Below are 72,089 nucleotides of genomic sequence, written 5' to 3' on the forward strand. Positions count from 1 at the left end.
CAATTGTTAACTCTACTGTTGTGTAAGGGCAGCTGCCAACAGCACTAAAAGGGCTATAGTGTGCCCCCAACTGACAAGGACAAGCTACAAAACTACAGTACTGACCAGTGTTTAACGTCCCTTTCCTGGCAACACTTATAGAACAGTCTACCTTCAACTCAACAACTGGCTAAATGGTTGGATCCATTTTAATCTGGCTTCAGACAGGGGTTTGGAATTGAGATTTGCCTCAATAAATTGGTTAGTCTATTTGGTGCCACCTGTCTCTGTTAATTTTGTTCCACCTGACACAGTTACCCCTTTTAATATGTGTTGACAATTTCCACAGAAATCACAATTGGAGATTTCTCAGCAGCCTTCAACACGTGGACCATCATATCATACTTACATGGTTGATAGAAATAGGTATCAGTGCCACAGCATTTTCATTTATTTACTTATCTATTTACAGCATTTCTATTCCACATTTCCCAACCAGTGCTGTTTCAATGTGGCTTACATGGAACTAAGAAATACAATAAGATAGGGGATCTGAATTGCATAGAATCAAAGTCGCTTGAAGAGGGATAAGGGGAGAAGTGATGCAGAAGGAAATAGGTTTGAATCTTACCCATCAGATGGACAACAATCTGTTCTGCTCTGGAATAGCACATCATCACCTTGGGCACTGAACCATGAGGTTACCACAGTGATCCACACTGTCATCTATTTTATTTAATACCTACCTGATGGCTCTAGGTGACCTGCTTTAGTTGATGGATACAAAATTCTACATCTATGCTGATGATGTGCAGCCACTCATACCCATCGAACCAGACCTACTTTGAGTAAACTGACTGCCTATCTAACAGCACATCAGTAATTGTAAAAAAACAACAACAACAAACTCTGAACCCAAGTAAAATAGAGATTCAGTTGGTTCCTAAAACAAGCAGAGAAGTATCTGACTTCAAAACACCATTTGGGAAGTACGAACTTCCCCTATAATCACAGGTTAAGAATCTTGGGATAATTCTATATACATCTCTTGCTTTGATCTTGTAAATTCAAGCAACCTTTAAAAGCTGCTTCCATCATCTGGGGCAGCTAAAAATATCTTTTTCCACATATCAAAAAGATGAGTCAGTTACTGTGGTCTATGCCATGATAATGCCAAATCAAAAAGAGTTTGCACTGGCTACAACTAATTCTGAATGAAGCAGTATGACAGAGGGATGCAAGCGGTGTGATCATAGCACACCCTTCCTGCAAAAACTACACTGGTTTCCAATACCCTATAGGGCCAAATTTTCGACCCCATGACGCCTGACTCACATCTACCTCGTCCACCACATAACCTTTATTTGTTATCAACCGAACTGGCAAACACCTTTACGGTACTATGTAAGCCACATTGAGCCTGCAAATAGGTGGGAAAATGTGGGGTACAAATGTAACAAATAAATAAAAACCCCCATGTTTGATTTTCAAGGTCCTTAAACAAAATTGCCAGAATACTCAATGAACGTAAGCCCTTTATACAACTTTGAGAGTATAGATCTTCTGAAACAGGAGTGGAATTACAGGGATCTGGGTCTGTAAGCATTTATAGGATGAATAACTCTTCTGGGCAAAGCTACCCAATGAGTAATTCCCAGGTTCCTTTTACAGGAGTTTGGCTAAACCAACTTCCTAGCTCTGTCCAGGGGCTGTTCTGGGCCTACACCAGAACTGTTCTTCTGTTAGAGAGAACTGGAATAAAAGTAAAGTCACTGCTGTGAAATATATTAATTTATTATATAGGTAAGAAAATAGAATAATACACCCTACACTACAGCTCAGCTGTACAATTGTAGCTCCCTTATGCTGATAAGCAACTGTAGAATGTATTGTCTAACTAAAACACTGATATCACTGGTTACTAGGTTATTACACAATCCTGATTAGTAATACTGACTAGGTCATGAAGTAATACAGTTAGCAGCACATCTTCCTGATCACAAAGTTCTGACTAACCCGCCTTTGCTGAGGTAAGAACCCACTAGCTAATCCCCGACTATAGGAAATAAATCTCTGTAATCCTCACCGAGCCAACTCTAGGTGGTCTCTCAGATGAAGTGGACACAGGTTTTTCCCTTTAGACTCCAGCTGTTTTCCACAGCGAGTCCCCGTCTTAGGAAACAACACAGGCTCTCTGCAGCATGCAGGATTACCGTCTCTTTGGCCGGTAGAGCTGAACCAACAGGTACTTTCTTCAGATGGTCAGTTCACACGGTTGTGGACCACTTCAGGTCTCGCTGGTCTTCTTTTCAGCTACCCTTCTTCCAGTAGAACCAGACAAATTCTCCCTTTCTTCTTTTCTTTCTTCTTCTGTCTGTACTCCCTGTACTTCTCTTTCTGGTTTTCGCTCTCTGGCCCCTGATTCCCAGGTGACCAGACAGCAACCACTCAGGATCTTGTCCAGCTCCTTCCCTGAGCAAGAAAAACCTTTTTTTTTTATCTTCCAGTTGTTACATTGTGGTATGCATTCCTGTCTCTCATCAGACTCGCTAGCACCATGGCCTTACCCCCTGTAGCTCATCAGGGAGGTGCAAGGGTCAGGTAGCCCACTGCATAACCTTGAGTTTTTTTTTCAGACCTGCCAGTTATTTACCACAAGCAGAGCTCTGCCACAAACAGAAAGTTGAATCTGCTTGGTCACTGAAGTGCAGGGTCTTAGTTCACAGACTCCATCTTGACATAGTTGTATACACAGGCTGAGAGCAGCAGAGTGAGGCTCACAGGGAAATAGCCCTACAGGTCCTCAGGCAATAAGGGTCATGGATCCCTAAACACCTATGAACAATGATTCTTTTTGGAACACATTTCAATTAGACACCATAGCCAGTGCTATGTTTGTAAATTAACTGTCTATCCAACTCTACCTTATGAATTGTCGCCCTTCTTGCCTAATATGTACATACATTTAGGAGTATATATGAACGCCGTGGAGCATTGTGAAAAACATGTTTTATTTTTGGAAAAACCTTTGAAAATTCTATGCATTCTATACAATGAGAACTAATAGCCACAATAATCCACCCGACAATCCACTCAATTAAGATAACTCATCTACTATAGCTACCTAAATCACTCCTCTCCTTCTTTTTTTACCCTCATTTAACCTCTGCACAACATTAAATCTATATGTCACCTTGCAATGACAATGTTAACAAACTATCCAGCTCATAATCAAAAGTGATCGCCGGCCATTTCCCGACACAAATCGGGAGATGGCCGGCGATCTCGGAAAAGCGGCGAAATCGGTATAATCGAAAGCTGCTTTTTTGACAGCATCGCCGCTTTCCCGTCGCCTCACTGGCGAAAGTTCAAAGGGGCGTGTTGGCAGCGAAGCGAAGGTGGGACAGGGGCAGGTATGGGCGTGGCTACCAGATAGCTGGCTTTCGCCGATAATAGAAAAAAATATGGCGTTAAGCAGTATTTCGCTGGGTTTACTTGGTCCTTTTATTTTCACGACCAAGCCTCAAAAAGGTGCCCAAACTGACATGACCACCGGAAGGAAGCGGAGATAACCTCCCCGTACTCCCCCAGTGGTCACTAACCCCCTCCCACCAAAAACACCCCACTTTAAACACTTTTTTTCCCAGCCTGTATGCCAGCCTCAAATGCCGTACCCACCTCCATGACAACAGAATGTGTTCTGTCCTCCGACAGCCTTTTCCTGCTTGTGATGTGGCTCTGGGGTAAGTGTGACACCTTTTCTGTTATTTGCACTGCAGAGTCACATCAGCAATGCATTGTGGTGGGTGTAGGTATTGGTAGTTGGTAGGCTCTACTCCCCTGGTGCTTTCCCCCTGCTTACTGGCTCAGAGTGTGCCTTGTTTTGTATCCTGTTGTAGTCCATGTGGTAGTGGCCATTTTTGTAAGCCAGTTTTAGTTCCCTTTCCTGTGTTACCCACATTACAGAACGTAGTTCTTACCTTGAATGGTGCTGAAAGAAGGCATTGTACACCATTGTGCCAGCTCTGACCTACTGCTAATCTTAGTACCAGGGGACTCTTTGCCAGTGGGGCACAACCTCTGATCTGCAGTTAACTGTGAGTAACCGTGCTTATTCAAATAAAGGACTTTTTCAAAGAGATTAGTCTTCAGGTGTCAACTGGTGTGCCAAAGTTATATAGCAGCAATAAGTCCTAGAGGCTGTATGCAGGTCCCTGGAGCAGTTTTAGTGGGTGCAGTACATTTGTGGGTAGTGGGTTTTGGGGGGGTGGGGGGGCTCAGCTCCCAAGGTAAGGGAGCTATGCACGTGGGAGCTTTTCTGAAGTCCACCGCAGTGACCCCTATGGAGCCCGGTTGGTGTCCTGGCATGTCAGGGGGGGGGGGGCAGTGCACTAAAAATGCTGGCTCCTCCCACGGCCAAATGCCTTGGATTTGGCCAGGGTTTGAGATGGCCGACATAACTTTCCATTATCGCTAAAAAATGACGCCGGCCATCTCAAACCTTGGCCAAATCCACGGCATTTGGCTGGCCAGAACCGTATTATCGAAACAAAAGATGGCCAGCCATCTTTTTCGAAAATGCGGGTCTGGCCAGCTGTTTGCGGCAACACCAAAATACATCGCCGGCCATATATTTCGCCGGCACCGTTCGATTATGTCCCTCCACGTAAGCCACATTGAGCCTGCAAATAGGTGGGATAATGTGGGATACAAATGCAATAAATAAATAAATAAATAAAATCTTATGGTCTCTTCACCTTTCTCCTGTCCTTTACTGAATTTTAATGCCATACTTAAGCAATCAAAATCCAGAGCTAACTGTGCACTATTTACATAAAAAGGGCCATGCTTTACAATGTAGTGAGGCAATCCATTTACTAGATGGTATTGTCAAAATTAGTGTGTGGGTTTATTAATGGCAATCCATTAATTTCCCCAATAGCATGTGACTATTACTACCAGGAGCACTTATCACATGCCAGCTATTGTCCACCCCCTAGGCAGGCCTCCCATGCCAAAAAATAAAAAATATTTTTTGCATGGGGTTAGCGTGCGCTACTGAAAAAAATACCATGGGACACATCAACGTGTCCCTCGATAGGGCCCTTTTAGTGTACGGTAAGCACATTAGGCCTATTGTGCCTTAATTAAAGACCCCTAACTGTTGAACATATTCATTTTTATGTTAATTGCTAACGCAGCTTCATAAGTAGCCTCTAAGTGTTACTACTGTTTCCCAATGATTTGATGGATAGAGAAAGACCCTTAAAAGTTATTCACATATATGAGGTTTAATCCAATAATAATTTATCACTGACAAAATTGTTATTGACCATTATATTTACTTAAATTTTATGTTCACATTATGTATAACATCAATCATGCAGTTTCTAGCAAAAACACATGTCATTGATTTTGGACTTGCCCAACAAATGACAACAATAAATTACTCCATTTTCATCATTTCAAGTTTTAGTTAGAAATTTTCTTCTGTTCCTTTCAGGCCTCAGCAGAATAATGTAGCTCTTAGGGAGAAAGATACAGCCCAGAAGTCCAGCACTGGAAGCCAGGATAGCAAATATCTCCACCGACACCATGTACTTACCCTTGGTGCTTAGATATGTTGGGATGAAGGAGACCCAGACACTGCAGAACACCAGCATGCTGAAGGTGATGTACTTGGCCTCATTGAACCTGTCAGGTAGATTTCTTGCTAGGAATGCTAGGATGAAGCTGATACCAGCCAAAAATCCTAGGTATCCCAGAACAATGGAAAATGCAACTAATGACCCTTCCTTACATTCAATTAGTATTGTTCCAGTTTCTGATCTCATATTAAGATATGGGAAGGAGGGAGCAGTACACAACCAGATGACACAGAGAAGAGCTTGAAGAAGGGAACAGGAAAGGACTATACAGTTTGAGAACCTGGAGCCCATCCATTTCCGGAGCTTGTTCCCAGGTTTGATGGCTTGGAAAGCCATGACCACAGTGATGGTTTTTGCCAATACAGAGGAGAGTGAAATGGAAAAAGTGATCCCAAAGACAATCTGTCGGAGAATACAAGTCATCTTTTCAGGATGGCCAATAAAAATCAAAGAACAGAGGAAACAGAGCATGAGTGAAATGAGGAGAATGTAACTGAGGTCTCGGTTGTTAGCTTTCACTATGGGGGTTTCTCGGTAGTAAATAAAGATTCCCAGAATAACAGCAGTGATGAGAAAGAAGAAAATTATGATGAAAGTCAAAGTTATTCCCAAAGGCTCTTCATAGGACAGGAAGGTTATTATTTTTGGGATGCAGGCATCTTTATTCTGATTAGGCCATTGGTCCTCTGGGCATGTTATACAGGAATCCATGTCTGAGAATGAAAAATGTTGTCTTATTATCTCAGAAATAACATCTGTTGCAGGATATGCATGAATGCCCATGTTATTTTATCGAAAATTACATCTTATGAGCCAAACCCCTTTCAACCACACCTGAAATATTGTATCATATTCTTGTGGCTACATAGCATTATTAGAAAATTTACAGAGAAGAGTGACTAAATGACAGGATAGATCAAATTTCATATGAGGAAAAGCTAAAGAGGTTAGGGCTCCACAGCTTGGAGAAGTAACAGCAGAGGGGGGATATGACAGAGGTCTGTAAAATCATGAGTGGAGTGTTTATCATTTATTAATTTTATATACCACCTCGTTAAAGCATGAGTCAAGGTGGTTTAAATACAACTGTACAGATACTTGAGCTGTCCCTAATGGGTTCACAGCCTAAGTAGCATTTTGTACCTGGGATAATGGAGGGCTAAATGACTTGCCAGGGTCACAAGGAGCAGCAAGGGGAATTGAACCTGGTTCCCAAGGATCTCATAATGGTTATTTACTGTTTCACAATGTACAAAGACTAGGGAACATTCCAACTAGCCCAGCTACGACAGTTTAATCTCTTTACCTATCCACCTAACCCTTTTCTTCTCTCCCTATCTAACACTTTTACATCACTAATCATATCTATTATCCTGGAATGGTAAAACCATAACAGAACTCTGTAAGCCACATTGAGCCTGCAAATAGGTGGGGAAAATGTGGGATACAAATGCAATAAAGAAAGAAAGAAAGAAAGAAAGAAAGAAAGAAAGAAAGAAAGAAAGAAAGAAAGAAAGAAAGAAAGAAAGAAAGAAAGAAAGAAAGTAGAATATTTGAACCAAATAGGAAAAATACTTTTATTCTGCTTAATGCATGTGTATGTTCTGAGGATGCTGGAGGATGTCACAAAAGTAGCTGGGTTTTGAAAAGGTTTAGATAAATGGTGATGGATTACGTGAGGGAAGGGGTGACTCTGGATATAGTGCTCACAAATGGAAGCATTGCTTCCAGTGTCAGGGTGGGTTCCCATCTTGTCAATAGTGATCATCACACAAATTGTTTTGATATAAGAGAGATAGCAGAGTGAAGATGGCCAAAACTCAAAGTATTGGACTTCAGACTTACTGATTTTGGTAAAATGGGGGAATAACTGAAGGAGGAGCTGATGGTATAGGTAGCCATAGGTGATGTGAAAATGTAGTGGTCCAAACTGAAAGCTGCTATAAATATGGCAACTGATTTTTATGCAGGGAAATAAACCAAGAAGAGAAACAGGAAGCCTATATGGTTCTCAAAACAAGTGGATGAAAAAAATAAGGGCAAAAGAGGCTGCATTCAAGAAATACAGAAGAACACAAGAGGATTACAGAAAAGATTAATGGATTAAACTCAGAGAAGCAAAGAGGGAAATACAGCTAGCGAAAGCACAGAGAAGAAAAAATGGCTAAAGATGTGAAGAGAGGTCAGCAGACCTTTTTCAGATATATTGGGGAAAGGAGAAAGGCTAGGAATGGAATTGTAAGACTGAAAGATGCTGAGAATGGCTATGTGAAGAGTGATGAGGATAAAATTAACATGCTAAACAAATACTTTTCTTCAGTGTTCACAGAAGGAAATACTAGAGAAGGACCAGAGTCAGTTGCTGAGGGTATATCTAGGAATGAAGTGGATATTGCACTATTCATGGAAGAAAGCATTTATAAACAGCGTGAAAACTGGAAAGTGGACAAAGCTATGGGACCAGATGGGATTAATTCCAGGATATTGAGGGAGGTCAGAGAAGACCTAGCAGGACCTCTTAAGGATTCATTTAATAGATCTTTAGAGATCAGTGAGTTTTTGTGGGATTGGAGACAAGCTGATGTGGTCCTTCACAAAAGCAGGGACAAGAAAAAGGTGGGAAATTACAGACCGATAAGCCTCACTTCGGAGGTAGGAAAAATAATGGAGTCGCTGCTGAAGGAAAAGACAGGTTATTTTATTTTATTTACACAATCTTATATCCCACAATTATCCCAAAACAAGTTTCAGTTCAATGTGGCTTACAAGTAGCAAGAGGTATTACAGTGTGATTTTTGGTTACATGTGTTACGGAACATTAGTGACGTTCGAGATTATTCATAACCTTTCTTAAATAGATATGTTTTTAGTTCTTTTCTGAACTGGAGATAGTTGTTGATATTTCTGTGGCCTTGGGGATTGAGTTCCACCATTTGGAACCCAGGTAGCTACACCCAGCTGTGTAAATGGATTTGTAGGTGATGTTGCTGCAGTTGGGTAGGTATAGTAGTAAGTATCCCCTGGTTCCTGGGTTTGCTTTCCTTGGTGATAATTCAATCAGATCTAGCATGTAGTCAGGAGATATGCCAAATAGTATTTTGAAAAATAAGGTGCTGGTCTTAAAGAACAGTCTAGCCTTAATTGGGAGCCAGTGTAGTGGAGTTACTCTATTGTATTTCGACTTTTTGAATATTAATCCTGCTGCTGTGTTTTGGACGGTCTGCAGTGATTTTATCATGTTTTCTTTCCGCCTTATTTTCGAAAGAGAAAAACGCCTATAGTGCGACCTAAATCGGGAGATAGACGTTTATCTCGCAAGGGCGCCCAAATCGGTATAATCGAAAGCCGATTTTGGGCGTTTCCAACTGCTCTCCATCGCGAAAACGAATAAAGTTCACGGGGGCGTGTCGGTGGCGTGGTGGAGGTGGAACTGGGGTGTGGTTATCAGCTGAGGAGAGATGGGCGTCTTTAGCTGATAATCGAAAAAAAAAAGGCATTTTGACCGCGATTTTGGGTCACTTTTTTTGGACCCTTTTTTTTCACGAACAAGTCACAAAAATTGCCCCAACTGCCCAGTTGACCACTGGAGGGAATTGGGGATGGCCTCCCCGGACTCCCCCAGTGGTCACTAACCCCCTCCCACCAAAAGAATCCCACTTTAAAAACTTTTTTTCCAGCCTGTATGCCAGCCTCAAATGCCGTACCCACCTCCATGACAGCAGAATGTGTTTGATCCTGTCACAGCCTTTCCCTGGGTCAGATGTGGCTCTCGGGTGCAGTACAGGGTCACATCAGCATTGTATTGTGGTGGGTGTAGGGTATTGGGCTCCGTGATTTCATTAGCTTGTGTTACAGTCTCACGATGTTGGTAGTTGGTAGGCTCTTCTCCCATGATGCTTTTCCCCCTGCCTACTGGGTCAGAGTGTGCCCTGTTGTGTTTCCTGTTGTAGTCCATGCGGTAGTGGCCATTTTTGTAAGCCAGTTTTAGTTCCCTTTCCTGAGTTAGCCACGTTACAGAACTTAGTTCTTACCTTGAATGTGGCTGAAAGAGAGCATTGTACAGCATTGTGCCAGCTCTGACCTACTGCTCATCTCAGTACCAGGGAGACTCGTTGCCAGTGGGGCACAACCTCTGATCTGCAGTTAACTGTGAGTAAATGCAGTTATTCCAATAAAGGACATTTTCGGAGAGATTAGTCTTCAGGTGTCAACTGGTGTGCCAATGTTTTATAGCAGCAACCAGTCCTAGAGGTCTGCGTGTATGCAGGTCCCTGGAGCACTTTTAGTGGGTACCGCAGTGCACTTCAGCCAGGTGGCCCCAGGCCCATCCCCCCCCACCTGTAACACTTGTGCTGGTAAATGGGAGGCCTCCAAAACCCACTGTACCCACATGTAGGTGCCCTCTTCACCCCTAAGAGCTATGGTAGTGTTGTACATTTGTGGGTAGTGGGTTTTGGGGGAGGGGGGTTGGGAGCTCAGCACCTGTGGTAAGGGAGCTATGCATGTGGGAGCTTTTTCTGAAGTCCACCGCACTGACCTAGGGTGCCCAGTTGATGTCCTGGCATATCAGGGGGGCCAGTGTACTACCAATCCTGGCCCCTCTCACGACCAAATGGCTCAGATTAGGACGTTTTTGAGCTGGGTGTTTCTAGTTTCCATTATCGCTAAATAAAAAAAAAGCCCAGCTCAAAAACGTCCATTTTTTCAAAAATACGGTTCGGCCCGCCCCTTCATGGACCTGTTCTCGGAGATAAACGCCCATGGAGATAGGCGTTTCCGTTCGATTATGCCCCTCCACGTATCCTAAGTATGCTGCGTTGCAGTAGTCCAGTTGTGGTAATATCAGAGATTGTACTATAAGACGGAATACTTGCCTTTGGATATAGTTTCTAATCCTTCTCAGTTTCCTTAGAGTTTCAAAACTCTTTGAAGTCACTGCTCAGATCTGGTTTTCAACAGATAGATGTTTGTGGATAATGATTCCTAATATTTTTAGTTGTGGTTCAATAGGATATATTGTTTGGTCTATTGTTAGTGTTTGGAAGTAAGTAGGATTAGTTAACTTTATAGAAGCCAATGGGTTACAGGATCGACACAACATGGCTTTACCAAAGGAAAATCCTGCTAAACGAATCTGATTGACTTCTTTGACTTGGTGACCAAAGAACTGGACAAAGAACATGAGCTATAAGTAATCTATTTGGATCTCAGCAAAGCCTTTGATGCAGTCCCTCACAGAAGAATAAGCTGAGAGGGCTGAACATAGGACCCAAAGTGGTGAACTAGATTTGAAACTGGTTGACCAACAGGGTGATAGAGGGTGGTGGTAAATTGAATCCACTCAGAGGAAAGGAAGGTGAGCAGTGGAGAGCCTCAAGGGTTGGTGCTGTGACCAATTCTGTTTAATATATTTATGAGAGACATTGCTGAAGGATTAGAAGGAAAAGTTTGCCTTTTTACAGATGACACGAAGATAACCAATAGAGTGGATACCCCAGAGGGAGAAGAAATCATGAGAAGAGATCTCCAAAACTTAGAAAAATGGTCAAGGGTCTGGCAGTAAAAATTTAATGCAAAAACATCAGAGTAATGCAGGTGGGGTGCAGAAATCCAAAGGAGATGAGAAGAGAAGTTGATAAGCTCAGCTCAGGAGAAGGACCTTGGTGTCTGAGAATCTCAAGATGATGAAAAATGCAACAAGGTGGTGGCCATGGACAGAAGGATGCTAGGCTACATAGAGAGGGGTATAGCCAGCTAAAGAAAGAAGGTGTAGATGCCTCTGTATAAGTCACTGGTGAGGCCAGACTTGGAGTATTATATTCAGTTTTGGAGGCCATATGCTAAGGATATAAAACAACTTGAAGCAGTTCAGAGAACAGTGGTGAAAATGGTATTGGGTTTGCGTTGCAAGATGTTTGAGGAGCTACTTGATGACCTGAACATATATACCTTGGATAAGAGGAGAAACAGCTAACTGTAAATCCAGTAGATCCAGTGCTTTTTATTCTCTCTCACCCGCATTATGGAATTCATTACTGCAATACCTTTGGCTTGAAACACCATTTATCTCCTTTCAAGCTTCATTAAAAACTTATCTTTTTCAGTAGGCTTTTACTTTGTAGGCCTGGGTAGATTCTGCAGCAGGAATCTGGGATGTTAGATGATAAATTTATTTTGCTTTATATATATACTTTTTATCTTTTCTATGATTGAATCATTTCTGATGAGTAAAGGTAGTTAGGTCTTTCCTATCTTACACTAGTGTTCTTTTCTGGTTTCTTGTTTTTATTGTTATTTTAATAAACAAAATGAAATAAAATATTTGAAAGGTATTAATCTACAGACAAACCTTTTCAAGAAACAGGAAAATGGTAGAACTAGAGGACATGCTACTATTTAGCATTTATATAGCGCTACAAAGCGGCCTGAACATTTTTCAGCCATAATGGAACAAAACAAAAATGTCCAGGACTAAAACTAAGATGTTTTGAGCTAGACCTGTTTTTAGAATGAATAGTCCACAGAAAAGTGCCCGAAAGGACCAGATAGCCATTGGAGGAATAAAGGAATCAGAGGCGTAGCTAGGTTTTAACGTCTGGGGAAGCAGACTTTGTAAAATAGGCGCCAGACATGGGCATAGTTTGACTTTCATTTTGGGGGGCAAAGGGTGTGGCTTTGCACATTTGCATATTCATTTGCATATGTACATCTCATACATATTCGTTAAGGCCATTTAAAAAAAACACACACATGCACCAGACTAAAATGCTGAATATGAAGCCAGCATATCAAAAACAATAGGACCAGACACTTTATGAAATAACACAAAACCCTACAAAAAGACACTCAAAATCAATACAGAAAACTTAACACACAAGAGCCCTAACTCACCTATGAAAATACCCTGGACCCTAGAGCACCAATATACCTGCTACTGGAAAATGGAACAAGCTGGACTGTTACACATTCCTACACAAAACACTACATGCTAGCAGAATCAGTCACCTCAGTCACATATGCAGAACATGGACAGACCCTCATGTTATACAAAATAGGGAACCACAAAAAACATGCCCACAAAAACTGAAATATACATCTCTTCAAGAAAGCCAGACTCTGTAAGCAGTGCAAATACTGGTAAAAGAGAAACAGAAATGTATTTTCTACTACTACTACTACTACTACTTAACATTTCTAAAGTGCTGCCCGGGTTACGCAGCGCTGTACAATCTAACAAATAAGGACAGTCCTTGCTCAAAGGAGCTTACAATCTAAAGGACAAGAGTGCAGTCAATCAAGTTGGGGCAGTCAAGATTTCCTGAATGGAGGTATAATGGTTATGTGCCGAAGGCGACATTGAAGAGGTGGGCTTTGAGCAAAGATTTGAAGATGGGCAGAGAGGGGGCTTGGCGTATGGGCTCAGGGAGTTTATTGCAAGCATAGGGTGAGGCGAGGCAGAAAGGGCGGAGCCTGGAGTTGGCAGTGGTGGAGAAGGGTACTGAGAGGAGGGATTTGTCCTGTGAGTGGAGGTTACTGGTAGGAGTGTAAGGGGAGATGAGAGTAGAGAGGTATTGAGGGGCTGCAGATTGCGTGCTTTTGTAGGTTAGTAGGAGAAGCTTGAACTGGATACGGTACCTGATCGGGAGCCAGTGAAGAGACTTGAGGAGAGGGGTGATATGAGCATATCGGTCAAGGCGGAAGATAAGACGCGCTGCAGAGTTCTGAATGGATTGAAGGGGGGATAGATGGTTAAGTGGGAGGCCAGTGAGGAATAGGTTGCAGTAGTCAAGGCGAGAGGTGATGAGAGCGTGGACGAGAGTTCGGGTGGTGTGCTCAGAGAGGAAGGGGCGAATTTTGCTGATGTTATAGAGGAAGAAGCGACAGGTCTTGGCTATCTGCTGGATATACGCAGAGAAGGAGAGGGAGGAGTCGAAGATGACCCCGAGGTTGCGGGCAGATGAGACAGGGAGGATGATGGTGTTGTTGACTGAAATAGAGAGTGGGGGGAGAGGAGAAGTGGGTTTGGGTGGAAAGACAATGAGCTCAGTCTTGGCCATATTCAGTTTCAGGTGGCGGTTGGACATCCAAGCAGCAATGTCGGACAGGCAGGCCGATACTTTGGCCTGGGTTTCCGCAGTGATGTCTGGTGTGAAGAGATAAAGCTGGGTGTCATCAGCATAGAGATGATATTGGAAGCCATAAGATGAGATCAGCGAGCCCAGGGAAGAGGTGTAGATTGAGAAAAGAAGGGGTCCGAGGACAGATCCCTGAGGAACTCCAACAGAGAGCGGAATGGGGGTAGAGGAAGATCCGTGGGAATGTACTCTGAAAGTACGGTGGGAGAGATAAGAGAAGAACCAGGAGAGGACAGAGCCTTGGAATCCAAATGAGGATAGTGTGTTAAGGAGTAAATTGTGATTGACAGTGTCAAAAGCGGCGGATAGGTCGAGGAGGATGAGGATGGAGTAGTGACCTTTGGATTTGGCAAGGAACAGGTCATTACAGACTTTAGTGAGTGCTGTTTCTGTCGAGTGTAGAGGGTGAAAACCGGATTGAAGCGGATCGAGGATGGCATGAGAGGAGAGAAAATCAAGGCAGCGGCTGTGAACAGTGCGTTCAAGTATTTTGGAGAGGAAGTGAAGGAGGGAGATGGGGCGGTAGTTGGAAGGACAGGTAGGGTCCAGTGATGGTTTTTTGAGGAGTGGTGTGACTACAGCATGCTTGAAGGTGTCAGGGACAGTTTCAGTGGAGAGAGAGAGAGGTTGAGGATATGGCAGGTGGGGGGGGGGGGGAGTGACAGTAGGAGAGATGGTGTTTAGTAAGTTGGTGGGGATGGGATCAGAGGAACAGGTGGTGCATTTCGAGGAGGAAAGAAGGTGGGCGGTTTCCTCCTCGGTGATATCAGGAAAAGAGGAGAAGGAGGCTTGGGATGGTTGGTTGAGGTGGGTGGTTTCCTCCTTGGTGATATCAGGAAAAGAGGAGAAGGAGATCTGGGATGGTTGGTTGAGGGAGTGGGTTAAAGTGTGAAGAGGAGGAGGTGGCTTGGTAGTGAATTTGAGGTTGATCTTCTGAACCTTGTTGTGGAAATAGTCAGCCAGTGATTGAGGGGAGAGTGGGGGGGGGGGGGGGGGATTGGGAGCGGAGTTATATAGATCTCTTCAAGAAAGCCAGACTCTGTAAGCAGTGCAAATACTGGTAAAAGAGAAACAGAAATGTATTTTCTCCCGTACTCTGCAAAATACAACAATAAGAAAAAAATGTACATTTCACAAAGCAGGCACATCTTAGTCCTTAAAAAGCATTAAATAAAAAGAATGTTTTGTTTTCTACCTTTGTTGTCTGAGCATTCTATTTTTCTAGTTGGGCTGGTCCCAGTCTCTTTTCCACTTTTCATGTGTCTTCTCCTAAATTCTTTTCCAGGTTGGCTTTTCCATTTCTTTGCTCTTCTCTTGACTTCTTCCTGTCCTTCTCTGCATCTGTCTGGCACTGATCTTTCATTTTATGTTTTTTCCCTCACTTTTCTCGCACTCTTTAGTCCTTAATATTCATCTACCTACTAGCTTTGACCATCTCCCTCTCATTCCCTTTTCAGCACTCCCATCCCCCCTCTATCTCTCCCTTACCCAGTCTCCTAAGTTCTTCTCCCATCTTTCACCCACTTCATAAGTGTTTTTCTGATCATGCTGGCCCAGTATCTGATTCTGCTGCTATCTGTCCTCTTAACTCCGTTTCCAGGGCTTCCTTTCCATTTATTTCTTTACTTTCCTTCTTTCTTCTTCATTTCTTGCTCTATATCTATAAGTAAAAGCTGGGTCCTCCCGCAGACTCGACTGTCCAGTGGATCCAACTTCTGCCTATTTTCTCCATCCATGGGCAGTTTTTCTCCTCTCTTCCTTTTCCCTCATCTCATCTCCTTCCTCTCTCTTCCCTCCCCTCCATACATGTCCAGCATTTCTTATCTCTCCCTTCCCCTCCATCCATGTGCATCTCCTTCCTCTGTCTTCCCTCCGCTCCATCCATGTCCAGAATTTCTTCTCTCTCCCCTCCATCCATGTGCATCTCCTTTCTGTCTTCCCTTCCCTCTCCTCCATCTATGTCCAACAATTCTCTCCTTGCCCTCCCCTCCATCCACCCATGTCCAGCAACCCTCCTTTCTCCACTGCTCCCCTCCATCCATGCCTAGCAACTCTCCTCTCCCCTCCATCCACCTATGTCCAGCAACTCTCCAGCAAATCACCTGCACTGTGCAGGTGACTTGGGGCAGGCTCTGGATTTTTTCAGCTGGTGGGGTTTGGGGGTCAGGTCCCCTCCAGCTAAGGCATTTTAATTTTGGTGGAGGAATAGGAAATGGAGTGTTCAGTGCCTACTGCCCACTTATATTAACTGTTGACCCCCCCCCCCCCCCAAAAAAAAAAAAAAAAAATTAATTTCTAGCTATGCCACTGCTAAAATGCCAAAGCAATGTGCAGTCACAGATCCACTAACTGTCCTCCTGGCTTGGCTCCTCCTTTTGTCTACATTTCTATAGAACAAAAGACATTTAATATCAAGTTGCCAACAAAAACCTTTCTCCTTTTGAATGCAACTGAACAGCAAAACTCACTGTCCCCTCTCCCTCCCCTTTATGTTTTTATTTGAATTGCTCTCTGAACTTTTATTTCTTTTGTGAGTTGTGCGTGTCCCTCTCATATACTCACATTGTCCACCTGCTGGAAAATGTAGACCCTACGTGATAACTTTCTGTCTGGTTTGGAGGAGCCACTTCCTTACATACCTTAACATGGAAGAGCAGATTGAGGCATAATAAAGCTTTTATCTCTCTTGTTAATGTTGTTGTTGATGTGATTTACGTTCTAGCAGTGAAAGAAGCAAAGGACAGCGGGCTCCTTTTCAGTTTTCTCCTTCCTTATCAGCGTCCCGCCCTTGCGTAAACAGAAAATGAGGGCAGGACCACAGCTCAGCTGAGAGGGAAGGAGAAAGAAGCTGAAGACGAACTGGCTGTCCTCTGCTTCTTTCACTGCCGTTAGCTGCATAGGTGCTGTTTTTTTTTTTTAATCGATTTAGGGGAGCGACCGCTCCCCCTGCGCCCCACCTAGCTACGCTTCTGAAAGGAATGACCCCCATTACTCCCCCAGTGGTGAATAACAGCCTCAGATGTTATCTTATTGCAGCAGCAAACAGGTCCCTGGAGTAGCTTAGTGGTTGGTGCAGTGCACTGTGAAGAAGGTGACTCAGGCCCATATCCCCCTCTGTTACACTTGTGGTGAAATTGTGAGCCCCCAAACCTACCAAACAACTTACTATACCCACATATAAGTGACACCTGCAGCAATATGAGATATTGTAGTGGTGTACAGTTGGGTACAGTAGGTTTATTTAGATTGTAAGCTCTTTTGAACAGGGACTGCCTCTTTATGTCAGGTGTTCAGCACTGCGTGCGTCTGGTAGCGCTATACAAATGCTAATAATAATAATAATAATAATTTGGTAGGTTTTGGAGGGATCACTATACAGTATAAGGGAGCAACTGTGAGATGTGTAACTGTGAACTTTTACATGAAGTCCACTTTAGTGCCCCCTAGGGTGCCCCTGTATTCTACCGGGATATCTGTATGGCCAGTCTACTAAGAATGCTGGCTCCTCCTACTTCCCAATGACTTGATTGTATGCATTTTTCACTTGGACTTTTTTTTTTCAAAATGGACCAAAAAGATAAACGCACAGAGCACAAAACATCTAACAAATAGTCATTGTGGAAAAAAAAGATAGACATTTTTCTGTTTTGAAAATGCCTATATTCCCAATTGAATTTCGGATGTTTTGAGCAAAACGTCCAAAGTTGGACTTAGACGTCATATCGAAAATGCCCCTCTATGTGTAAAAGTCCATAAACTATTAATATGTACTCATGGGAAAGGTCACTGCTTATCCCTGGAAATAAGTGACATGGAGTTTATCTACTTTTTGGGATTCTGCTATGTACTTGTGACTTGGATTGACAACTATTGGAAAGAAGATATCAGGTTAGATGGACCTTTAGTCTAACTCCGAATAACAACTTTTAAGTTATTATGTTTGCAAATTTGGACAAAAATCCTTGATTACTCACACAGAACATTTGGGTTCCCTTTTACAAAAGCACAGCAAGGCTACCACAGGCTTCCCACATGGCTATTTGACACTATCACCAGGATACTGCAGGAGCCTGCCCCCAACCCATATCTATTTTTTTCCCCTGGGTGGCCACCAGCTGCATATGTACTGTGATATTCAATGTCAGGCCCTCTCCAGATACTGTCCCTGAATATCTAGTTATGGGCTGCTGAAAAAACTGGTAGATTTCAGTCAGCGCTACTTAATCTTATGAGAACCTCTTCTACCCAGTTAATTAGCGCTGAATATATATATAACACATAACTATGCGAGTACTAAATTTATCTGGATATTGGTGATCAGTACCTTGATTTTTTATAGCCATGGCTACCAGTATAATTAAACAACACTGACTGCAAAGGTTGGATGCAGGCTCAATGATGAAAAACCAACGTTCAAGAGCATGCCTCATGTTATCACTTACTAGTCTGGTTGGAGACCTCGCCTTCTGAACAGGGAATACAGTCATAACAGCAGATGGACTTTCCTTCCCTGGTTAATTTTCTGAACCCAGGAAGGCAACTCTGGCTGCATCCAGACTGCGGAGGTGCCTGAGGAGTGAGAAAATAACCTGAGAAAGTTGAGATAACACTGGATTCTGACTTTTCAGATGCAGTTTTACTTTTCTTTGTAAATGCCAGCTTGTTCTATCCTTTTCAGTTTTTTCATCTCATTACCAAGCTATTCAGTAGAATACAGGGGTGATATATGAGCACTATTTTGAATGGAAAAAAAGATAAAGTATGAATCAAGTTTGACCTGCAATCAGTCATTGAGTTTCATTGGGGATAAGCAGTGGTTACCCTATTTGCAGGTATGTGAGAACCAAAATAGTCCCAGCATGGAGTCTGAGGTTTTTCTTTTTATAAAGTTTATTTAAAGTTTCTCATAAAATACAAACAGCCGCGCAAACAGTGACAAATCTAGCATACATAATAAGCCAAGGGCATAACATACAGCTTTGGTATGTGGCCCAAAACTCATTATATTCATGAATAGTAGGGGTGCAGTAAGCTTCCCCCCTCAAAAAAACCTCTCTTCCTCTCTCCCCTCCCCTTCCCCTGAGAAAGAAACATCAGAGTGGGAAAACTGTCCAATTCAAGTGCAACCAACCGGTGTGGCTGCGGGGGCAGGGGCAAAATTGAGTCCAACCACTTTGTATAACTGTCCCAAACACGGTGGTAAGAAAGCAGTTTACTCCTGTTAAGCACTGTCAACTTAGACATCAAGGGGTCCTTTTACTAAGGTGTGCTGAAAAATGGCCTGTGCTGGTGTAGATGCGTGTATTAGACACCAGCGCACCTGCAAAAAAGGCCTTTTTTTTGCTGAAAATGGATGTGGGGCAAAATAAAAATTGGCGTGCATCCACTTTGGGCCTAAGACCTTACCAACACCCATTGACTTACCAGCAAAGTCTCAAGCGTTAACCGGGCGGTAATCGTCAGCATGCGTTCAGCATGCGTATACTGCCAATTACTGCCTGGTTAGCGCCGCACTGGAAATTTTCAGGCGCACGTAGTGGACGCAAGTAAAAAATGAAATTACTGCTCGGGTCACGCGGTAGCCGGGCGGTAGTTCCAAAATGGCACGCGTTGGGTGCGCGTAGGTGCCTACATGGCTTAGTAAAAGGGCCCCCAAATATATATAGTTTAACTTGGTGATCAGAAGAGAGTGACCAGACAGAGTAGGGGTTTTCCAAGCAGAAGCCACAGAAGGTGCCCAGCTGTGACTATCATGTGGACCAATTTCCTCTTATGCTGGGGCAAAGCGAAGGGGCTAATATTTAATAGACATCCAGCAACTGTTCCTGACAGTGGCATGTCCAACACATCCAATGCTAATTGTATAACTTGTTCCCAAAAGGTCTGTACAACAGGGCATGTCCACTAAATATGTAAAAAGGACCCCTGTGCCCCACAACCCCACCAGCAGGCATCACTACTTTGTCTATACATATATTTCATTTTCACCAGAGTGTAGTGCCTTTGGTATAACATTTTGTAGCTATTCTTTACCATATTAGATGCTATATAAACTCACAACAAGGACTGTAAATATTTCTCCCACGTCTCCATTGCAGACTTACTTCTTAGGGCATTTTCCCAAACAGTTTGATATTGAGGTGGTACAGGGATTTGGAGCAGTAAAGCTCAATAAAACCTAGTGATGCTTCCTCTACAACTACCTTCCTGACTTGTCCGTTCCAAGGAAGACTGCTCTTAATTAACTCTACCCAGGTTCTACGTCAAACGAAGTCTGACACTTGTCTGTAACAGAAAAAGTCTCACTGGGAAAGGCCATATTCTTCCCACATCTCATCAAAGTGTACCTTCTATTAGCTGCCCTAAAATAGATAGGCTGTTCACCTCCCAACAGGTGTAGGTTCTATCCTGCTGTCCTGACGTAAATCCCTCAACAAAGTCTCTTGGAAGTAGATCGTAGACCATAAGAGTTTTAAACAAATGCTATGCCACAAGTTCATGGTCAGGCCAATGATAGGGTTCCCTGACTTTTTCATCTGCCAATAATGGAGACAGGCAGCCAGGGGAATACTCTCAGGGGGCTCTCTCCTACCATAGCCTGCTCCACCTGAACCCAACTTATATTGGGGTCTCAAATCCAACTGGTAATATATTTGAATTGTGCTGCTTGATAACAAAATTTAAAATTTAGGCAATGCCATGCCACCCTGGTAGCAAGCTTTGTAAAGCATCTTCTGTTGTATCCTGGGTGGTTTATTCTACCAGATATAATGGAACACCCTCCTATGTATTCTTCTAAAGAAGACATCTGGGATCAATACCGGGAGTGCTGTGAAGAAGTATAATAGTTTGGGGAGTGTCACCATTTTAATTGCTTGTATCCTTCCTACCCAGGAAATATGTAAATGTTGCCACCTATCTAGCTCCTCCCAAAAGGATTTAAGTAGTGTGGAATAATTTACCTGATAGAGTGTATCTAGTGTTGTGGTGAAATTGATCCCTAAATATCAAAAGTGGTTGGTGACCCACTTAAAGGAGAAGGTCTTTTTGATTTCTAATTGTTCCAGAGGAGATAATAAAACTGCCAACAGCTCTGATTTGGATGGATTGATTGAGAAACTTGAAATCTCCCCAAATTACTTAAGTAAAGACATGACCTCTGCTAAGGACGTCATTGGGTTGCTGAGAGTGAATAGTACATCATCTGCAAAAGACAGAATCTTTTGATTGATCCCCCCACATGAAATACCCTGAATCATCTCGCTCAGCCTTACATGCTGAGCCAGGGATTCCATAGCCAGAGCACAGTCCTACCACACCACTATCGCTAGGTGAAACGGGTCAGTGTATGTCCCATTAATGTGCAATCTTGCCATCAGATCATGGTAAATAATCTGGATCCATTGCAAAAATCTCATTGATATACCCACTTTAGCCAACGTGGAAAACATATAAGGCCATCTGCATAAATTCCTTGAATTACTACAGACTTAGGAACAAGATTTGCTTGATTGATTAGGTGGCATACTTTCCAAATGTTATCAAAGGTCTGGCAACCACAGATAAAGTCAATCTGGTCATCCTTGATCAATTGAGGAATAAAATGATGCAGCCTATGGGCAAGAATCTTGATAAAAATCTTATAGTCAATATCCAATATCGAGATTGGGTAGTAAGAGCCACACTGATCATTTGGTTCCCTGGTTTTAAAATCACTGTAATGCCTGCTAGCCTCCAGGATTCAGGGAGCATTGACCCTGTCTCCCAGGTATTGAATAAAGTAGTGAGTGGGTGTACAAGGTAGGGTTTAAATAAAATTTAGCAGTAAATACATTCATTCCAGGTGCCTTTCTTTGTGGCATATCCTGAATAGCCCTCAAAGTATCCTCATCCAAGACTGGGCTTGATAACTGGGTAGGCGCTACAGGACATAGACAAGGCAAGGAGATTGAGGCCAAACAGAGATCTATATCTGGGGGTGAAGCCTGTTGCTCAAGTGTATACAATGTGTTATAAAATTGTAGAAATGCATTCTGGATCTGATCCTCTGCTGAGCAAGTGTTCCCATGAGAGTCTTTAATTTTTAACACTGATGTTGGTAGCCAACAAGAGGAGGAAAAATTCTAGACCTAGTGGAGTGCATGATTTGGTGCAGGAGGTAATGGTGCTGGGGCTGCTTGATAACAGTGATCATAATATGATCAGATTTGATATTGGCTTTGAAGTAAGTAAAGTACACACAAGAACTTCAATACGTTAGTATTTAACTTTCACAAAGGAGACTATCAGAAAATGAGAAAAACGATGAAACAAACTTAGAGGAGCAACTGCGAAGGTCAAAAATTTACATCAGGCATGAATGCTGTTCAAAATACTATCCTGGAAGCCCAGACCAAATATATTCTGTGTACTAAAAAAGGAGGAAGGAATACCAAACGACAGCTAGCATGATTAAAAAGTGAGGTGAATGAAGCTATTAGAGCTAAAAGAAAATCCTTCAGAAAATGGAATAAGGATCCGAATGAAAATAATAAGAAACAGCATAAGGAATGGCAAGTCAAATGCAAAGAGGTGATAAGGAAAGCAAAGACACTTTGAAAAGAAGATTGAGTTGGCGGCAAAAACACATATTAAAGTTTTTTTTAGGTATATTAAAAGCAAGAAGCCGGCAAATGGACCACTAGATGACCGAGGAGTAAAAGGGGCACTCAGGGAAGACAAAGCCATAGTGGAGAGATGAATTCTTTGTTTTGGTCTTTACCGAGGAAGATTTGGGAGAGATACCATTGCCAGAAATGGTATTCAAAGCTGATGACTCAGAGAAACTGAATGAAATCTTTACAAACCTGGAGGATGTAATAGCACAATTTGACAAATTGAAAAGCAGCAAATCACCTGGACTAGATGGTATTCATCACAGCGTACTGATATAATTGAAAAATGAACTTGCAGAAATAGTTAGTAATATGTAATTATCTTTGAAATCAAGAATGGTAACTGAAGATTGGAGGGTGGCCAATGTAACGCCAATTTTTTTAAAAAGGTTCCAGAGGTGATCTGGGAAATTATAGACCAGTGAGCCTGATATCAGTGCCAGGCAAAATGGTAGCGACTATTAATAAGAACAAAATTACAGAGCATATTCAAAAGCATGGATTAATGAGACAAAGCCAACATGGATTTAGTGAAGGGACTGTAGGCAGTCTGTAATGCAAGAGATGGCTGACTACAAACACCCAAAACTCTGGACTTGTACAACATCCAGCAAGCTGGCTACTTTAAAAGTAACTTGTGATCATGGCTATACCAATTTCAGTTACGCTGTGGTCAGTAAGCATTCAAAGAACAGCACTGGAGCTTCAGAGGTGATCCACAAAGCCCCTGTGTCATCTACCAGAAAATGGAACACATCATCAATGTGTGTCCACTCATGTCTGCCTACTGGTCTTGAAGATCCCAGTGGCGTTCCTAGGCTGGCTGACACCCGGGGTGGATCGCCGATGCGCCCACCCCCCCCGGCGAAATTACACCCCCCCCCCGGGTGCAGCGCAACCCCCCATGTGCATTTTTACCTGCTGGGGGGGGGGGGGGTGCTGCGCGCCTGTCGGCTCCGAGTCCGCTCATTCCCTGCTGCTCCCTCTGCACTGGAACAGGAAGTAACCTGTTCCGCGCAGAGGGAGCAGCAGGGAGGGAATGAGCGGACTCGGCCAACAGGCGCGCGGCACTCTCCCCAGCGGCGTGTACCCGGGGCGCACCACCCCCACCGCCCCCCTTGGTACGCCACTGGAAGATCCCTCCCCCCACACACACCTGCAGCAGTGCAGTTGGAGGACTCCTGCTCAGCTTAGAAGGAACAGTGAGCAGCTTTGGTATTCTTATATGTTTTATAAGAACATACATGATATATGCAGGGTTCAGTGGTTTCCATCTAACATCTGACCTGGCTGAGCAAGTTCTCCCACACAATCGCCTTCTTGTTGATGGTAAAGCCCTTCTCTGGTGGAGCATAAGGGTTATAATTTCCAACAATTTCAATAGTCTCTGTTCCATCAGGTAGATAGGCTCTGCTTATAATATCATATCCGATGGCGAGATCACCATTCTCATCAAAAAAGATTTCCTCACCCAGAACATTCTTAAAATGAAGATTCTTCAGATAATGATGAAGCTAATAGGAAGAAAAACATTTTTATTAGTGAGCTCACTGCAGGGATACACTCCTAATGCCAAGCACTTGCAATCTGCTCTTTATTATAGAGATGGGTTTTTATTTCAAAGCAAAATGATTTAAGGGAGATTATCTGTAAAATTATTCTAGCTGCATGGTTATCTATCTATATTTATAGATGTAATTATATCTATATCTATATACAAAGCTTTATTAAGGTCAAGTTATTAGATGAAAAACAGAGGACCCAGTTTATTACATGTAAGTGGTAAAAACTATTAATTTTAAAACATTTTAACACTAGAATAAAATAATCCCCCAATATGCAGCCAGCAGAGGTCAGCCTTTTTTTAAAACTCTTACTGTCACCAGCTAGATTAGCCCCTGATATTTAGTGCTGGGCAATGTCCAGGCACCGACACTTAGCGGAGATTAGGTGGTGACGCCGGTAATTGAGAAGCAAAACTGGTTTTGGGCAGACTTCTACAATCTACGCCCTGATCGTGACTGAATAGATATGGATCGGCTGGATCGTAAATTTTAAGAGGTTTCGACGTTAGCTTCAGAACTTAGTACAAGAACAGTACTGGGCAGACTTCTACGGTCTGTGAACTGAGAATGGCAAGGACAAATCAAATTCGGGTATAAAGTATCACATACCATGTAAAATGAGTTTATCTTGTTGGGCAGACTGGATGGACCATACAGGTCTTTATCTGCTGTCATTTACTATGTTACTATGTATAATATTGAGGGCTTATTTCTTTGGGGATGGATACCTGAGCTTATGCAGATCCCAGCCAATAGTCAGCCGGAGCCCACATAAGACAGTTATTCAACAGAATATCAGCTTCAGCCTGATTAACCTTTTTTTAAAATAACCTCTAAAGCCCTGAAAGCTGCTCACTGCCCTCCCTCCTCCTCCTCCTCCTCCCCCAACCCATTGCCATTTGAAGCCCACAATTCCCCTGTACATTCAACCCCACCCCACCCCACCCCCAGTTTTAGTATGCCTCCTGGGCCTACCTGTATCTCTGGTGGTCCAGGAAGGGACGATGGGGCTGGAGCGAAGCCCACTCAATCCATCTCCTTGCTACTGTCCTTTGCAAATGACTTGGATGACTTCTCACAGCAGGTCACGATAGTAGGCATGAAGACAAGGTCTGTTTTACAGAAAATGGCAGGAGCATGCTTGTCCTGTTATCTGACCTGAACCCAGTAGGCAGAGCTTGTCACCCTATCAATTACATGGTTTTGGATGTACCAAGATGGCAGCGCTGCATTGGAGAAAATTAAAACCACCATGGGTGAAGTGGCTTCAGCCTTGTGATGTCACGCCAGCTCCTGTTAAATTTCCTTGGCAGAATCCAAGACTCTCTCAGCGGGGCAAAGCAGCATAACAAGTGAAATGAAGATCCTAAGGAAGGGAAAGAGACTCCATGCAACGCTGACAATAGCAGAGCACCGGAAGAGGGTAAGGAGTTACTTACATTGGCAGTGTTTACGATGTAATTGTAATGTGTACTGTTTTATCCCAAAGATAGGACTGATTAGCAGGTTTTGGCTTAGGTGTTTTAGTGTTTATATTCTTATGAATATTGATTTTTAAAATAACTCCACACCTCTGACATTTTGTGATATTTCCTCTCTACTTGTGATTTTGCTGCTGCTTTTCTATAACCATGGTCGAAGGAAGGACAGAACATTAATGTCCAGATACATCATTCATACTCTTCCAATACCTTCTCTACCTATTGGGGTTCTTCTTCATCCCTTAGCATAATAGAAACCATGAGCCTGATATTCAAAGTGATTTACATTACTCACCGCTGCTCTTTCTCTTTTACTTTACCTCGCTTTGCCTTTTTCCCATTATACTTCTAGGACATTAATTGTTTGGCCCCTGACATGCTGTGTTTTTATGTAGATTGTTGTAAGCCACATTGGGCCTGCCCATGGGTGGGAAATTGTGGGATATGCTGTAAATAAATAAATAAATTAAATTGCCTATAGCCGCCTAACCCCCGATATTCAGAGCACTAAACTGGACAGTGCCATTGAATATCAGCTCTGATCATCCACGTAAAAAGTAGAAGAGCCAACAGTTATGTTGTTGCCAACGATATTCAGTACCGGCACTCGCATAGCTAAGCAGATGAATTTAGGATAGCTAATGGCAAGGTTGGCTAAATCAAAAGGAAAAGTGAAAGAGAAGTCGTAATCAACAGATTGCAAGATGGTGGAGGTGGACGATGGTACATCTGTAGTAAGCGGCACGCTTATTCAAACGCTTATCTTGGCAGTAGTTGCAGCTCTGGAAAGCCATTTTCAACAAGCCATCTGCACAAATGAACAATATGCTCTGATCCTTAGCTCACAAGGGGCGCTGCATGCAGAAATTTGAGAGACATACTTCAGATATGGTGGAGGTCCTGTCACAGACCCAAACCCAGCTGGCTGTCATGCAGAAAAGTTTGCATATGACGACAAGATAGATGATTTGGAATTCAGGTTGTGTAGGAACAACCTGTGTTTTATGGGACTACCTGAATCTCTGCTTGACTCAGAACTTACTGGTTTTTAAGAAGCCAAGAAGGTGCAAGATACAAGACTTGGGGATTTTCGTGTGGAAGAAAGACAATGTGTTGAGTCTTATTACTGGCCTCTGAAAAACTCTTGCTGTTTGTATACAAAAGAGGAAGAATGATTGGCATTATGATAATAAATGGGTGTTCTTCCATGACTATTCAGCCCAAGTAACCACCCAACAAAAGGAATTACATACTATCCCCTGGATTCCATATATTGCGCTGAAATCCAAGTGTATTCTATAACAACATGCGTAACTTAATTGACAAACTAATCTGCTTTGATAGCAGCACTTAACAAGCAATAACGAGCACTAATTGGCTATAATTAGAATTTGCATGCGCAACTCACTAAGTGAATTTTGTAAGAGAGCACCTATATTCTAATGTGCATAGTCAAAAAGAGTCATGGTTATGTGCGGGGGAAATGAGTGTATCATTGGTGTTCCAAAATCTATGTGCCATTTTCCTTGGTGCATGTAATTCTAGGCACTAGGTGTTGCTTATAGAATATGCTTAGGCAGAAATTTGTTCCATGTGGATTTTTCAGGCGTCATATATAGGATCTGGCCCTATATGTGCAGAACTGACAAAAATGAACATAAAATTTGATATACACTGTGGTTTTGCAAGTTCAAATTAGAGCAACCAACGACAATTGCACATCGGCGTGAGAAGCAGCGCATGCAGTCAGTGGGGCACAGACTGACAATGGTAGAAGAAGATGCAGGAAAAAAATGAGCAAGTCTGTGGTCTGGCCACAGATTGGAGAAGAGATAATATATTCCTAATAGAATTCTATGCCAATAAAAATCAGAATTCTGCACAAAAAATTAAAAATTGTGCGTATAAAATTTGCAAATTCTACAAAATTTTGTGCACAAAATTTGCAAATTGTGCAATTTTGTCATACTATAACCAATATTACAGTCACCTCACTACACACATATTTTTTCCATATTTTCCTTCCGCCATAGCATCACCTTTTTTTATAGCTCCCTGCCCTTCTTTCCCCTCCCTCCACCCCCCCCCCAAATATTTTACCTTTTTTACAACCCCATTCCTCCCACCCTTTACAGCATCCACATTTCTACAGCTTTACAGCTCCCTCCCTCCACCTACATCAGCCATCTTTTTTACAGCTCCCTCCCTCCCTCCACCTGCAGCATCCACCTGTTTTTTACATCCCCTTCCTTCCCTCACCCACCCACAGCATCCACCTTTTATTACAACCTCATCCCTTCCCCATCCACCCACAGCATCCATCTTTTACAGCCTCCTCCCTCTCTCCTTTTACAGCATCTATCTTTTTTTTTTACATCCCCCTTCCTCTCTCCCTCCATCCACAGTACCCATCACCTATTCTGTACAGCTCATGCCCTCTCTCACTTTACAGCATCTACTTTTTTATAGCTCCCTTCCTCCCTCTCTCCACAGACAGCATCCACCTTTTTTACAGTCCTATCCCTCCCTTCCTCCGCCCACATGTTTTACAGCTCCCACTCTCCCTACACTCACAGCCATCCATATTTTTCAGCTGGTCCTGCATTCACTCATGTGGTAGGAGGAGGAGGAGGGGGAGGAGATGCATGAGGTGTAACTCTTTGCAGCGGGAAAGAACCCCATTCTTTCATGCCCGCTGTGCTGCTCTGGACCGGTGCAGGCGCTTTTTCTAAATGGCCACCAAGACTTTATATGGCAGTCTCATGAGATTACCGCTTGCATAAGAGTGCTTTTTTCCAGCATTGCTTTGTAGTGCACAATTTATACAATTTGGTCCTTAATAAATAGAGAAGTGAAGAAGCATAATATGATTTTGTGCATAATATAATATAATATAATATAATATAATATAATATAATATAATATAATATAATATTAAGGACTGAATTAAGAGCACATCACTTTATACCACCATGGTTAAGAAACCCAAGTAGTACATTTGTTATATCTCTTACAAGCTCTAGGATGGCAGCTTAGGACATATCATAACCAGGATTTGATACTGCAACTGAGGTATTTGACCTGTCAGATGTATAGACACAGGGAGATTGGTCCTCAGGTCATGCTGTTCCTGCCTTTGATGGGAAAATTGATTTTGAGGCAAGGCTTTTAAAATGTAATCTAGAGAGCTGGGAAGGATGTTAGTGATAATGAGAATTGTTACTGAGGAAGGGAAGTGTACGCCTCTGGGAGACATTTTACAGGGGAGGAAGAAAACAATGTGTGAATTCTTGATTTATTATCAATTGAGGTACTACATCCTCTTATTGCTCCCTGCCAAAATACGAGAAGATGCTTAGAAGCAGGTGTCTTAAAACTTTCTGTTAGCATGAAAATCTAAGGTGAATATCTCCTTTCCTTACAAACTGGTCAGGAACAGAAATGCCCATCCAGCCTCTCCCCTCCCCCCCTTACCATACAGCCATGTAGTTTGGAAGGAAAAGGTGGCCTTCTGTATGACCACACTTACGACACATATGTACCAAAGTTTCTCTGTCACAGTTCACCTGTCATGCAACCCAGATTGCTGCCTCCTCTCACATCAACCCCAGCATTTGATAATATGTAGTGCACAAAGTAGAGACACACACCCTGTCATATCAAAAATATGAAATGTGTATTTAACAAAACAAAATAGAACTATGTACAAATATGTCTTTTTTTTTTTTTTACAAAGTCTCTCAAGGGAAGCCTTGTCCTCCTCCCTGCATGGCCCTTTGCAGCAGGCTAACGAGCAGCACCAGGAGCAGCCTCTGTGCCCTGAAGTGCTGCTCGTTAGCCTGCAGCATCGCTGACACCTCCTTCAGCAACTGGTTTTGGGTATGCACCAGTTGCTACAGGAGGTGCAGTGCTGGTGCTGGTGATGGGGCTGGTGATGGTGTGGAGAGGGCTGGTGGTGTTGGGCCCTTCTCATCCCCCTCAAGGGGAGGCATATCATGCCAGGGGTCTGGCCCTTCTGCTGTCACCGTCGCCGCCTCCTCATCCTCCTCCTCACCACCACTGGTGCAGGCAGTCCTGCCTCCTCCTCCTGCTCCTGCTGCCGCCCTGTGTATGTAAAAGGATTGTCCTTGAGATCAGCACATTCAACATGGCGTGCATAGTGCAGGAGCTGGCTGGCTGGCATGAGGCAGGAATGGGGAAAGGTGGAGTCAGTGGTGAGTCCCGGGCTATACACATGGAGTGTGAGATGCATGAGATGACATGACAAGGAACCCTGGAAGCTGGTCTGAAAAAGGAGTACACAAGATGTGTTGGCAGGATGACCATTTGGGGGGGGGGGGGGAGGAGGGGGGGAAGCACTATTTCTTTACATTACTTTCAAATCATGCTATGACATCCACTAAGAGCAGGACATCAGGCAAGAATACCATGAAACAGTATCCACCCCAGAAAGGGGGATACAGAAGTGAGGCATGTCATCTCATTCATCTCAGAAGAGGTTAGTTGGAAATTGCAGCCACACTCATGGGAGGGTAGCTGCAACCTCAGGCCTTGATCTGGGACAGAGGCATTATGACTTACTATTTGCTTATTAGCCACATGGAAACTGATATTGTACATGACATTTGCATTATTAAATAAATACATTTACAAATGAGTACAGGTGCCCTGTTTATAATACTTACGTCGAGCCCTGAGGCGCCGTCGCACGCTCCAGATGTTGGGGTTGTCCCGCCGTATACGGCAAAACCTGTGCCGAAGGGACTCCAGGTCCCTCTGATTGCCAAAACGTCTGCAAGATACAAGTTTGTACACCAGGAGTCAGGGGATGGGGGGGGGGGGGGGAACATTACATTAGTACAGATGATGTCATTGAGGTGGACATGAGGACAGAGAGTACCGTTTGTGTGCAGTATTGTAAGGATGTGGGATGGTTTTCCTTTCTAGTACATTGATTCTATTAATGAATGTGCATGTGCACATATCACTGATTACCCTTGAATGCAGATTACAGTTAGTTAGTGCTTACATTGCTGATGGAGCTCTTAAATGTGATGGTACAGGAGGAGGACCTGATAGCCCAGGAACAGTGTGTGTGTCTGGGGAGGGGGGGGGGGGGGGGGTGAAAAAAAGCAGTGACCTTTCCAGCCTCTGTCTTATATGTGCCCCTGTTCAAATAGACACAGTCCTAGGGGGCAGATGGTGGTGGTACATAAATAGCCTGCACCGGTGCCTCAGGCACAGCTGCACCAGGAGCAGACTGTTCTATGACTACTGGATCACCAGGTATTTTGCATTTGCATTTCCATAGTAAGATGGCCGACAGATAAGGAGCTCAGGTAAGGAGCTCCTGAGGTCCAGTAGAAATAGACCTACCTGGACCATCCAACGCCATCCTCAACTGGGCCGGAATGGACCGGAACTGAACCGGAGCTGATCCGAAGCCGACTGGGGAGTTGCAGGTCCACGACGGCCTCGCTGAGCTCCAAAAAAGGCGAGCAAGCCTGAGACTGACCGAGGTGATCAGTTCACTGTTTGCCTCGTGGCCGCGACGCAACCCGACCAGACAGGCCCACCTGTGCCAACCGAGCCTGTCTGGGGCAGTCCAAACATCTGGACCGAGCTGAAATCGGATCGGACCTGAATCGAAGCCGACCGACCGACTCCCCAGACTGGGACAACCTCGCAGCACTCCAGGGCGAACGAGCGAGAGGTCCCGAAGCTAACTGGGGATATCTACCTGCCACGTCTCTGGCCGGACTAAACAAGCAGCACCGAGACCGGCCGACTAGGGAGTTCTCGACCGACAACCTTCGTGGAGAACCGCAGAAAGAACTGGTGATTCCACGGTCCGGGTCCGGAGCTGCTGGGACCGTTCGGACTGCCCAAGGCCTCATGACACCCGGAAGATGGAGGGATGCTGACCACCGAAACGGGTGGACCGGGGAGGAGAGAAGAACCGCACGGTCGCCTGAGGATCAGGAACCGAGGCAAAAGCTCCCCAGACGGATCGGGAGAACCGTGTGACCCACTCGAACATCCCTGGACCGAAGCAATAGTATCAACCTGTGGCGGGCCTTTAGCAGCACCTGTACCAACCTGTACCAAGGACCATCGAAAGCTGCTGAGAACAGGCCAGGTACGTTCTTGTTTGCTGCGCGGCTTCATTGTATACAAAGGACTAAATAGACTCACTTCCACTCATAGCCTACCAAACCAGTTTCAAGGCTTGCAGGCGCTGTTCTTGAGTGTACTGGATGACGGCAGCGCAAAATAGGGAAACAGAGACTAAACAACTCGGCTCCCTTGCTCATATTGACCTGGACAGGTTCAAATCCACACCAGTCCACTCCAGTCAATTAAATCTCCACATCCCCGAGGTTGACTGCGGCTATCTGCCGCCTGTCTGCCGCGTGGCTGCGGCCTGTCCCCACTGTTGTCCGGCTCCTGTGGCCTCTCTGCCTGCCCCGTGCACTCCGAGGGAGCTCGGGGTTTCTGCGCGGAGGGGGTCGTGCGGGCCTTAGTCTGCCGCTCTGGTCGTGCCCGTGGACCTGTGCACTGCCACTGCACTCCCCAGCCGGAACGGCCTGGGTGCAAATTGCAGTTGCTGACCACGTGACCAAAACATCTGCGGTGGCTTCGGGGCACGACCGGGAACCGAAGTAAGCCAGAGTCCATCGGCCCCAGCTTGTTCCGATCTGCAGACCCAGCTTTTCCCTGCCTGCTCTGATTCATCGGCCTGTTCCAGCCCACCTGCCTGTTCCGGTACATCTGTTCAGAGTGTTCCTGGCCACCTGACCCAGTTTCTCCCTGCTGTTCCATCCAGCCCAACCAGCCCGCCTGGACCCAGCTTCTTCCTACTGCTCCAGTCCGCCTGATCCAGCCTCTCCCTGCTTGTCCCAACTACCTGCTCTAGCTTGTCCCAGTCCGTCGAATCCAGCTTCTCCCCACTTGTTCCAGTCATCTGCTCCAGCTTGTTCCAGCCCGCCTGATCCAGCTCGTCCAGCCTCTCCCTGCTTATCCCAGCTACCTGCTCCAGCTTGTCGCAGTCCGTCAGATCCAGTTCTCCCTGCTTGTTCCAGCCATCTGCTCCAGCTTGTTCCTACGCGCCTGATCCAGCTCGTCCAGCTCGTCCCAGTCCATCTGCACCAGCTTGTTCCGCCTGATCCAGCTCGTCCAGCTTGTCCCAGTCCATCTACACCAGCTTGTTCCAGTCCGCCTGATCCAGCTCCTCCCTGTCTGTGCCAGCCATCTGCTCCAGCTTCTTCCAGCCCGCCTAATCCAACTTATTCCAACCCGCCTGTTCAGCTTCTCCCTGTTTGCTCCTGTCCTTCTGCTTCAGCTGTGCCAGCCCGCCTGCTTCAGCTTGTTCCAGTTCAACTGATCCAGCCTCTCCATGTTTGTTCCAGCTACCTGCTCCAGCGTGTCCCAGTCCATCGGATCCAGCTTATCCCTCCCTGTTCCAGTCATCTCCAGCTTGTTCCAGCCCGCATGATCCAGCTCATCCAGCCTCTCCCTGCCTGTTCCAGCTACCTGCTCCAGCATGTCCCAGTCCGTCGGATTCAGCTTATCCCTGCCTGTTCCAGTCATCTGCTCCAGCTTGGTCCAGCCTCTCCCTGCCTGTTCCAGCTACCTGCTCCAGCGTGTCCCAGTCCGTCGGATCCAGCTTATCCCTGCCTGTTCCAGTCATCTGCTCCAGCTTGGTCCAGCCTGCCTGATCCAGCTCGTCCAGCCTCTCCCTGCTGGTTCCAGCTACCTGCTCCAGCCTGCCGCAGTCCGTCGGATCCAGCTTCTCCCTTGCCTGCTTGCTAACTTGTCAGCCATTGACTTACCTGCTCTCCAGTCCATCAATTCCACCAATTCCAAGCCTCCAATCCAGCTTTTCTGCTCCATCTATCTGCTTCTCACCTCAGTCACTACACGTACACCTGTTACACCGCAATCACTACTTATGGCCCCTGTCCACATTCTCTTCCTTGCCCTGTCCCTTCCTAATCTTTTTCCCCTCCCCCTACCGCTGTCTACCACTGGAACTCATTGCCCACCCATGTCCCCTCCCGTCCTGCTCGGTACGGCAATACCCTATTCACCCCCATCCCTCACCACCTCACCATCTCTCTTGTCCCCCTCCTCCTTCCTAGCTCTTAACCTTCAACACTTCCTTCCTGCCATTAACCCATCACCATTCCTCCTAAGTGCATCCCGTCTTCGTCGCCTTCGTCGCCCGACCTCCCCCACCCTCCTCCGCACTCTCTTGCTCCTCCTCCTGCTATCTGCGGGAGACATTAATCCTAATCCAGGCCCCCTTCACCTGCCCTCCTCCTATCCATGCAAACGATTCCGTGATGTCTCCAATCTCATCTCTATTCCCCTCCTCCCCCCCCCTCTTCCCTCCCCTTTTCATGTGCCCTGTGGAATGCCCACTCGGTCTGCAACAAACTGCCCTTCACCCACGATCTCTTCATCTCTCGTTCCCTTCAACTGCTCGCCCTAACTGAAACCTGGCTCTCCCCTGACGACTCTGCCTCAGTCGCGGCCCTTTGTCATGGAGGTTATCTCTTCTCCCACACTCCCCGCCCAGCTGGCTGCGGTGGAGGCGTCGGGCTACTACTCTCGCCCTCCTGTAGTTTCCAACCCCTCCTCTTACCGCAGTCTCACTGCTTCTCATCCTTTGAAGCACACTCCATCTGGCTATTCTACCCATTGCCACTCAGAGTGGCAGTCATTTACCGCCCCCCTAATAAATCCCCCTCTTCCTTCCTCACCGACTTCGATGCCTGGCTTTCCGTTTTTCTTGAACCCTCATCTCCGTCCCTCATTCTCGGAGACTTTAACATACACGTTGATGACCAATCCGACCCTCACGCTTTTCAGTTCCTCACTCTAACATCCTCCTTCAACCTCCAACTATGCTCCACCACCCCTACTCACCGAGACGGCCATTGTCTTGACCTCCTCCTCTTCCGGCTCTCCCTCCAATTTCCACGCTTCAGCTCTTCCTCTCTCTGATCATCACCTGATCACCTTCACACTTCTTCACCACCCCCCTCAGCCCCGTCCAACTTTAAACACTACCTCCAGGACTCTCCAGGCTATTGACCCTCCCACCCTATCCTCTAGTATTTCTAATCTCCTCCCCTCCATCATGTCCTCCGAGTCTGTCGATAAGGCTGTCTCCGCTTACAATGCCAATCTCTCCTCTGCTCTGGACACCCTCGCACCATCCACCTCCCGTCCCACAAAGCAGACTAATCCCCAGCCTTGGCTGACCCCTTGCATCCGTTACCTTCGCTCCTGTGCCCGATCTGCTGAACGCTGTGGAGGAAATCCCGCACCCATTCAGACTTCCTTCACTACAAATTCATGCTATCCTCCTTCCACTCCTCCCTATTCCTTGCCAAACAGGACTATTTCACTCAATTGACCAATTCTCTCAGCTCCAACCCCCGTCGTCTCTTCGCCACCCTTAACTCCCTCCTCAAAGTGCCCTCCGCTCCCACCCCCTCCTCGCTCTCTCCTCAATCACTGGCCGATTTCTTCCGCGACAAAGTGCAAAAGATCAACCTTGAGTTCACTACCAAGCCATTTCCTCCTCTTCACCCTTCAACCCTCTCCCTCAACCAACCAACCAAGGCCTCTTTCTCCTCCTTTCCTGACATCACCGAGGAGGAAACCGCTCGCCTTCTTTCCTCCTCGAAATGCACCACCTGCTCTTCTGATCCCATCCCCATCAACTTACTTAACATCATCTCTCATACTGTCACCCCCTCCATCTGTCATATCCTCAACCTCTCTCTCTCCACTGCAACTGTCCCTGACACCTTCAAGCATGCTGTAGTCACACCCCTCCTCAAAAAACCATCACTTGACCCTACCTTTCCCTCCAACTACCGCCCCATCTCCCTCCTACCCTTCCTCTCCAAAATACTTGAGCGTGCTGTTCACAGCCGCTGCCTTGATTTTCTCTCCTCTCATGCCATCCTTGATCCACTTCAATCCGGTTTTCGCCCTCTACACTCAACAGAAACAGCACTCTCTAAAGTCTGTAATGACCTGTTCCTTGCCAAATCCAGAGGCCACTACTCCATCCTCATCCTCCTCGATCTATCCGCCGCTTTTGACACTGTCAATCATGATTTACTTCTTGCCACACTGTCCTCATTTGGGTTCCAGGGCTCTGTCCTCTCCTAGTTCTCCTCCTATCTCTCCCACCGCACCTTCAGAGTTCACTCTCATGGATCTTCCTCCACCCCCATTCCGCTATCTGTCGGTGTTCCCCAGGGATCTGTCCTTGGACCCCTTCTCTTCTCAATCTACACCTCTTCCCTGGGCTCCCTGATCTCATCTCATGGTTTCCAGTATCATCTCTATGCTGATGACACTCAGCTGTATCTCTCCACACCAGACATCACTGCGGAGACCCAGGCAAAGGTATCAGCCTGCTTATCCGACATTGCTGCCTGGATGTCCAACCGCCACCTGAAACTGAACATGTCCAAGACCGAGCTCATCGTCTTTCCACTAAAACCCACTTCTCCTCTTCCTCCACTTTCTATCTCAGTTGACAACACCTTCATCCTCCCCGCTTCCTCTGCCCGCAACCTCGGAGTCATCTTTGACTCCTCCCTCTCCTTCTCTGCGCATATCCAGCAGATAGCCAAGACCTGTCGCTTCTTCCTCTTTAACGTCAGCAAAATTCGCCCTTTCCTCTCTGAACACACCACCCGAACTCTCATCCACGCTCTCATTACCTCTCGCCTTGACTACTGCAACTTACTCCTCACCGGCCTCCCACTTAACCATCTAGCCCCTTTTCAATCCGTTCAGAACTCTGCTGCACGTCTTATATTCCGCCAGAACCGATATACTCATATCACCCCTCTCCTCAGGTCACTTCACTGGCTTCCAATCAGATACCACATTCAATTCAAGCTTCTCCTTCTTACCTACAAAAGCACTCACTCTGCTGCCCCTCACTACCTCTCTACCCTCATCTCCCTTTATGTTCCCGCCCGAAACCTCCGTTCACAGGACAAATCCCTCCTCTCAGTACCCTTCTCCACCACCGCCAACTCCAGGTTCCGCTCATTCTGCCTCGCCTCATCCTATGCTTGGAACAACCTTCCTGAGTCCTTACGCCAAGCCCCCTTCCTGCCCATCTTCAAGTCTTTGCTTAAATCCCACCTCTTCAATGCTGCGTTCGGCACCTAACTCTTACCGTCAGAAAATCCAGACTGCCCCAATTTGACTGCCCCTATCAGACTGACTGTTCACTTGTCTTTTAGATTGTAAGCTCTTTGAGCAGGGACTGTCCCTCTATGTTAAATTGTAAAGTGCTGCGTAACCCTAGTAGCGTTTTAGAAATGTTAAGTAGTAGTAGTAGCTAGTTTGGCTCACATCTGAGAGACATGTTTCTCAGTGAATAACCATTGGAAAACGTGCATCACCTTATAGGGACGCCCATGCGTGATGGACGTCCTTACATGCACAGTTCCATATATGGATGGGTCTGCACGTCGACGTCCTGGCTCATATATGATTGGTCCGCACATGGATGCCCTGGATCATATATGATGGGTCCGCACGTGGACGACCATGATGCATGGACTGTCATCACGCTTGCGGGGCCTTATATGGATGAGTACCTGTTCATATGTGCGGAGCCTTCCTTATATGGATCATTATTTATTTATTTTATTTTATTTATTTATTTATTGCATTTGTATCCCACATTATCCCACCTATTTGCGGGCTCAATGTGGCTTACATAGTTTTGTTATGACATTATCAAGTGTGCGAACCTCTTTATATATACAATAAAAAAATATGAATATTCCTTATATTTCTCGATGTTCCACAAGTACAGTGAATGTAGTTGCGGAACATCCAGGTACGGGAAATATAAATTTACATTCATAGTGCAAAGTACAGTAAAAAGGACGTGTTTCTTGGATAACTGCTGAATGACAGCGGTTCTGTAAGATGGACGTCTTTCTACAGTTCTGCGAGAAACATCCTTTTTACCACACTTTGGACGTCCTTGATTTGGTCGTTTCGCACTGCGATTTTGGAATGTCTAAGGACATCCATATTATTTCTTTATTTTATTTATTCATTTTATATTACATTTATGTCCAATATATAAATGGGAAAGAAAAGAGAAAATATCAATTAAAACAAACATTAAGGAAAAATATCATCTTTTGTTAGTCCACAATTGGGGGATCCAAGATCAGGAAAACAATCTCAAAGAAAATAAGAAAAACACAGAATGGTTAATCTTATAATTCATATTTTCTGAGGGAGGAAGGTTAATCAGTAATTGCAGCCGGTACAGTGGTAACTTAAAGGAAGTTGCTGCAGAGGGTTCTTCATCTGTTCTTTTAACTCCACAAACTCTTATAATTTCCTGGGTTCAACAAATAAGTAATCAGGAAATAAAACACTTATAAGGGAATCGCTCTAGGAAGGTCCCACCTAGGGCAATGATTCTTGGCTTAAAAGCCAAGAGTTCACATCTCCTAGTCTGTGATTCCCTTGATATGTCAGGAAATATATTTATCTTTGAACCCCCAAAAAACTATCAGCCATATGTCAGAAATACAATTTCAAAACATTGTTCCTATCTAAATCAAAGGCAAAAGTCACTAATAATATAACTCTATATACAGGGTATTTTAGGAAAATTTATCTTTCTCAAGTTATTTTTCCTTAATTGGTTCTCCAGAAGTTCCAATTTTTTACAAGAAACATAATTGTCCTTCATTACCAGATTAACTGATTTTCGTAGAGAAACCATTTCCGAAATCAAAGTCTGTTTTTTTTTATCTTGAACTTCCATTTTGTTAGGGAAGTATTGATATAATCACATATTTATTCCTAAAAAATATTTGATATCTGAAGAAGAGAGTTATTCACACTCTGCAGCACTTCCCATAGTGCGTCCGTTGTGACATTGTTTGGCTTCACCAGGTCCAATTTCTCCACAGAAACTGCTCCAGATATCTTCGGGGGGAAGAGCTCACTCTCCAATCCCCCAGTTGGTTTATTATCTGGAGTCAATGCTGCGCCAGGACCTCCTCGGATCGCGTGAAAATCCTAACCCACTTCGGGCGTTTCCACTGTCGACCTCCATAGCGAAGCGTTACTGTTTCCGTGTCTTGGAGAGGTCATGCCAACAGGGGGACTCAAAGTCACTCCCTCTCCACTGAGATTCGGCAATAAAGCTTTGCTGTTCCCCGAAGCAGGAACCGATATCCCCGACGTTATGACCCCGAATCTCTCCAAAGTAGACTGAGAAGTGGTGGGAACCCCAGCCGTGTTCGAGGAGGACAACACCACGGCTTTGCCTTTCTTCTTCCCCATTCTCTGGGGAGCGCGCCTACTTCTTCAGATATTCTGGTATAAAACGGGAACTCAACTAACGTACATCCTCCCTCGACACCATCTTGGATCTTCCTGTTTGGGACACTCTTTGTCTGGTTTCTCCTCAGAGGCCTGTCTGATATGGGTAACCCTTCAGCATAGCCCTCTGAGTCATTGAAACACGGAAGCCCCTCCACCACTAACAAGGTGGTGTCCCTTCGGAGGGGCATCCATACTATTTCTTGATTATGCCTACCTGATTTTGGACGACTTCGTGAGGACGTTCCAATTCTGACTTGGACGACCTTTCGAAAAAGCCCCTCCACATCTCTCCAAAGCAAACTTATTGAGCCAGCATTGCAGAATTTAGGTAATATTTTACATGCTTACAAGATCAGGTCTCCCTGGGACATTCATTCTGGTCCTGTTGAGAGCAATGGCATTCCTTGGTCGGCTGCCACCCAGGGTGGGTCGCCATTGCGCATCCTCATCCCCTGGGTGCAGCATCGTACATCCCCACCAGGTGCAACATTGCCTCCGGAGCATCAGTGTTCCCCCCCCCCCCCCCGTGTATCACCTCTAAGCACCCCCCTCCCGGTGCATTCTTTTTATTAGATGGGGTGCAGGGAGCAGCCGCGCGGTTGTTGGTTCCGCTGGTTCCCTGCTTCCTCTGCCCTAGAACAGGAATTAACGTCAGAGGGAGCAGGGAATCGGTGGAGCAGACAGCTGGGTGGCTGCTCCCTGCACCCCTCCTGCAGCGTGCACCCAAGGCAGACCGCCCCCACTGCCCCACCCTCAGTATGCCACTGATTGAGAAGTCCACAAATTGAAGGCTGCTGACCCATTACTTAGGGCCACTTGAAGGTGTTAAGGTATCATTAGTACAATTATTTAATAGTTTGGCAATAATGCTCAATTTGTGTAAGGGGGAAAATTACTCCTTAGAAAGTTGCTTCTCTTTGGCAGGAACTGCATGTTGGTAAATTGGCTTACACAGTAATTCCCCTCTGTTACTGAAAGGAAAACTCAGTAGAATTGTAACATAGTAAATTACAGCAAATAAAGACCTGAATGGTCCTTCTAGTCTGCCCAGCAGTCACACTCATTATCGATTCATGATTAAACCAACAATGAATATGATATAAAATACTTGATCATTGTCTTTCCAGTTGTTTCATATGCTGCAATTTGAAAGGATCAGGGTGAAGAACAGGAACAAGTCTACTCCCCCTCCCCCTGCCCCCCCCCCCCCCCCCCCCCCAGCATTGGAGAGTGTTTCAACAAACATAGGCTTCAGTTTGGGGAGGAGGTGCTATCACAACAGGTAACATAGTAACAACAGGTGTGGTGTTTTGTTTCAAATCAATAAAGAAGTGTTAAAAATGAAGTAGGCAATGTGAATATTGGAACTCAGAGCATACATGGTAGAAGAATAACTATCTGATGGATTTGATTGGGGGAGGAGGTTTGAATATTAACATAATGGCTTTGTTGTAAAATAAACCTACCTCCAATAAAAACCCACAGAGTAGAAAACACAAAGTAAAAAAATCAATAAACTTAGAAACATGTTTTTGTTAAGTGCTCATTCATTATCATAGCACTCACATAGAACATAAGAAGTGCAAACATCATCCTGTCATATAACCATTGATGTTCACATTTGTAATGGTCTACTTGAGTCCTATGAAAATGAATGAGCACAAAACAAATTTATTTGTCTAATATTGATTTTTTAAATTTTAACTACATTTTCTACTAGTGCTGGGCAGACTTATACGGTCTGTGCCCTGAAAAAGACAGATACAAATCAAGGTAAGGTAAACACAAAAAGTAGCACACATAGAGGAAGTGACGTCACCAACAGCATGGACGCTTGAACTGATAGCTCCGGTGGCCTCGCGGCAAAAACGAATAAAGTTGCGATTTAAGACAACGCTGGGGCGCTAAAAATAACAACAACATTACCCTGGGCAACGACGCTTCGTTGGTCTATGACTTATTGTCGGACAACAGCTGATCTTTCAAGATTCGCGTTCGCGGGAATCGCGGCAACGCCGAAAAACAAAATGGCGGACGCCCGAAAAGGGAGAGAGTCAGTGACCACGGAAAAGCCCAAAATGCAGGGGCTACAAGCGGAACAGCAGGCGATGGGTGACCCCGCAGAGGAGGAGCAACCTGGCTTGCAAGTATGGCTGCAGAATATTAGTGCTGACCTTAAAGCACTCCGTACAGAGGTGGCAAAGATGGGCTCCGATTTAAGAAGTGAGATCAGGGAGCTGGGAGCCCGGCTGGAAGAAACGGAGACACAAATAGATGTCCACGGTGAGGCCCTGAGCTCGCTGGATCAGACCATCGTTGAACTGCGGGGAGACCAACAACTGCTACAGGATAAAATAGAAGACCTAGAGAATCGAGGCCGCCGTAGCAATTTGCGATTCCGAGGTTTGCCTGAAACTCCACTTTATCAGGATAGCGAGCAAGTAATACAGCAAATTGTGCAAGAATTATTCACCAAGAGCGGAGCTACGAAGGAAACTGTGACAGTGCAACTTGAAAGAGCACACCGGGCGTTGGGACCGACACGAGGCAACAAGCCCAAAGATATTATAGCCTGCTTCACAAGCTATAAATTAAAAGAACAAATACTAAAACTGGCGCGACAGACACAGGACCTCAAATGGGACTCTTACAATATTGAAATATATCAAGACCTAGCAGCGGCGACGCTGCGGCGGAGAGGAGATCTGAGACCCTTCACGAGACACCTCAGAGAACTTAAAATACAGTACAGATGGAGACATCCTTTTGCCCTGGTATTTTATAAAGATGGAAAAATGCACCAAATCCGGTCACTCGCAGAAGCCAGAGTAATCTGCCCGGAAACGGCTGAGTTGGAGGAGCGGCGAGAAGCAGGCCCGGGAGAAAGACCCCATACTAGAGCTATCCCGCCGAAATGGCAGAGAGCAGGGAAAGGACCGAAAAGATTACATCGCCAGCACTCCGCATCACAGATCACCTGAGGAGGAAAAGGACAGACTACAGGAAAAATTAATAACTCTAAAGTTGTTGTTGAAGTTGAAGTTGATAATGTGGACTACTATCCCAGCGTTGGACGTGAGGTAGTTTCAAAAATGTTGTTGCGGCGGGGCCCCGAGGAAGCGCCGGCTGTTCCTTCCTCTGAGTAGGCACACGAGTAGGTTGTAAAGTGATGCCTAGATTGTACGGGGGGAGGATGGGAGGGGGGAGAGGGGAGGCTATTGAGGGGATAGTAGGGAACAAAAGCAGTCTAAATGTGGAGCAAGTAAGGGGTATGGAAGATGCTGTTGGCCAAATTAAAATATGGTGGAGGGGCGTAAAATTTTGTGATAAATCTTAATGGGGGATATTAAATGTATGCTGTTGAATGTCAGGGGGCTGAATATACCCAGAAAACGGCAGCTTCTGTTTCGTGAACTAAAGCGACTTGGGGTAGACATAGGATTGATACAGGAGACTCACCTCAAACCTAGGTATGAATACCTATGCACCAACAAGAAATACCCTACCATTCATTTTGCCTCGAATACAGACAATACAAAAAGCAAGGGGGTACTGGTGGCATTCTGTAGTGGTAAGCCCTGGGAAATAAAAAAGGTTATAAAAGACAAAGAGGGGAGATACCTGCTGATAGTAGTTGCACTGGGGGATAGAACATATACACTAGTGAATGTGTACTGCCCCAACACAAATCAGGGGGACTTTCTCCAAAAGGTAGACCAGACTCTCACCAGACATGTTGAGGGAACTTTATTGGTGGGAGGCGACTTTAACCTTACCCTGAATCCTTTACTAGATAACACAGCAAGTAAGGCAAGCTATGCCAAACAGGATAGGCGAAAACTACACGAGTTTATAACACGCTGGCAGCTTGTAGATTACTGGCGAAAAGATAACCCCGCTCAGCGAGCATATACATGCCATTCTATAACACATCAGTCGTCCTCCAGAATAGATATGTGGCTGGGGGATACCTCCCTGCTGGGTTCAATAGGTGCGCAATCTATACTTCCCCATACTTGGTCGGATCACTCACCGGTGACACTAACAATCAGGGAGCCAGTTCCTGGTAAGAAGACACGGCAGTGGCGCCTTGATGATGCCCTATTGGCAGATCCATCTAACATATCCCAGATAGAGGCGAAAATCCAGGAATATATCCAGTTCAATGATAATGAGGAGGTCTCCCCAACAGTGCTGTGGGAGGGATTTAAAGCGGTGATAAGAGGACACTTGATAGCTCTGCGATCTAAGAGATGGAGGGAAAGATGTGCTAAAGAAACTGAACTGCGCCAGTTACTTACTCAGACTGAGCAGTTAATTCAGGAGGGAAATGAGCAGAACCAACAGGAACTTAGGGGGCAGGCGCATAACATCCGCACGCAGATACAGGAACTGGAGCTAGCAGATATAGCAGAAAAATTGCAGAGGGTGCGCCAATCATATTTCGAATTTGGGAATAAACCCAGCAGACTACTGGCTCACAAACTAGCTCAACACACTAGCAGAAATATGGTAAGTGGCCTTAGAGACGCAGAGGGAAAGATACACACTGAATCAGAATTTCTAGATACGGCTTTTAGCAGTTATTACCAACACTTATATAGCACCGAGGGGAGCAGTGGAACAGAAGAAATTAGGGCTTATCTAACAAGTGTAGATCTCCCACGACTCCCAGAATCAGCAAATCAAATATTAGGGAAACCCATAACACTAGAAGAGATAGAACTAACGATCAAGGGGCTCGCCATTCATAAAGCACCAGGGCCAGATGGGTATACAAATAAATTTTATAAAACGTTTGGAAAATATTTGGCCCCCTTATTGGTACGGGTATTTAACTCCCTGAACGAAACCACAGGCCTCCCACCGACATGGAACCTGGCCACGATCACGGTTCTCCATAAACAAGGCAAAGACCCACAGCAATGCAGCTCTTACAGACCCATCTCCTTACTAGGAGTAGACTACAAAATATTCTCCAAAATTATGGCCACTAGGCTGCAGAAATATCTCCCACAACTTATTCATGAAGACCAGGCAGGTTTCGTGCAAGACCGACAAACATTTGATAATATCAGGAGGGCCTTACAGGTTATCCAAGGGGCTCGAGCACTTCAATCACCTCTCTGCATGTTATCGTTAGATGCGGAGAAGGCCTTTGACCGGGTCAGCTGGCCATTCTTATTCGCAGTATTACAAGAGATGGGGGTGGGAGGGCGTTTTGCGGAATGGATACATTTAATATATAAAACACCCAGTGCAGCTGTGCGGGTTAATGGCATATTGACTAGCCCTTTCCCCCTGTATAGAGGCACTAGACAGGGGTGCGCATTGTCGCCCCTACTGTTTGCTCTAGTAATGGAGCCACTGGCAATAAAGATACGAGCTCATCCTGGAATACGGGGCCTAGTGGGAGGGGGCATCGAAACAAAGATACTACTCTTTGCAGACGATATTCTGCTTCTTCTGAAAGACCCCTTGACTGCGTTCCCAGTGCTAGAGGATGTAATTCAGACATATGGAGAGCTATCGGGCTTCAAGATTAATTTCGAGAAGTCCGAGGCACTTGATATAAATCTACCTAAAACCTCTTTAGATATACTAAGGATACAATATCCATATAGATGGGCAACCAAATATATTAGATACCTCGGGGTCAATATACCACGCCAGATGGAAGAAATATTTGAGTATAATTATCCGAGTAAGGTGCGGGAACTCTTCCGGGAACTAGAACGGTGGGAGGGATTAACTATATCCTGGGTGGGCAGAGTGAATGCCATAAAGATGATAATACTCCCGAAATTGCTGTACCTATTTACGGCCCTCCCAATCGAGATACCGGACTCCTTTTTCCGGGGTCTGCAGGGTAGAATATTCTCATTTATCTGGAAAAAAAGACCACCCCGAGTAAGGCGGGAAATGATGTACCAATTTCGAGATAGGGGGGGCATGGGGGTTCCCTCCTTTCAGGACTATTATAGGGCAGCTCACCTACGAATTCTAGCAATCTGGTCTCAAAACACAGGGAAAATATGGACAGATATAGAACAAAGCTGGCTAGAACCATACCCATTGAAAGCTATACCATGGTTACCAAGGTACACTTTGCGAGGCCTGATCAAGAGAAGTCCTCCTCTGCTGCAGGGGCCATTGAAGGTATGGGACAGGGTTAGAGAACAATTTTTCCCCGAACGCAAATACTTCAAACATACATATCTCAGATATGCACCTCAATTTGGCCCAGGAACTGCAAACAGTGTATATAAAGATTGGGAAGAAATGGGATTGTATGCATTAGGACAGATGTGCGAGGAGGGAGAGATCCCCTCATATTCACACTTATGCCAGGAACATGGACTATCTCCCATACAGGCCTTTCATTACCATCAGGTACAGAACTTTATTAAATGTAAAGCGAGAGAAGAACTTGAGCTGACCGAGACACAACTTGAAAAAGGAATGACCAGCGGGGGGAATAAGGGAGGTATATCTAGAATATATAAAGCACTCATGGCCCGAGAAAACCCGGTAGAACGATATACACATAAGTGGGAGATAGCAATAGGTACTATGTTTGAGCCAACACAATGGAAAAGGGCGATCAAATCCTTACTTAGAGTATCAATTTCTAGCACCATGATTGAGAATGGGCATAAAATATTATATGGCTGGTACCAAACCCCAAGTCGCTTAGTTAAGATGTTTGGGTCAGGCTCCTCCCAATGTTGGAGGGAATGTGGATGTGAGGGTGATATATATCATGTGTGGTGGTCTTGTATACATGCACAAAGATACTGGAGGACTATTGTGGACTACATAAATCTAGTGACTGCCACACACTTTGAACAAAAGGCAGAATATTGCTTACTTCATTTTAAACCACCAGCAGTTCAGCCACATGTGCATCGGTTTGCCACGCATGTGTTTGTGGCAGGTAAATTGGTACTGGCGGCGGAATGGAAAAAACCCAGCCTGCCGGGCATCTCAAGGGTTCAGGAAAAATTGAAATACATACACTTGATGTCCAAGCTCACAGCTATGAATAAAGGACGAATGGCCCAACACCACAAGATTTGGGAAGCATATCTCAGTTGGTCAGCATCATCAGTGAACATACAAGGACATAAAGACTGCGGATAGGGGGTGGGGGGGGGGGGGAAAAGGGAGGGGAGGGGAGGAGGGGAATGGGGGGTTAGCTTAAGGATATTTAAAGTGGAATAGATAAAGCATTGTAACAAGCAATCATCCCAAAAGTTATGTACTTTGCGAAAGCAAAACTGTTTAATGTTGATAGTTATGAAAACATCATAAATAAAGAAATAAAAAAAAAACAAAAAGTAGCACATATGAGTTATCTTGTTGGGCAGACTGGATGGACCGTGCAGGTCTTTTTCTGCCATCATCTACTACCTAACTCTTACCATTCACTAAATCCAGACTGACCCAATTTGACCGCCCCTATCGGTCTGTCCATTCACTTGTCTCTTAGATTGTAAGCTCCTTGAGCAGGGACCGTCCCTCTATGTTAAATTGTACAGCGCTGCGTAACCCTAGTAGCGCTTTAGAAATGTTAAGTAGTAATAGTAAGCAATAGTAGTAGTATGTTACTAGGTTACTATACATGGGTCCTATTGGTATTTGGATCTATTTATTTACTCCCCAGTGAATTTTAATGAATTATTCCTCTTAAAATTTGATTTGTGACGTAAACCTATAAATGAGAAGAGCAAGGGGTCTTTCATTGTGGAGAATATCAGTTGATGGGGAAGGAAAGACAACAAGGGATATAAAATGGAAACATTTGGTTATTCATTTGTTAATACTAGTGGGCAAATTCATACTGTTCTGCAATGTTTTAACTGGAAGGTTTCTTTTATATGATGCAGATGTTTTGACAAATAGGAAAAAGATGTACCTGACATGGAAGTAATTTATAACTAAAGCAGTAAAAACACATTGACAGCTAAGCAATTAATACTAGCCTTATAATTTTTATATATGCTTTATATTCAAATTCTATCTTTCAAATTGGTGCACATCTGAGATGGTGGGGAGGAAACCTTATAGAGAATAGAGAATTATAGAGTATAGAGAATTCACAACATCCTGAAAATTATAAACCATAACTTCTTTCTGAAAATAACATTCCTCCATCAAACATTATTACCTTCCATGGTAAAAGGTGCAAAACGTTCTCATTTTCTGAGCTCCACATGGTGGTATTTCCAGAACTAGAACTGATCATGTTATGCAGTGCATGTGCCAGGGCATAAACAATATTGTATATATTATAGCTGCTCCCAAAAAGTACGATGTCACAGTGAAAGAGGTAGTTAGATGCTTCATCACTGCTGCAGGATCTTTGGATACTCTTGGGGCATCGGTTGTTACAAAGGTCCTTCCACCATTCCTCTGTCAATGAATCACTTGGAAATAGAGCAGGATTCACCTCACGAACAAATTTATGAAAGCTTGGAATATTTTTCTTTCCTGCAGTGAAAGCTAAGATGTTTTTCCTTTCAACATTGTATGAGGGTGAGGAAACTATCCATTCAGCTTTGTTGATCCAGACCTTTCCAGGTACTTCCCAAATGAGTGTATTTCTTACAATCTCTGTGTAGTCTCTATTACAATACAAAATAAGCACTCTAGTTGAAGATTTAATGATGGTGTTGTAAACATTATCTATATTGTCAACCCTGAATGAAGTGGACTGATGGAAAGTCTCTATGAATTCAGTGCAACCTCCAATCTGCTCAATCCCTTCTTTCAGGATCTGCACAGCCTTCATGCTGTTTTCATCAATGCATGCAACAATACCGACCCAGGTCCAGCCAAAATGCTTTAATAATTTGACTATCCCAGCACAGAGGTGCAGCTCACTGGGGACAGTCCGGTAAAAAAAAGGAAACTTTACTCTGTCGCTGATGTCAAGGTTCCCTGAGGTGTAACTGATCTGTTAAAAATAAAAGATTGAATTCATTGCCATCTTGGTTGTAAGATTACATTTCATTCATATATCATATATTTAGAATAAATTATACTATATAGAGAGGAGGAGAAAAAGTATTGGATGAAAAGCTGTACTAATCTGCAGGCAAGAAAGACAGGGCTCCAAGCACACCAAGGAATCAAGACAGAACAAAAAGCACAAGTTGACCTCTAGTTATTACTGGACATTGCAAACTTCTTTACTGAAAGGACACGACACGGGCCGTGTTTCAGAACCAAGCGCCTGCTTTAAGAGTCACTAAATTGCAGAATTTTTTTTATAAAAAGCGGAGTTCTTTTATTTAAAAAAATGGAGTCTTACATTTACTCCACTAGGTAAGGTACAAGAAACTCATTCCCTCTTCTAGTCAGGAGAATAAAAAAACCGCATATTTCTGTAAAAATCTAAAATTGCTATCACTTTATAAAACACACCTATCTCTGTCAATTCCCAAATGTATGCTTGAAGAGGCAAAAGATGCAACTGTAGAAATTTAGGCACACAGATTTGAGTATTTATATTTCCACACTTCGGAGCAGATTAAATATATGGCACCTAGATTTCCGCAGGGAATTCGTGCATAATTGGCGTAGCAAGCCAATTAGCATTTTTAACAGCACTTAACAAGCATGTTTATGGACATTTCATGGGCATTCCAAAATTTTCTCACGTAATTATAGAATAGGGGTCAGTGCGCCTAAATCTACATGCATAGATTTACACCAGGTTTTCATTGGCATAAATGGATGCATTTAGATTTAGGCGCTACGGTATTGACTAAGCGTATTCTATAACCTGCACTTAAATCTTATAGAATAAGCTTAGTTCTACGTGAATGTTTTAGGCACCAATCTGACTCTATCCGGCTTATTTTCGAAAGAGAAGGGCAACCATCTTTCGACACAAATCGGGAGATGGCCACCCTTCTCTCAGAGGCGGCCAAATCGGCAAAATCGAAAGCTGATTTTGGCCACCTTCAACTGCTTCCCATCGCGGAGCCGGCCAAAGTTCTCAGGGGAGTGTCAGCAGTGTACCGAAGGCGGGACGGGGCGCGTGGTTAAGAGATGGCCGGCCTCGGCCGATAATGGAAACAAGAAGGGCATCCCTGACGAGCATTTGGCCGACTTCACTTGGTCCATTTTTGTTCACGACCAAGCCTCAAAAAGTTGCCCCAACTGACCAGATGACCACCGGAGGGAATCGGGGATGACCTCCCCTTACTCCCCCAGTGGTCACCAACCCCCTCGCACCCCCCAAAAAAATTACAAAACATTTTTTTGCCAGCTTCTATGCCAGCCTCAACTGTCATACCCAGCTCCATGACAGCATTATGCAGGTCCCTGGAGCAGTTTTCGTGGGTGCAGTGCACTTCAGACAGGTGGACCCAGGCCCATCCCCCCCATCTGTTACACTTGTGGTAGTAAATGTGAGCCCTCCAAAAAAACCCAAAACCCACTGTACGCACATATAGGTGCCCCCCTTCATCCCTAAGGGCTATGGTAGTGGTGTACAGTTGTGGGGAGTGGGTTTTGGGGGGGATTTGGGGGGCTCAGCACACAAGGTAAGGGAGCTATGTACCTGGGAGCAATTTATGAAGTCCACTGCAGTGCCCCCTAGGGTGCCCGGTTGATGTCCTGGCATGTGAGGGGGACCAGTGCACTATAAATGCTGGCTGGAAAAGAGATGGCTGAAGGGGAATATGATTAAGGTCTACAAAATCCTGAGTGGTCTGGTGTGGGTGGAGGTGAATCGATTTTTCACTCATTTAAATTGTGCAAAGACCAGGGGACATTCAATGAAATTGCATGGAAATACTTTTAAAACAAATAGGAGGAAATATTTGTCACTCAAAGAATAGTTTAGCTGTGGAATTCATTGCCGGAGGATGTGGTAACAGCAGTTAGCATATCTGGGTTTCAAAAAGGTTTGGACAAGTACCTAGACAAAATGTCCTTAGCATTTTATTGAGATGGATATGAGGGAAGCCACTGCTTGCCCCGGGATTAGTAGCACAGAGTGGTGTTACTAATTGGGTTTCTGCCAGGCACTTGTGACCTGGATTGGCCACTGCTTGAAGCAAGATATTGGGCTAGATGGACTATTGGTTTGACCCAGTATGACTATGGTTATCTCTTTATATCATGTTGTTAAGTTCAAGGAGGAACTGGTGCAGATGTTTCTGCTGCACACTGCATAGGCATCAAGGATGATTATATCAAATGCATCTCTGTCTCACCTCCCTCTTGAGGCCCCTATTCTTCCTCTGGAGAGGTCTTTAATGCCATCACTTCAACAGGTATCAATATCGACCCATGTGGTGCCATTCTCTACATTTGGGGAGGAAGCTTCCCTGCAGTCTGAGAGTAGAGCTGTACCTCAACACCATCCTTATAGTCTGATCCATGCTCTATTTGTTTAAGTCATAACTGAAGATGCTGCTTTTTTAAAAGGTTGCATTTTTTTAGTTTTATTATTTGTGCCTCTATTGTTCTCATGATTTATTATTACTTTACTGTGACTATTGTATTTTAAATATGATTATTCTGCTATACAACCTCTCTATTTCCCTCATGGATTTTGATATGTCCTTAACAGAGGATGAGCTGAGGTATTGCATAGACCTGGCATAAGTGGCTGCATCAAAGGGGGCAGAACAGGTCAGAGGGAAAGCTCTGGAGCAGAATGCAGGCAGAGTATGTCAATTGCTGCAGCTACCACTGCTAGTAACATCTAAAGACGACAAGAAACATATTTTAAGTTAGATGAGAGATTGAAAGAAAGGGAGAGATACAGAACTGTTCATGAGACCATTGAACCATGGTGTGCAGAAGGAGAAATGCTTCTGAGCAGAGAAGAATAGCAGCAGCAGCTAAGAAATTCAGTGAGCTTCCCATTCTTGCCTCCTCCCCCTCCATAGACTGGACCAATGTAACATTTAAGTGCTCCAAATTACACCCAGCTTAGAGCTCATGTAAATGCGGGTGCCAACATGTGGTAGGGAGGTGCATAACTTATAATATTCTGTCAGACAAGTGGAGAATAGCGCTTAGGTACCCTGCTAGTACTTACATATATTCTAAACATTTCGTCATGCTCTAAGGCTCTTGGATATGGAAAAAAAAAAGCTCTTATGTATTTATCAGGGCACAAACCCCTGGATTCTGTAAATGGTGACTAATGTTCTTCACACAAATCAGTACACGTTGCCAATTTGAACATGGAAATTAATTGGTTAACAAGCCAATCAGCACCAATAATCAGATGTTAAAAACCTATTTTCAGTACTAATTGGCACTAATTAGGATTTATGCATATAGGTCGCTAAGCATATTCTATAAAGTGATGGACATAAATTGGACCACACAGATCTCAAAAGGGGGTTCGGTCACGGGACGGCGATTAATAAAAATTATGTACAGTGTTACAGAATATCCCTGATCCATGTCTAAATAAGATGTGGGCATTTGCACCAGGTTTTAGTTGCTTTAAAGGGCTGCACTTAAATGTTAGTCATGGCACATCCACAATGCATATTGTATAAACTGTGCTTAACTTTAGTCATGGTTTATAGAATAGTGCTGATTTTTGGCACTGATTTTTTGGTACCATATATAAAATCTGATCCAAAATGTATAATTTCTGTTTAAATTTTGACTCTGTATATTCTATTTACTATGAGACCCTTATCATCTTGAGCTCCACAGATATATTATCACAGCATACACTGTTTCTTATAAATTACTTGGTAGATATGAAGAGTTTTTCTTATTCTCATATCCAATTTTTCAAGATTTATCTAGAACCTGTCTGCTATTCCAAAGTTGTAAAATAGCACAAACATTAAAAACTGTGGGTAGTTTATATCATATTTCATGCTGTCACAGTACTTTCAAATGGGATAAGAGGTAAGGGAGACGGCCAAAGAGAAAGACACAAGAAGAAATCCATTCAGAGGTGTATCTATCAATCAGTTAGGGCTTTATTTGATACAACCTCTCAACAAATATTACATGAAGAGCTGACACAGTGGCGTACCAAGGGAGGGGCAGTGGGAGCAGTCCGCCCCGGGTGCACGCCGCAGGGGGGGGTGCTGCGCACCGGTCAGCTTCGTTCGTTTCCATGCTCCCTCTGCCCCGGAACAGGAAGTAACCTGTTCTGGGGCAGAGGGAGCATGGAAACGAACGAAGCTGACCGGCGTGCGGCACCCCCCCCCCAGCGGCGTGCACCCAGGGGGGTTCTTTCGCCGGGCTGGGGGGTTGTCCTTTCACCAGGGGGGGGGTCGCTGCACCCGGGGGGGGGGGGGGGGGGCGGGGCGCATCGGCGATCCGTCCCGGGTGTCAGCCCCCCTAGGAACGCCACTGAGCTGACACATGCCTTTTAGGTACCTTATGTTAGGTACTCAAATGGAAGTTGGGCACCCAAAGGAGGTTCAACAAAACAGTATTTTTAAAAAAAACTATCCTTACGTGAGCACCATCCTATCAACAGGGAACATAAATGGTGGCAGACCCACACCAGTTACCACCTGAGTCTTTTTAAGGATTACTGCCTCCTTTACATGTTAAAATTTTAATCTGCATTAGAAATTGTAATGAAATTAATAGACTCAGTCCTGACATTCCGCTCCCTGCTGATGACCCACTTACATGATTAGTCACTTATTGACCAGACCAATTGCCTTGCTAGTTCTGCGCCACCCTTTAGTCTTTATCTCTCACTCCCCAACCATCTAACATTGTCCTATCTCTCTCCCTTCTCCCAACTATCACCATGCTGTCTGTCTCCCTTTTCTCTCCCCCTCCTACTTATTCACTTATTGGTCAACTTGCCTGCTGCTTACTGAGGTCAGCATGGCAGCAACAGTATCAGAAGACAGAAGGCAAGAGCAGGGACATTGCACTGTGTATGCCATTCATGGTCCCAGAAATGGGAAATTACTACAGAGCTGATGTAACTTCTTGCAGTTGTGGTTTGCACAGCAGTAGTTTGGTTACAAATTCTTACAGCAACTTATTAATTTTCCTGAATGAAACAAACCAAAATATCAGATAGCTTGACTTAAACTTCCTGGAAATGAATATGAATTCTTCTAACTAAACCCATGTCAAAAGGAGAATAAAATAAATAGCTATATAACCTTTTCTGTCAGACAAGACACTGATTGAGGATCCTGTTCCAGGGAACAGCAGCTGCTAAGGTATAACTTACTATTACTGGGACTGAAAGAGCCAGCTGTGGAATGCACAGTGCATTGCCTCCATGCTTTCCTTCAATTTGCTGGTGCTGCTGCCATCATGGAGACCGGGGGAATCAATGGGCCTATCAGTGGATATGGTGACAAAGAGGAGCATTTTCAAAAGAAATGTCTAAGTCAGAATTTGGATGTTTTACAAAGATGTCCAAATTCCTAACCGGAAAGAAGGTCATTTTCCAAAAAGATGGATGTCCATCTTTTGTGTTTGAAAATACAATGGACGTCCTGTGATTTGGACGTTTTGCAATTTGGACGTCTTTGATTTTCAGCCATTTTTGAAAAAAAAAAAAAAAAACGTCTAAGTGTAAAACATCCAAAGTCAAACCATTGAGATGGAGGAGGAGCCAGCATTTTCAGTAGACCGGTCCACCTGACATCCCAGGACAGCAATTGGGCACCCTAGGGGGCACTGCAGTGGACTTCATAAAATGCCCCCAGGTACACATCTCCCTTACCTTGTGTGCTGAGCCCCCCAAAACCCACTACCCCCGACTGTACACCACTACCATGGCCCTTACAGGTGAAGGGGCATCTATATGTGGGTACAGTGGGTTTCTGGTGAGTTTTGGAGGGCTCACAGTTTCCTCCACAAGTGTAACAAGTAGTGGGGGTATGGGCCTGGGTCCACCTGTCTGAAGTTCACTGCATCTACTACTAAACTACTCCAGGGACCTGCATGCTGCTGTCATGGACCTGAGTATGACATCTGAGGCTGGCAAGTAATGTTTTTCAACACACGTTTTGGGGGTGGGAGGGGGTTAGTGACCACTGGGGGAGTAAGGGGAGGTCATCCCTGATTCCCTCCAGTGGTCATCTGGTCATTTGGGGCACCTTTTTGTGCCTTATTCATAATAAAAACAGACCTAGCTCAAAATGGCGAAGTTTTAGTGCTGAACATTTTTGCTTTGTTCCATTATGGCTAAAAGTCGTCCAAGTCTTAGGAACACCCAAGTCCCGCCTTGAACACACCCCTGATATGCCCCCTTGAGATTTGGATGTCCTTCTGATGAACTTCTGAGAAAGACGTCCAAAATGAGGTTTTGATTATACCGATTTGGACGTTTCTGCGAGATGGACGTCCAAATACTGACATGTCACTTTTTGAACGTCCATCTCTTTCGAAAATGAACCCAAAAGTGAGTGAGTGAGTGAGACAGGAGGGGAGAGGAAAGGGAGAAAAATGGAGAACTGCAGTATGGTGGTGCTGGTGGCAAGGGAAGGGAGAGATGGGACAATGCTAGATAGGAGGGAGAGAGGCAGAAAACAGGCAATATTGGATGGATGTGATGGGAGAGGAGCAATGAGACAATACTGGATGTAGGGGAAGTAATGAAGAGGTGGTGCTGGATGGTGAAGGTGTGAAGTAAAATTAAGATATCCCCTGACCTGTGGGTAGTGGTATATCCTGGACAGGCTGGAAAACTCAATTGATTGTTCAGCTGGAAGACCTTCAATTATAGCGCCCAATGGTCCAGATGTTTTGCAGATGTAATTTGGGATTCCGTTGTCCATTTCTGAAAATATATTCATGGCTGTTGTATACATTAAGAATAAATTTTCAGAAGGGTTATAAAAGTGTAACCCCAGTGTGAGGTTGGGTAAGAGCTCCGAGCTGTTGTTAATCTCTTCCACCGCAGACACAAAAGCCAGGAAGTTGTAATAATATAATGATACATGACTTTAAAGATAGTAAATGACAGATAATATGAAATTAGCATCAAACTAAAAATACAGAAACAAAGACATTGATAGTAGGCATGAATGAAATAGAGTTAAGATTAGGTTAGAAAAAGAGTTTCTTACATATTTGTCTGCTAACATGATGAAGTGCACACTTCAGACTTAGCACAAGATAAGCACATTTCATTCCCCCCCTATCTCTGTCTCTCTCTCCCTTCTCCTATGGTTTTCCTATTCTTCAGCAGGTACCTGCCATGCTCTAGTCTAGGGCCAAAGCAGGTACATCTACATCCTACCCATATGCACACAGCCTTAATCACTGGACTCCAGCACCTGTTTCTCTGTCCGTCTATTTGCATCTGACTAATTAAATAAACTCACCACTCAAGAATAAGCAAGGGCTAGGGGAGACTGATTCAGGAAGTGGAATCAGGGGGAGATGGCATGGCTGGAAGTACCAGTGGTGGTTCCCTCCCCCCTCCCCCCACCACCAATAAAAATGACGCCTTACTTATGATGGATCAACTGAAAGTGTTAACGGTTCATATGAAATGCAGCTGAAGATGTGCCCCAGACTGTGAAGAGTTAGGAAATATAGGGGCCCTTTTACTAAGGTGCGTATACATGCATCCAACATGCATCAATTTTGAACTACCGCCCGGCTACCATGTGGCCCAAGCGGTAATTTCATTTTTACATGCATCCGATATGCACTTCCGAATTTTCTACCGCGTAGATCTAACTGGGCGATAATCAGCAGTGCATGCGCACAGACGATTACCACCCGGTTAACACGTGAGACCTTACAGCTAAGTCAATGGGTGGTAGTAAGGTCTCAGGCCCAAAATGGAAGCATTCAGATTTTTATTTTGCTGCACATCCATTTTAGGCAAAAAAGGCCCTTTTTGCAGGCACGCTGAAAGATGGACCTGAGCACGTCCAATACACGCGTCTATACCAGCACAGGCAATTTTTTAGTGTACCTTAGTAAAAGGACCCCATAGAAATGGGGGAGCGAAGAAATCAGAAATGAAAGGAGATAAAAGAAGGGGGTAAGAAAGAGGAGGCCTTAAAGGGGAAGGGAGGAGGAGGTGAGGTTGGAGAATAGGGGGGAATTAGTGTAGAGAGGGAGAGAAGGGAGAAGTGAGAAAAATAGAAGTGAAGCAGGAATGGACAAACCCCAAACCCCTCCACAATAGTCCCCTTAAATACTGACCCTTCTAAGTTTAATATCTTTTATTGGATTTCAATACAATACAATAGAAGCAGGAGCTCACCACAGTACAACAAGCAACATTTACAAATCATGGCAAAACTGGAGCTCACATTCAAGAAGCAACTATCCACAACTAGAATCACATTAAGAAAAAGGGGAAGAAAGAGGAGGTGGAGAAGAAGAAAGGAAAAAAAAGGGAAGGGGGAGGGCTGGAGGTTACAAATCCAGACACAGAGCATGCATAGGCCACAAAATACATCAAACTCAGTGCTTATCTCTATACCGAAGCAAAATAAGATACCAGTGGCAGCCATTTTTCCCTGTAGGAAGCGCCTCTCACCCCTATTTGGAATAATCCTAACTTTAAAATTGGCAATAAGCAGGTTTCATGGTCTCAGTTGCAACGTATCGGCATTTGGACTTTAGAGGATTTGATACATACAACTAGGCAGACTTGGAAAAACTTTGCAGAAATGAAACTAGACTTTGGCCTTTCTGACACCCAATTTTACCAGTGGCTTCAGCTTGGCTCCATGGTAAAAAAGCAGTACAAGGGTGGATTACAAGCCTGGTGTAAGGACTTCCAGTGGGAGAAGATCACCTTCAATGCCAAAGAGACCATGGCACAAACAAGAGCCCCTTCACTAGGAGTCAGCTGACCCTTCTTATACAAAAAAAATGCAAAAACCACAGAAAGCATGTTTTTATGAGCTTTGCAGACTTTTGAAAATAAATTTGCAAAATGCAACCAATCTCTGTAAGAGGTTTTGGTGCCTTCTCTACTTCAAGTGAAAGAAATTGAAAATGACATTTATTACTTCTAACCCGCCCTTAGCCAGGGCGAGGTACAAATGGATCATACATAACTGGTGATGTAAATTCAGAACATATGAATGTCTGTGATGCAAAAACACACAGAGCAGCATATGAAGATGAGTTAGTGGTCAGGTTTTCACAAAAAGACCACTAGACCTCAATGTGCTGAATCCGACAATTCTAAAGTTTTGTGCAAAAGTTTATCAAACTCATTTTTCCATTTGATGGCAGATGATAAGGACACTGCAGAATGCTTCCCCAAACCAGTTGCTTATTGGTCTTGGGGGGGGGGGGGGTGAAAGCACATGAGTGCCTTGGCTCATATTACTCTGGTTCAGAAATCTTTCAGGGATGAGATGCCTGCCTTACCTGAAATAAAGATTCTGGACCAAAAGGAGAAGTAAAAAAAAGAATGCAAAAATGTATCACAATTTTTGCTTTGGAAAAAATTTCTGACTCAGTAGGTTTTTGTGGTATTGTGCTTTCTTAGCTACTGCTGCACACTGAGCAGAGAATTTCAACGTATCATCAGTGATGACACTTAGATCCCTTTCTTGATCGCTGACTCCTAACATGGAATCTTTCATTACGTAGCTATAACTACTACTACTACTACTTAGCATTTCTAAAGCACTACTAGGGTTACGCAGCGCCGTACAGTTTAACAAAGAAGGACAGTCCCTGCTCAAAGGAGCTTACAATCTAAGTTTGTACCTGAGGCAGTGTCTGTCCTAATTTGATTGTAAGCTGTCTCTTCATGTTCAGGTATACAGCGCTGCATGTCTAGTAGAAATGATGAGGAATAGTAGTAGTGTTAAGTGATTTGCCCAAGATCATAAAGAGCAGCAGTGGGATTTGAAGTAGCCACCTCTAGATTTCAAGAGTGGTGCTCTATCCACACCTCCATTCCAGTTATGTAGGTGCATGGGGTAATATGTGGAAAAATAACAGGCTGTACTGTAATGATGGGCTACATCTATCTGTGATGGGAAAAATGATACTTGGGGAGAAATTCAGACAGTATGTTTCTAGACATTTAAACTAGAAGGTGGGGGTGACAAAAGGAAACAAGGGAATTCTGAAAGTCACCGCCAGAATAAACTTGATGACAGAGGAAAAGGTAATCTAAATATAGAAAACCACCTAAACTCATTATGCAGATGGAAAACAATTAGCACAAATTCTTATAGTCTAGGTAAAAAGGTTCAAGACTTGCAAGCCCTAATGTTTGAAGAAAACTTGGATATTGTTGCTATTACAGAGACATGGTTCAATGATTCCCATGAATGGGATATGACTATACTTGGCTATAATCTTTTTAGAAAGGATAGAGAGGGCCAAAGGGGTGGAGAGGTGGCGCTGTATGTGAGAGACAATATCAGAGTGGCTGAAATGCGGGGGACCTAGGGAAAGGAAGAAGCTTTATGGATCATCCTGGAAAGAGAAGATAGAACTTGTATCCACACAGGGGTTATTTACAGACCTCTGGCACAAACAGAGAAGATAGACAAGGATTTGATAGAGGATATTGGAATGAAAGGGGTGGTGCTACTGTTGGGAGATTTCAACTTGTCTGATGTGGATTGGAACATCCCATCTGCAGAATCGGAAAGAAGTAGGGAGATTGTGGACGGCTGTCAAAGTGCCTTGCTCAGACAAATGGTGATGGAACCCACAAAGGAAGGGTCGATGCTGGATCTAGTGCTCACAAATGGAGGAAGTGTTTCTAATGTCCGGGTGGGTGCCCACCTATGTAATAGTGATCATCACACATTTTGGTTTGATATAAGGGCGAAGGTAGAGTATGGACGCACAAAACTCAAAGTACTGGATTTCAGACATACTGATTTTGATAAAATGGGGGAACATCTGAAAAAGAAGCTCTTGGAGTGGGAAGGCGTAGGAGAAGTGGAACATCAGTTGTCAAAGCAGAAGGCTGCTAAAAATATTGTGACTGATCTTTATGCGAGGAAAGTAAACAAAAACAATAGAAACAGGAAGCCTTTATGGTTCTCCAACCAAGTAGCTGAAAAAAAGAGCAAAAGACCTTTTTCAGATATATTGGAGAAAGGAGAAAAGATAGGAATGGAATTGCAAGACTGAAAGATAATGAAAATGGTTATGTGAAGAGTGAGGAGGATAAAGCGAATTTGCTAAACAATTACTTCCCTTCGGTGTTCACGGAGGAAAATCCTGGTGAAGGAGTGTGATTGGCTGCCGAAGGAATATCTGGGAATGGAGTGGATACTGCACCGTTTATGGAAGAAAGAATTTATAAACAGCTTGAGAACCTGAAGGTTGGCAAAACTATGGGGCCGGATGGGATACATTCCAGGATATTGAGGGAGCTCAGGGAGGTCCTGACGGGACCTCTTAAAAGATTTATTTAATAGATCTTTAGAGACTGGAGAGGTTCCGCAAGATTGGAGATGAGCAGATGTGGTCCCTCTTCACAAAAGTGGAGACAGGAAAGAAGTGGGAAACTACAGACCGGTAAGTCTCATGTTGGTGGTAGGAAAAATAATGGAGTCGCTGCTGAAAGAAAGGATAATTAACTTTCTAGAAGACAACAGGTTACAGGACCTGAGGCAACATAGCTTTACCAAAGGAAAATCCTGCCAAACGAATCTCATTGACTTCTTTGACTGGGTGACAAAAGGAATGGATAAAGGTCGTGCGCTAGATGTAATCTACTTGGATTTCAGCAAAGCCTTTGATACGGTCCCCTACAGAAGACTTGTGAATAAGCTGAAAGGGCTGAACTTAGGACTGAAAGTGGTGAACTGGATAGAAAACTGGTTGACCGACAGGTGGCAGACAGTGGTGGTAAATGGAATCCGCTCAGAGGACAGGATGGTGAGCAGTGGGGTTCCTCAGGGGTCAGTGCTGGGGCCCATTTTGTTTAATATATTTGTGAGAGATATTGCTGAAGGGTTTGAAGGAAAGGTTTGCCTTTTTGCGGATAACACGAAGGTAGCCAATAGAGTGGATACCCTGGAGGGAGTAGAAACGATGAGAACGGATCTCCAAAAGTTAGAAGAATGGTTGAGGGTCTGTCAGTTAAAATTTAATACCAATAAGTGCAGAGTGATGCATTCGGGGTGTAGAAACCCAAAAGAGAGATACCGAATAGGAGGGGAGATATTAGTGACTCAGGAGAGAGATCTTGGGGTGTTGGTGTCTGAGGATATGAAGGTGAAGAAACAATGTGACAAGGCGATGGTCATGGCCAGAATGATGCTAGGCTGCATAACCAGCAGAAGAAAGGAGGTGTTGATGCTCCTCTATAAGTCATTGGTGAGGCCTCACTTGGAGTATGTGTTCAGTTTTGGAGGCCATATCTAGCTAAAGAAGTAAAAAGACTGGAAGAGGTGCAAAGAAAAGCTTAAAAAATGGTATGGTATTTGCATTGCAAACCATATGAGGAGAGACCTGCCGACATGAACATGTACACCTTGGAGGAAAGAAACAGGAGTGACATGATACAGACGTTCAAATATTTGAAAGGTATTAATCCGCAAATGAACCTTTTCTGGAGACAGGAAGGTGGTAGAACTAGAGGACATAAATTGAGGTTGAAAGGGGGCAGACTCAGGACAAATGTCAGGAAGTATTTTTTCACAGAGAGTGGTGGATATGTGGAATGCCCTCCCGTGGGAGGTGGTGGAAATGAAACGGTAATGGAATTCAAACATGTGTGGGATAAACACAAAGGAATCCTGTTTAGAAGAAATGGATCTACAGAATCTTAGCAGAGATTGGGTGGCGATGCCGGTATTTGGAGAGTAAAACTGGTGCAGGGAGGACTTCTACAGTATATGCCCTGATCGTGACTGAATAGATTTGGATGGGCTGGAGTATCAATTTTAAGGGGCTTCGACGTTAGCTTCAGAACTTTTAGTACAGGAACTTTTACAGTCTGTGCCTGAGAAAGGCAGGGGCAAATCAAACTCGGGTATACATATAAAGTATTACATACAATGTAAAATGAGTTTATCTTGTTGAGCAGACTGGATGGACCGTTCAGGTCTTTATCTGGCATCATTTACTATGTTACTATATTATTGATGAAAGACAAAATGGAGTTAAATGTAATATACAAGAAATTCAGTGACAAGCAGAATTTGGAAAAAGGGAATGACCTTTGTGAGAGTTAAATTGAAGATAGTGTGTATAGATCTATGATTAGACAACCGCTTTGGTACTGGAGCCCTAAAGCACAAATGGACATTGATAAGGTGGAGGTAATTCACATGAAAAGTGACCACAAATGGTGTAAAATCTGCAGAATAGGTCACACACAGAGGAGCTGAAGGAAATAAAGATGTAATCCACAGAAGAAGAAAAGTAAAATGAAGATATAATACAAGTTTTCAAATTTTTATCTGCTTTCAATAAGGTACAAGGAATTAGCATTTTCAAAAGAATGAAAACCTCAATATTAAGGGGATATCAAAGGAATTAAGGAGAGAACCTTAAAACAAGATATGAATTTATTTATTTATTTATTTAACAAATTTATATCCAACTCTATCCACATCTCTGGGTGGGTTACAGAAAGAACATACGCAATTATTTACAAATATATCACATATAATATTGTTATACAAAAATGAAAACAAAATTCATATAAAAAAGCTCACAATAACAGCAAAAATAATTGATAAATTTAATCATCCTAAGCCTTTCAAAACAATGTTTTTACTTCCTTCTTAAACCGAACAAAAGAAGTGATACTAAGAAAAGATATTCTGAGTTTGTTCCAGAGTTTAGGACCCACAACTCTGAACATAGACTTCCTGCTAGCTTCAAGTCTAATGAGATGAAAAGAAGGAATCTCCAGTAAAATCTGGGAACCAGAACTAAAAGACCCAGATGGTAGATAGAGTCATAAACAAGAGGCAATAATAGAGGGGGGGCATTTGATGCATTGTTTTAAAATTAAAGTGTCTTTTACTTTTCAGATCTAAGATGGCTGCACATACGTGACGTGTGAAGGCACCTGTTGCTTCTTACCGCGATGCCGAAGAGGAGGGGATGGGCTGCTGCTGTGGCCTCTCAGTGCTCAAGTGCCCCTTCTGTGGTGCATAAGTACATAAGTATCGCCATACTGCGAAAGACCAAAGTTCCATCAAGCCAGGGCCGTGCCTAGGATCTCTGGCGCCCCCTGCAGACTATCAGTTGGCGCCCCCCCCCCCCGTGAATATGATCGCTCACCACTTGCTACACTGACAGGAATTGTCAGCAATATTCTTAGAAACAGATTGCTATACATTGCAAAATAAGATAGCAGATGTAAATTCTCAAAGTGGACATATTCCAAACACTAAAATGAAAATAAAATGATTTTTTTCTACCTTTGTTGTCTGGTGACTTTCTTTTTCTGATCATGCTGGCCCAGTATCTGATTCTGCTGCTATCTGTCCTCTTAACTCCGTTTCCAGGGCTTTTTTTCCATTTATTTCTTTCCTTTCCTCCTTTCTTCTTCATTTCTGGTCCTCAGCTTCTGCCTATTTTCTTCATCCATGTGCAGTTTTTCTCCTCTCTTCCTTTTCCCTCATTTCATCTCCTTCATCTTTCTTCCCTCCCCTCTATGTCCAGCAATTTCTCCTCTCTCCCTGAGCCCTGCCCTCCCATCCATGCTCCTCTGTCCCCTGCCCCCTCCATTCATCCCTTTCCAGCAATTCCCCTCTCTCCCTGAGCCCTGCCCTCCCAATCCATGCTCCGCTGTCCCCTGCCCCCTCCATTCATCCCTTTCCAGCAATTCCCCTCTCTCCCTGAGCCCTGCCCTCCCAATCCATGCCCATCCATGCTCTTCTGTCCCCTGCCCCCTCCATTCATCCCTTTCCAGCAATTCCCCTCTCTCCCTGAGCCCTGCCCTGCAATCCATATCCATCCATGCCCATCTGTCCCCTCCATTCATCCCTATCCAGCAATTCCCCTCTCTCCCTGAGCCCTGCCCTCCCAATCCATGCCCATCCATGCTCCTCTGTCCCCTGCCCCCTCCATTCATCCTTTTCCAGCAATTCCCCTCTCTCCCTTCCATGACCCCCCCCCTCGCATCCATGCTCTCGTCTCTCCCCTGCCCTCCCGCTCCCATTGTTCAACTGCCTGCCCTCTTCTCTCCCCCCAACATCCCTTTTCTTTTTTTTTCTTTTTAAATTTATCTCCGTAGCGGTTCCGGCAGCGTCAGTGAAGGAGGCGGCGCTCCCGACGTCGCTAGCCTTCCCTTCGCTGTGTTCTGCCTTCTTCTGACGTCATTTCCTTGACGTCAGAAGAAGGCGGAACACAGCGAAGGGAAGGCTAGCGACGTCGGGAGCGCCGCCTCCTTCACTGACGCTGCGCTGCCGAAACCGCTACGGAGGTACATTTAAAAGAAAAAAAAAGAAAAGGGATGTTGGGGGGAGGGTGAGCGAGGTGAGCATGGTGCGGCGGCGCCCCCCAGAGGGAAGCGCCCCCCTGCCATGCTTACCTCGCTTACCGTGTTGGCACGGCCCTGCATCAAGCCCAGCATCCTGTTTCCAATCCAGATCACAAATACTTGGCAAGATCCCAAAAAGTACAAAACATTTTATACTGCTTATCCCAGAAATAGTGGATTTTCCCCAAGTCCATTTAATAATGGTCTATGGACATTTCCTTTAGGAAGCCGTCCAAACCTTTTTAAAACTCCGCTAAGCTAACCGCCTTTACCACATTCTCTGCCACCGAATTCCAGAGTTTAATTACACGTTGCGTGGGCTTGATCAACTTTTTCGTACAGAGAGATGGGATTCCTTCTGGGTCAGTGAGCAGCCTGCTGGAGCTACAAGGGGCAGATTGAGGTCCTGGAAGGCTCCCTGGGCTTGAGGTGTCACTCAGAACTGACATAAGAGCCCCCCCTCAAACATGAGGCAGCAGCTCCACGATGTTGGCACCATTGACCCTAAGATTGGAAAGTTCCGCAGGAGCCGATGGACAAGAGGCACAGAATCATACCGTGGTAACCCTGGGAAGCCTAGATATGCTGCCTTTGCCAGTAGGGGCTTCAGTGGCTCTATATGTTTTTCTGGGGGAGTCTGAGGCTTTGAGGCTGTGAGTAAATAGAGAGATTCCTCTTTACAGAGTGGAGGAGTAGCCTAGTAGTTATTGCAGCAGACTCTGATCCTGGGGAACTGGGTTCAATTCATACTACTACTACTACTACTACTAACTAGCATTTCTAAAGCGCTACTAGGGTTACGCAGCGCTGTACAATTTAAACATAGAAGGACGGTCCCTGCTCAAAGAGCTTATAATCTAAAAGACAAGAGAACAATCTAAAGACAAGTGAACAATCTAGAGGACGAGTGAACAGTTAATCTGATAGGGTGGATAGATTGGGGCATTCTATCTATCTCGAGCGGTTAGGCGCCGAAGGCAGCATTGAAGAGGTGAGTTTTAAGCAGAGATTTGAAGATGGGTAGGGAGGGGGCATGGTGTATGGGTGAAGGAAGATTGTTCCAGGCATAGGGTGAAGCAAGGCAGAATGAGCGGAGCCTGGAGTTGGCAGTGGTGGAGAAGGGTACTGAGAGAAGGGCTTTGTCCTGTGAGCGGAGGTTACGGGCGGGAACATAGGGGGAGATGAGGGTGGAGAGGTAGTGAGGAGCCGCAGACTGAGTGCACTTGTAGGTAAGGAGGAGGAGCTTGAATTGTATGCGATATCTGATCGGAAGCCAATGAAGTGATTTGAGGAGAGGGGTGTTATGAGTATATCGGTTTTGGCGGAATATAAGATGTGCCGCAGCGTTTTGAACTGATTGAAGGGGGGATAGATGGCTGAGTGGGAGGCTGGTGAGGAGTAAGTTGCAGTAATCAAGGCGAGAGGTAATGAGAGCGTGGACGAGAGTTCTGGTGGTGTGCTCAGAGAGGAAAGGGCGAACTTTGCTGATGTTGAAGAGGAAGAAGCGACAGGTCTTGGCAGTCTGTTGGATATGCGCAGAGAAGGAGAGGGAGGAGTCGAAGATGACTCCGAGGTTGCGGGCAGATGGGACGGGGAGGATGAGGGTGTTATCAACAGAGATAGAGAGTGGAGGAAGAGGAGAAGTAGGTTTGGGAGGAAAGACGAGGAGCTCGGTCTTGGACATGTTCAGCTTCAGGTGGCGGTTGGACATCCATGCCGCGATGTTGGATAAACAGGCCGATACTTTGGCCTGGGTCACCGCAGTGATGTCAGGTGTGGAGAGGTACAGCTGGGTGTCATCAGCATAGAGATGATACTGAAAACCATGAGACGAGATCAGCGAGCCCAAGGAAGAGGTGTAGATTGAGAAGAGAAGGGGTCCAAGGACAGATCCCTGGGGAACTCCAACAGATAGTGGGATGGGAGTGGAGGAAGATCCATGGGAGTGTACCCTGAAGGTGCGGTGGGAGAGATAAGAGGAGAACCAGGAGAGGACAGGGCCTTGGAACCCAAAAGAGGATAGCGTGGCAAGAAGTAAATCATGGTTGACAGTGTCAAACGCGGCGGAAAGATCGAGGAGGATGAGGATGGAGTAATGACCTCTGGATTTGGCCAGGAGCAGGTCATTGCAAACTTTAGAGAGTGCTGTTTCTGTCGAGTGCAGAGCTCCTTGTGACCTTGGTCAAGTCACTTAACCCTCCATTGCCCCAAGTACAAATAAGTACCTCTATATACTATGTAAACTGCTTTGAATGTAGTTGCAAAAGCCACAGAAAGGCAGCATATCAAGCCCCATTCCCTTTAACTACAGGTTATGCAGTCTACTTTAACCTTTGTCAAGTCACCTGAGGTTACCCTGGATACTACAGGTTATGCAGTCTACTTTAACCTTTGTCAAGTCACCTGAGGTTACCCTGGATAGTTTATGGTCTGTAATAGCAAACCTGGGTAAATCGTTGTGCCCCCAGGTCTAAAAATTGAGTCAAGATCTTTGTTTTGGAGGGGAAGACACAAGAGAAACAATACCAGAGCATACAGGCTGTTCAGACTAATGTTGTGAAAGATTTATCTAATTTGAGAAGGAAAACTGAATCGCTTGAAAATTTCACTAGGAGTAATAACCTCCGTTTTATTAATTTTCCTAAACAATTTGCAATTACTCCTTGTGACATTAAGGAGATATTAGGGGTTGTTGAAGAGAGTAGTCCACCTTTTTCTCCAGTTATTATTTACCTGCAAAACCTGTAGTTTCACCTTTAGATGTTTCTGTTCTTTTGGACTCTTCAGATACTGAATCAGTTACAGCATCAGCCCTGGTGGCTACTGTGGTTTTGGTGCCTGATAACATTTGGTTGATGAGAATGTACTTTAAAAATAAGGAGAATACCTTTTGGGGATTTAGAGTTCAAATCTTTCCAGATGTTTCCAGAGATACACAGAAGAGACATCAGTAGTTTCTTTTATTGAAACCAGGGGTTCTTCAGTTTTTTTTTTATGTGTTATCCTTGTAAATGTGTAATTAGGTACCAATCGGTTAAATATGTCTTTTTTGAACCTTCTTATCTTAGAGCTTTCTGGCAGCTAAATGGATCACTTGGAGGTAATATGTGCTCAGTGATAGGCTCTCTTTTGATTACTGGAATCCTGTAACATGTTAGGTCAATTTACCTTTTATCTATTTTTCTTTAAATTTAATTTTCCATTGTTTGTAATCTTGGATCCTATAATGTGGACTTGAGTATAATTTTCAAATATAAATTTTTCTTTTGTTTTATTTAATATTCTATATAGCTGGTAATATTGCAAATCATACTTTTCTGTACAAGTATTTTTGCTTGGTTTCTTATTTTGAAATTATTGATAAATAAAATTTAAAAAAAACAAAAATGTTTTAAATTGTATTTGTTGCTCTATCAGCAACCAATGGAAATCCTTGAGAACAGGGGTAATATGGGTGTACCTAGATGTACCTGCTAGAATTCTGGCTGTCAAATTTTGTGCTGATAGCCTTTAAAGAAGATTTTGGAAGTCCTAACAGCAGACCATTACAATAATCAAAACAAGGGAATATCAAGGATTGCAATACTAGTATGAAATTAAATGGATTCAATAAATCTCTTAAGCGTCTCACGAGTCTCAATTTGGAGACAATCAAACCAATCAATTTAGATACGTGATGTTACAATGTTAGTCCAGTATCCAGAATCACCCCATGTTATGTATTTTATCAAATAATTCAATCTTCATCTCATTGATCGTAAAAAATGAAGGGACATCTGAACTAACAAAGTTGGACAGTAGTAAGATCTGAGTTTTTTGTATATTAAGTTTCAAATGATTGTCTCTTAATCATAAATGCAGATTTTCAAATGTCCTACTCAAAGAATTCTCTAATCTTAACAAGAATTGAATGTCATCAGCATAAATTTTAAATATTTAATAACTCAGAGAATTTGGTAAATATCTGAAGTACTTCAATACAAATCAGCATCAGAATGCAAATGTGCTTTGGAGAGATATGGGGAGGGCACTTTTCACAATCTGTTTACACAGGATTTTAAGCTGTCTGAAAACATCCCACTCTCTACACTGGAAAAAGTGTACACAAAGAAAAAAGTATTTTTACCTGCCAGAAAGCTATGAGGTTCGAGAGAGACAACATCACATCTAGTTGCGTATTATTATGATTATTTCAATAGGAAAAGATCAAACAGAAAAAGATGAAAGTCTTAGCATGTAAAATTTCCTCAGAGTAACTTTCAAGAGGAAAACACATATTTTATCTATGACAACTGGTAAAAGTCCACAGGTTATACCTGTAGTTCATGCAGTGAAATCCAAAATAAAACTACAAACCAGTCTCAGATAGGAACTAAACCTTGATGCTACTTACATCGCAGGTCTTCCAAATGAGGAAACATTTGTAAAGGATGGAGGTTCAAATAGATGAAAGATATTTAAAGATATGAGTCCTCCAATCATGATGTCCCCATCTCTATGGTACCCTGGATCTAGTTTTGTTAAGAAGTAATTTGTAAGTGCACACTGACACTCAGCCATCTTCCACAGGATGTCACAGAACATCAATACAATCAGAATCAGATGAGGTTCAGTCTTTAACATTGTTGAAACAGCTCCTCCTATGATAATGCTCGCTCTTCCCACTCCAGTTATTACACTTGGTTATTGTGGCGATGATTTACAGTTCTTGATTGTGCTATCTGTTGGATTATTTGTAGTAAATAATTAGCAGATTTTAGTACACACAGCTTCAGCTTTAGAAATGTTAATTTCTTTCTTCATCTCTCTCTCATTCACCCCTGAATAATTCACTGCAGAGTCACTTTAAAGTTGAAGTAACAAAACATCTGTTTACTCACAGTTTGCAGTTAGATTATAATCAGACAGGCTTTTATATACATATTACTATACATTTGTATTATCAGCTCCTTCCATGTGCTTAGATGGTAATGGATGCTCACACCACCATAGATCCTCTCAGGTTAGGAGAGATCATGAGCTCCATGTGCTCCATGTGCTGCATGTGCTGTGTCTAACCCCCACAGGAAGTTGCATAGCTGTGACCCCTCTAAGTAATTCACATCAGAGGTCACAGAGTAATCACAGAGAAATAATAGGTGACAGGCAATGCATGTAAAATACAATACATTCCAACAAACCCCTTCTCATGCATAACTGTCATGCAATTATTTATTCATACAAAGTCCAAGCTTTATACGCAGATTCACAAAATGTTCTCTGGGTAACGGTTTGGTCATGATGTCAGCTGTCATCTCACTGGTGTGACAATAGTGTAGACTGATGACCCCTTCTTTCGCCAACTCTCGCACGTTGTGGTATTTCGTTGCGATGTGCTTGGTGCGTGACTGAACCTTGTCATTCTGTGACAGTCGGATGCAGCTCTGATTATCTTCCATTATCTGGATTGGTCTCTTTTCATCTATTCCAAAATCCAGCAAAAGTTTTTCAATCCACATCAGTTCTCTGCACGCTTCCGATACGGCCACGTATTCAGCTTCTGTAGAAGACAGACTCACAATACTTTGTTTATGACTGGCCCATGAAATTTGTACATTTCCATACATAAACACATATCCACTTGTGGATTTATAATCAGAATGATCCCCTGCCCAATCTGAATCACAGTAACATATTAGTTTTGGATTACTATTGGCTGAAATCTTTAATTTACAATCAATGGTACCCTTTAAATACCTTACCATCCTTTTAACTGCAGTCCAATCTGATTTGGTAGGTGAGCTGACCCTTCTGCTCAAAATTCCTACTGCATTTGCTATATCAGCCCTGTATGTGGTAGTTAGATATAAAAGCTTACCTATGGCTGATCTATATTGGATGTTATCTGGTAAAGGTTCTCTTACTGTTTCATCCTTCAGAAAATCAGTGATCATGGGAGTGCTTACAACTTGGGCATCTTGCATACCTAAACTTTCAATAAGCTCATTTATTTTCTGCTTCTGGCTTAGAAGATAAGAACCATCATTTTGTTTCTCAATTTCTATACCAAGATAGTATGACACATTACCAAGTTCTTTTATCTCAACATTCTGGTTTAAACACTTTACAATGTCCTTGTACTCTTGCTCACTTTTGCTTGCAATGAGCAGATCATCAACAAAAGCTAAAATGTATGCATATTGTCCATTTCTGCACCTAGTGTACAAACATTTATCTGCTTCACCTTGCTTAAATCCTAAATTTGTCAATATTTCATGCAATTTATCATTCCAACATTTTGCACTTTGCTTTAATCCATAAAGACCTTTGTTTAATTTACACACTAGCTGTCTTTGTTTTGTATTTATGAAACCTGTTGGCTGTTCCATGTACAAGTCTTCAGTTATATCTCCATGAAGAAATGCTGTTTTTACATCAATGTGGTTGACTTGCATGCCTTTTGAGACTGCAATGCTCAGAAGTGTTCTAATTGTCGTGTGTTTCACTACAGGTGCAAACACTTCATCAAAATCTTCTCCATATTTTTGAAGATATCCCTTTGCCACTAATCTGGCTTTATACCTTTCCACTTTTCCTTGTGCATTCCTTTTTAACTTGAATACCCATTTGCATCCTATAGCTTTCTTGCCAGGAGGTAATTTTGTAAGAATCCAAGTATTATTTTTATCCAATGCATCAATTTCTTCTTGTGCAGCTTTATGCCATTCAGCAGCTTCTTCTGCTGGCATTTTCTCAATCTCATCCCATGTTAAGGGCTCTTGAGCTTCTGCTGACTTTGTTAGGTAAGACAGTCTTGGGGGTGGAACACCTTTGTTTTCCCTGGATGAGCGTCTGACAACAGGTTGGTCCGACCTTTCTGCATCCTCTATATCTGAGAGTTCTTCTCCAATTGATTCCCCTTCTCCAACTGTACTGTCTTCTTCAATGATCCTTTCTGTGTCTGTTTCCTCTGCCTGTTCCTCGTTAGATACAGATGAGTTGCTTTCAGACATCTGCCTTGGTATGGCATTTATATACACTGGCATGTCTATTATGGTTCTAGTTTCATATTCTGGATGATAAGGCTCATCTGGGATAATCCAGCCTTTATCAACCCTTTTGTTTTCATCAAAATATGTAACATGTCTTATGCCAACAATGCCAGTTTTCAGATTCAAAATTCTATATCCTTTGTGTCCTGGAGCATAGCCAACTAAAATGCCCCTTTCTGTTGTGGAATCCAGCTTATGCCTTCTTTGCTTTGGTATATGAGCATATGCTGTACTTCCAAATGTTCTTATGTGTGACAGGTTTGGCTTCCTACCATGCCATGTCTCATGTGGTGTGCGCTCAGCGCCTTTAGTTGGCATTCTGTTTTGTAGGTACACTGCTGTGAGAATGGCTTCCCCCCATAGTCTTTTAGGGAGATTGCTATCTGACAGCATACATCTGGTCATTTCCACAAGTGACCTAAATTTTCTCTCTGCAACAGAATTTTGCTCTGGTGTATAAGCTACTGTTGTGATATGTTGAATGCCTTCTTGTTCTAGAAATGTGCGCATGCTTTGTGAAGTGAACTCACCACCATTGTCGGTCTGAAGAACCTTTGGTTTTCTTTCAAATTTATTGCTCACCATGGCTACGTATTTCTTCAGCATGTCTGTGACTTTACTTTTTTCTTTCAGCAAATAGGCCACACAATATCTAGAGAAATCATCCAAGAATATTAGCACAAATCTGTTATTTCCCAATGATGGGATATTAAACGGTCCACATAAGTCACTGTGTATTAAGTCCAGTACTTTATTACTCCTATTTCCTGTGTATGCAGGAAATGAGGGTCTTACACCTTTTTGAGTAACACAGTCTATGCATTTCTCCATTTTACCAGCATCTGCACTTATCTGAATGCCAGTGGCTAGTTGCTTACTGTAAAGATCCTGGATCACCTTAAAATCACGATGTCCCAGGCGGCGGTGCCAGATTTCCAGACTACATTTACCATCATTCTTCCTTACTTGCGCCATATGTGAGGCTTCACCTGAAATGCTCAGTTTATAAACATCATTATGCATAAAAGCTTCAGCATACACTTCATCATTTTTAGAGATTGTGCACTTACTGTTTTCAAAATGAATCACAAATCCCTTCTTATCTAATGTAGATACACTAAGCATATTGCAAACTGCTTGGGGAATATACAAGACATCACTTACAGGAATTTCTTTAACTTCATTAGACACTTTGCATTTTAAGAATCCAATACCTTTTGCTTGGATCTTAGCAGTCCCTGCGTTTGCAGTTTTAAGAATACCTTCCTCTGGACACATTTCCTGAAAGAAATTCTTACAATTGGTTAAATGGCATGTGCTCCCCGAATCCAAATCCAAGTACTTTCATTTGAATTATTATTTACCATAGTCAAAGATTTTTCTGCCATTAGAAAGCCCTTGTGTTTATCTTTGTCCTTCATACATTTCCTGGTTTGAAAATTCTTTAGTTCCATTGGCTTAGGTGAGCTAGAGGGAGTGTTTTGTGTTTCCTTACACCATTTAGATACATGTCCCTCCTTTCCACATGAGTAGCAAATCAGCTTGCCCTTGGGTGGAGTTTTCCCATAGCTCCGCCTTCCTCTGTTCTTTGCCAAGAAATTTGTTTCATTTCTCTCTGACTTGCTTTGAGAACACATCTCCTCAGAATCATTTATTATGCATTCCTGCCTTAGTTTTGATGTTGCCTGTTCAAAAGATTGCCCTTCAATGGCCTCATTTACAGACCTAAAAACATCAAACTTCTTTGATAGTGAGGTAAAAAGAAATGCTCTTTTCAATGCATCACACATGGGAATTCCAGAAAGTT

At 43.9% G+C, this 72,089-nt stretch overlaps 1 protein-coding gene across 1 annotated transcript; it reads right to left on the bottom strand.

Annotated features, from left to right (window-relative positions):
* Nucleotides 1-5,444: 5,444 nt before the first annotated feature.
* On the bottom strand, nucleotides 5,445-39,334 carry LOC115464444 (vomeronasal type-2 receptor 26-like). Its single transcript, XM_030194824.1, has 4 exons — nucleotides 39,218-39,334; nucleotides 23,703-23,930; nucleotides 18,205-18,331; nucleotides 5,445-6,340 (listed from the first exon to the last, which is right to left on the bottom strand). Exons 1-4 carry the CDS (start codon nucleotides 39,332-39,334, stop codon nucleotides 5,445-5,447), a joined length of 1,368 nt encoding a protein of 455 aa, XP_030050684.1.
* Between the last annotated feature and the right edge of the window lie 32,755 nt (nucleotides 39,335-72,089).

The sequence above is a fragment of the Microcaecilia unicolor genome, chromosome 3 (assembly GCF_901765095.1).
Source record: "Microcaecilia unicolor chromosome 3, aMicUni1.1, whole genome shotgun sequence".
In the NCBI taxonomy this organism is placed as follows: domain Eukaryota; kingdom Metazoa; phylum Chordata; class Amphibia; order Gymnophiona; family Siphonopidae; genus Microcaecilia; species Microcaecilia unicolor.

Excerpts from the sequence above, each read along its gene's own strand:
- LOC115464444 (XM_030194824.1), bottom strand. The coding sequence starts at position 39,334 with ATGCTGCACCCAGGGGATGAGGATGCGCAATGGCGACCCACCCTGGGT. Across the intron at positions 23,931-39,217 it reads TCCCAGGGAGACCTGATCTT|CTTCATCATTATCTGAAGAA; the intron begins GTAAGCATGTAA and ends TCTTCCTATTAG. Across the intron at positions 18,332-23,702 it reads GGGAGAACTTGCTCAGCCAG|GCACCTCCGCAGTCTGGATG; the intron begins GTCAGATGTTAG and ends CTCACTCCTCAG.